At 42.9% G+C, this 72,089-nt stretch overlaps 1 protein-coding gene, 1 long non-coding RNA gene and 1 pseudogene across 3 annotated transcripts; 1 reads left to right on the top strand and 2 right to left on the bottom strand.

The window, feature by feature from the left end:
• The first annotated feature begins 35,122 nt into the window (after window positions 1–35,122).
• On the top strand, window positions 35,123–39,691 carry LOC125546744 (annotated as a pseudogene).
• A 16,004-nt stretch (window positions 39,692–55,695) lies between these two features.
• Window positions 55,696–56,742, bottom strand: LOC125548198. The gene is made up of 3 exons (XR_007300932.1): window positions 56,666–56,742; window positions 55,801–55,921; window positions 55,696–55,723 (listed from the first exon to the last, which is right to left on the bottom strand). It is a non-coding gene; the product is annotated as an uncharacterized LOC125548198 (long non-coding RNA).
• A 6-nt stretch (window positions 56,743–56,748) lies between these two features.
• On the bottom strand, window positions 56,749–62,232 carry LOC125548197 (isoamylase 3, chloroplastic-like). 2 transcript variants are annotated; one of them, XM_048711866.1, is made up of 4 exons: window positions 62,007–62,232; window positions 57,243–57,332; window positions 57,093–57,167; window positions 56,749–56,770 (listed from the first exon to the last, which is right to left on the bottom strand). In XM_048711866.1, the coding sequence occupies exons 1-4, from the start codon at window positions 62,055–62,057 to the stop codon at window positions 56,762–56,764; spliced, it is 225 nt and encodes a 74-aa protein (XP_048567823.1). In that variant the 5' UTR covers window positions 62,058–62,232; the 3' UTR covers window positions 56,749–56,761. The 2 variants fall into 2 exon arrangements, with proteins under 2 accessions (XP_048567823.1, XP_048567822.1); XM_048711865.1 differs by lacking the exon at window positions 56,749–56,770 and adding an exon at window positions 56,860–56,992.
• Between the last annotated feature and the right edge of the window lie 9,857 nt (window positions 62,233–72,089).

The raw sequence follows: 72,089 nt of genomic DNA, 5'->3' as shown, positions 1-72,089 counted from the left end.
TTTGGACAGGCAGGCCGGCCCCTAGCGTTGGCCTCCCTTATAATTAGGAACATTGATCCTTTGACGTAGCCAACCCTACCTTTCATTGCCTTTCGGTCACTGACGGGTGGGCCCGGCGCTTGGTGGGACCCATGTGTCAGTTTCTCAATGGCAGCACAGCCTATGTCAGGGGTTCCTCGTCCTATAATTAGGTGGTTGTGTGGTGGTATCGCTTTGTTTCTGTTGAAAAGAATTCAGTAAAAACTAAACAACGTTTAATTATTTCTAACTAATCTCTAGAAGTAGGATGTACTTCCTCTGTCCCATAATATAAAAGCGTTTTTTGATATTACATTAGTGTAAAAAATACTCTTATATTATGGAACGAAAGGAGTAGTATATTTTAGCGTCTGTACGGATCACAGCACCCCTTGTGGGGTGTGAAAAGAAAGCGAGGCCGCGGACGAGATGTGTGGTGGCGCATGTGAGGCTGATGGCGACTATGTGAGCAAAACCAGCTCGTCTGACCGCTTACCAACTGGTATCGTTATCCCATTTTTAATGCATTCCGTGCTTTCCTGGTCAAGGCTTTGTTAGGCAATTGGTATGATCGTGAAATACGGTGTCGTGCATTTTAGGGTACGTGCACTGGTTGTGAAGATTCATTTATCAGGACTGCCGTCTATTAGCACTTTTAGAAAAGGCCAAGGTTTGCTAAATTAGCAGGTAATGTAAGACGATATGGGCAAACGAAAACAGGAAAAAGTATCACTTTTTTAGACCGAAAAGAAAAGAGGGTTTGATCAAGAGAAAAGTCACGCATGGTGTTGATGCCCCTTTCTTTTTAGTTTAGGGCATCTTTACTTGATCCCATAAATTTCTTCAAATGATAAGTGTCACATATGTGACATGAAGCATTCCGGTTCTGATATTTTTTACAACTAAAGTTGTCATCTGAAAAGGAGAAAATAAATCCCAAGAAACTGAAACTTGCTATCAGAAAAGAAAATTGTCATCCTCACGTCACTAAACTTGCCATAAAAAACGTTCGGAGTTGCCATATGCTTGTATTACACACTCACACATATGTCACTTATCATGGTCCAATTTTAGAGGAGTAAACGACATCATGATTATATATGTCACCAATTCTTCGCTAAGAGAACTGATAAAAAAAACTACAAGAATAATTAGACACTTTAATAGAAATCCAAATGCCTAACTCACGAGGGAATTCCTCATCGGGCAGGTCTACGACAACATAAGACCCAGCTAGAGACCCAAGCCAATGATGGCAAAGGACCAGATAAACACCAACAACAAGAGGTGGCGGCCCAGTCTGAGTGGACACATGTCGTGAAGATTACCCTCGGTCGAATCAGTATCATTTGGTTAGACACCAGATAATATATCGTTAATTGAATGAATGTTACTCATATTATACCGTTTGAAATAAGCGGGTAGCTATCTCAAAAAATAATGAACATTACTCACATTTGTTGACACACGAACACGTCACGTGTACCCTTGACGTCGGGGGTGATGCACCGCAGATCACGTCGAAGGAGACCCGACCGACAGCGCGATACGCAAGACAGTCGGCGGGCGCTTTTGCAGACCCAAAACTCCGCGCACCCGGGAGGGACCCCGTCAGGGATTGCAGCGGCTATGAGCTGCCCTAGGTCGATTCGCTCGCCCATAGAGCCTCGGGATTCGCAGCTCTCAAACACGAAGAACAGCGAAGAACGAGAGAGAAAAACGGTGGATAGATAAAACATAGATGAAAAAGTAGTATATTGATTTGTTCGATTGTGTGTTGTTCAATCGGCCGTCACCCCCAACATATATAAGAGGCGGCTGGACTTCCCGTACAAGCAAAGGATTTATCTAGGCTTTCCTTACAAGAAAATTACATCAATTCACGTTCAAAACCCTAGTCAAATTCGGACTGATTTTATCCGAACTTTCCAAAACTGCTCGATTTAAACTGGCTGTACTTTGAGGGTCCTTTTCATGGTGACAAACAACCTTGGATGGCAACGAGCCCAAAAGCAATCTTGACCGTTTCGACGAGACGAACAACTTTCATGTTGAACGTTTTTCAATTTGAGGCCATCTTCTGAGCCAAAACGGTAACGCAGAACACCTGTTCGCTCGCGCTACCCATCAGACCTATGTCTGGTGAGGCGCGCCACATCTCGTCTCGTGACAGGGCTGCACTCCGATAGCTCTAACTTTTACATACGAATTCGGATTGGGACGATTTTTATATCAAAATCGACTGTTTCGACGATACGCACAACTTCCGTGTAGGACATTTCTCCATCCAAGATCATCTGAATTAGCTTCTGAGCCCATCTTCAACTTCTTGTCGGCTTGACTATCACAACCTCCACCCCGGCGGGCCTTCCACCCGGGTAAGCTTTCCACACCGATAAGGTTTCACCCTGGCAAGGTTTTTACACCGGCAAGGGTTCCTCCCTAGCTCGGCAAGGTTTCTACCCCGGCAAGAGTTCCTCCTCGGCAAGGTTTCTACCCCGGCAAGAGTTCACACCGGCAAGCTTCTCCACCGGCAAGCTTTCCACGCCGGCAAGCTTCTCCGCCGGCAAACTTTCCCCGCCGGCAAGCCCTCACATTGGCAAGGTTTTACCCCGGCAAGGTTTCATTCAGCCGGCAAAGGCCGAATACTTTCTCACTCAGGGCCGGCCCGCGAAGTGTTGCCTCTAACTTTTGCATACGAACCCGGATTCGTGACCATGCCAAAATCTGGTGTCAACACACGCCCCCTTGTTTTTCGGCAAAGCTTGTGTGCCGAAAAATAACTTGTATTGTGTTTGTTCTAAGGACGATGTCAACACTCCATCGGCCATTTATTTTCCTCAGGACGATAATCAGGTATCGGCCATGTTTGTGCTAAGGGCGATAGTCATATATCGGCCATTGCCCACTTAGGCTTCTTGCCACACACTTGGGTGGTATTTCTTCAAGTACTTGCCATTGAGAGCTCGAGGTAACAGTGCCCTTTGTACGGATTCCACCAAATAAGAGTTTCCGGGAACTATTCTTGCAATTCTAAAAGGACCTTCCCAACTTGGAGACCACTTCCCGAATTTTCTGTCTCTTGAACCAATCGGGAGAATTACTTTCCAGACGAGATCGCCAAGTTGAAAATTCTTCAACTTAACTTTCTTATTGTAAGCCCTTGCTACCCTCAACTTGTCCTTCTCTATGGCCTTCAAAGCAGCCAAACGTTTATCGACAACCTCATCAATATTGTCCATCATTAAGTTATAAAAGTCTACTACCGATAAATCATTTTGTTTGGCTATTCTCAAATCATTCAAATTTACTTCCACCGGTAAAACAGCCTCTTGACCATATACTAGCTCATATGGAGTCACCTTTGTAGCACCATGCCTTGAAATTCTATGTGCCCACAAAGCTTCAGGCAACAACGCATGCCATCTCCTCGGATTATCCTCAATCTTCTTCTTGATGAGCTTGATTAAAATTTTATTGCTAGACTCGGCTTGTCCATTAGCTTGGGCATAATACGGAGAGGAATTGAGCAACTTTATATTATAAGATTCGGCAAACTCTCTGACTTGGTGTGACATAAAAGATGAACCTTGATTTGTAGTTAACGTTTGAGGAATACTGAATCTATGAATAATGTGCTCAGTTATGAAACGAATTACCTCCGTATGTGTCATGTTCTTGAGAGGTACTGCTTCAGACCATTTAGTGAAATAATCAGTTGCCACTAATACGAACCGATGCCCTTTTGAGGAAGATGGATGAATTTGTCCAATGAAGTCTAAACCCCAACCTCTGAAAGGTCACGGCTTGATAATAGGATGTAACATAGCAGCAGGAGCCAATTGAATATCACCAAATTTTTGACAAGCTTCACACCCCTTATAATACCTGAAGCAATCATTAATCATAGTCGGCCAATAAAAACCCAGCACGTCGCAATAACCATTTCATCTTGGGAGCCGACTGATGAGTGCCACAAATGCCTTCATGTACCTCTCCCATAGCAACTCTTGCCTGGTCCTCGTCCAGGCACTTTAGAAGAACATCATCGACTGTTCGGCGATAAAGACCGTCATCTCTCACTGTATACTTGAAAGCCATACGCCGAACAGACCTGTCCACCCTTTCACTCGGGTTGCACAAGTAATCAACAATGGGCTTCCTCCAGTCGGTATTGTCACCTGCACTAGATTTTCTGTTAAGGGCCGAATCAGTGGATTCTGGTTCGGCCTCTCCTATATTGGCAAGACAAGACATCGGTCTTTGAGAAATATGAAGCATGCCATGATCAACATGATAGCCGGATGCTTGCTGCGCCAACTCATTTGCTCTCCAATTGTCATGCCTAGATATATGAGTAATGCTAAAACAATCCAATGTAGAAATTATATCTAGACATTTATCAAGATAAACATTAAGTGATTCGTCCAAACACTGAAAGACTTTGGATACTTGCTGCACTACTAGTAACGAATCACCGTAAGCCTCAATATGTGTAACGCCTATAGCAAGTAACATCTCTAGGCCGAATAACAATGCTTCATATTCGGCTTGATTGTTTGTGCAAAAATATTCTAGGCGGCACGAGGCTTCAAAAATAGCACCATGAGAAGATATATAAACAATACCAACACCTTGGCCATTGCTACAAACTGAACCATCAGAGTATAATCTCCATGGTACTACTGAAACAAGGTTCATATCAATATCATGCTTGTCATTAATTCGATATTCAACAATGAAATTAGCAACAATTTGGCCTTTCATGGATTTTAGAGATTCATACGCCAAATCATATTCAATCAAAGCATAAGCCCACTTGCCAATTCTACCACTAAGAATTGGCCTATGCAACATGTATTTAATGACATCGGTCTGACAAGCTACTACGCAAGCACTCGGCACTAAATAATGTCTCAATTTTGTGCAAGCATAATATAAGCATAGACATAATTTTTCAATAAATGTATACCTTGTCTCGGCGTCCAATAAGCGCCTGCTCAAATATGTAATAGCATGCTCTTTTCTTTCGGTTTCTTGAGTCAAAATAGCACCAACAACTCCTTCCTCTGCTGCAATGTAAAGTCTGAAGGGTTCCCTATGCTTGGGTGCTTTCATCACCGGAGGAGTGCACAAATAATTCTTGATCATATCAAATGCTTCTTGCTGTTTTGCCCCCCAAGTGAAATCAACATCATTCTTTAACCGAAGGATAGGAGTAAACGCATCAACCTTCCCTGACAGATTAGCTATGAACCTCCTCAAGTAATTGACCTTGCCAAGGAACTTTTGCATATCTCTCTTGCATGTTGGAGCTTCTACTTTCTGTATGGCCTCTATCTTTTTGGGATCAATCTCTATGCCATCTTCATGGATAATGAAGCCCAAAAACTTACCAGCTGACACACCGAATGCACACTTCAAAGGATTCATATTTAGTCCATAGTTTTTCATTCTTTCAAAAGCTAAACGCAAATCGGCCAAGTGAGATTCAAAAGCATCCGGTTTGACAACAATATCATCAATATAGACTTCAAGTATGACACCGAGTAAATCATGAAAAATCAAATTCATAGCCCTTTGATATGTGGCGCCAGCATTTTTTAATCCGAATGTCATCATTGTCCACTCGAATAAACCAAGAAAACCAGGGCAACAAAAAGCTGTCTTAGACATGTCCTCTTCGGCCATAAAAATTTGATTGTATCCGGCATTACCATCTAGAAAGCTAATAACTTTATGTCCAGAAGCATCATTAATAAGCATATCGGCTATTGGCATGGGATACTCATCTTTGGGTGTAGCCCTATTCAGATCTCTGAAGTCAATGCACACCCTCAACTTGCCGGATCCTTTCTTTTCCACTGGGACAATGTTAGAAATCCACTCGGCATACCTGCAAGGTCTAATAAAATTAGCTTTAAGCAAACGACCGATCTCTTCCTTGATCCGGTCATATGTTTTTGGATTAAACTTTTTGGCCGATTGTTTATATGGTCTAAAACCAGCCTTTATAGGTAACTGATGCTCCACTAGCTCTCGGCTTAAACCTGGCATCTCATGATATTCCCACGCAAAGCAACAGACATATTCTTTCAACAACTCGATCAACTTAGCTTTATGACCGGCTCTTAAATTTGCATTTACAAATGTCGGCCTAGGAGTTGAACCATCTCCTATATCTATCTCTTCTAATGGATTGGCCGATGTAAAACCTTGTCCTAATTTATCCATATCATCTAACTCTTCTATGGACTCATACATATCGTTCTCATTGGACCGATATTCTACAAATCGTTTTTGTAACCACTCTAAGTTAGGATCCATTTAAACATATCATACCTTGGAGCCGATTGCATTCAGTCAGCTTTAGAGAGACGGGCACGAAACAATTCTTGGTTGCCATGAGAAAATCGAATTCTGACAAGTCACGTCCCGTCAAGCAAGTAGCATTTGGGTGTTACCAATCCACCGATGCCTCGGCCAAAGCAACACAGGTCGAGTTATCCGCATGAATGACTTCCACTTCATCATCAACCCACTGGATCAAAAAACCGGTGCATAGTGGATGGCACGCACTGGTTTGCATGAACCCAATCACGGCCTAGTATGACATTGTAGTTTCCTTGCACCTCAGCAACAAAGAATGCGGTAGCCAAAGTTTTACTTCCCACCGTGAGCTCCACATACATCACACCTCTGGCTTCAGTTTTCTCTTTGCCTTCAAATCCATTGAGCACCATGTTGGTCTTTATCAACTCTTCATCACGCAGCCCAATTTTTTGAATACCGAATACGGCATAAGATTCACCACAGCACCACCATCAACAAGCATCCGAGTGAGCGGTGATCCATTGATATGACCTCGGAGATACAACGGTTTCAGATGCGTTACTGGGTCTTTTGGCTTCTCGAATATTGCATTTTTAGGGCCAAAATCCAGCTGAGCCACCTCTCCTTCCTCATTGACAGCACGAAACTCAACAGGTAAGTAATATACCATATTGATATCCATACCTTCATGAACCGGCGTAGACTCATAGTCCAACATATCATCCTCTTCTTCAAGTGCATCCACCGATTCTGAAATTTGTCCAAGTGAAGAAGAAGTAAGAAGTGTCGCAGACGATGTAATAGCTGTCGCATCGTCCTCCTTTGGTGGCGCAGGTGCTGCTGTGATAGGTGTAGAGGCAACTGCATCTTGTATTTGCTTATGCCTCCACACTTGTTTTGTAGGCACCATGGGTCGAGTGTCATTGAACAACTTATCCCTTTGCTTCTCGGCTTCTTGTTCTGTCATCTCTTGACTCCTTAACCTCTGTAATTTCCTCTTTTGTGTTTTTGTCAGCCCTAGAGGACACCACTTTGGCTGAGTGTATTTAGGATCTCTCATCTTTACTTGGCTGGTGTTTCCTTCAAGGTCATTAGCCGAGTGCTTTGATGCGATAGCAAGTATCAGCTCAGTCGGATTGCTATGCATAATCAGCTGTTGTATGGTGAATGTTTCGGTGCCCAAGATGAGTGAGTCGGCATCGATTTTTTCCTTGTCTTTGCTTGACTCGACCGTTACAGCACTTGGCGACTTAACACGCCATTCTTGCTTGCCGACCCTTTTTTGGTTATCTTGCACTGGCCGATTGACACTATTGTTCAAACGGCCTCGTGTGGGATAAGAAAGTCTCTCATGAACGGGCCTCCTTTGTTCTGCCCAACCCGAATGAAAAGCATAAGGGGCCATTTAGGGCTGCCACCATCCTCCATTGAAGTCTCCCATGTAATATGGTACATAGGGGAGAGGCGGTACCCATGGTCCCGGCGCCCACGACCCATATGGCCTTGCATGATGCTGAAATTCTTCCCGAGGAGGTGACCTTGAGCGCTTCAAATTTGGTGACCGGTTAGAGCTAGAACCGGCTGCATGATTGGCATACTTGGACAGCAACATATCAAAAGTTGGCTTGATTTTCTTGCGCTGCACTTTAGCTTCATTCGTCTTCCACTTGCCAACTTCTGGACTTTTGGGCTTGACAAATCTAACACGAGTATTTTCTTGCGCTTGCGGTTGCCCCCCGAGTGTAGGATTTTTGATGGTGATTTTGATTGTCTCCTTGCCACAGGGTTGCTTGTCAAGCACAACCTGTCTCCCCAAGACCTTGTCGCCCTCCTTGTCTTTCCTGGGCTCACCAACAATGACATTAGCTTTATTAGCAGATTCGGCAACCTCCGGCCGAATGAGTAGCTTCTTTCCCTCCAGATCCATGGTATTCATTGGAAAAGGCTGTTTATCAACTTGCATCTCAAAAAATTTCAATCGTCCGTCATTAATGGCCGATTGTATCTGCCGTCGAAAAACATTGCAATCGTTAGTAGCATGAGAAAAAGAATTATGATATTTGCAATAAGCGCGCCGTTTCAGCTCCTCAAACGGCGGTAAAGTATGAGATATTCTAATAATCTTAGCCTGTAGCAAAGCATCAAATATTTTATCACACTTAGCAATGTTAAAAGTAAACTTCATCTCTTCATCACGATTCTTATGAATCGGTTTCAGATCATTGCAAGTAAAGGGTTTGGCCTTAGATGGCCAAACAAATTCAGTAGAAAAAACATCACCCTCATCGTCCGAGTGATCACTATCATATTCCACCATATTCATCTTTGGACGATCGGCTTTGTATCTATGCACTTCTCTGAGGTCTTTGCTCCGACTTTCCTGAGCCAAAGCCCTTTGTAAGACTTGGTTGATATTTAAGAACTCGTAGCCTTCTAGCTTTTCTCTAATGGGAGTTCTCAAACCACTCAGCACTAGGTCTGCCAAGTCCCTCTCGATTATCACCAAACTAAAACACCGGTTTTTTGTTTCTCTGAATCTCTTGACGTAATCGGAGACCGATTCATCGTGCTTCTGTTTAACCGATGTTAGATGTGACAGCTTGAGCTCATTGTCGCCGCTATAAAAGTGATCATGAAACTTCTGCTCTAGCTGCGACCAAACCCGAATGGAACTATGGGGTGAAGAAGAAAACCATGAAAATGCGGTACCAGTTAATGATAAAGGAAATAAACGCACTTTCAATTCATTCAATGAGCCTGCCTCACCCAATTGTGCTAAATATTGACTAACATGCTCCCATGTGGTTTTTGTGCCTTCTCCATTAAACTTAACAAAATCTGGAATTTTATATCCTGGAGGGCACTGGATGGCATCAAAGTACTCGGGGTACGGCTTTTGGTAAATCCGATTCCGAGGTAACTCAACTCCAAAATTCTCTCAAAGCATCTTAGTCATCTCCTCTCTAAGATTAGCTAGACCATCATCCATAGTGGACGATGAAGCTTGTGGCAGTGGCATAGGAGGAGTAGGGTTACTAGCTGTAGGTAAGAATTGTGGCATGTATGTCGACCCATAATTTGATAGTGGTCGAGTGGTTGTAGCTGTAGGTAGGGTTTGGTTCGGCGCTGCCACCGAACCTGGCATGCTCATAATAGGGTTGATGGGTGCAGTCACAATCTGATTTGTTTGGGTAGGATAATAAGCCATCGGCACGGGAGGCGCCGATGCAATAGGTAAAGCCAGATTAGGGTTTTGCACACTAGCAGCTACACCATCATTACCACTAGACGATTGAGATGTATTCTTCTGAGCATTAGTATTTTCTATGAAAGTTTGGTAGACTAGATTGTTACCATCAGCAATACGACTTTCAATCTCAGCCCACTGCTCAGGAGAAAAGGCAGTACTTACAGAGGGTTTAACCTGCTCGGCTTGAAGAGGAGGGAACTTGATTTCTTCAATCGGAGTGATGTTGCCTTGGCGGTCCTTCTTGAACTTTGCAAGGAACTCCTGCAAGTCCTTCTCCTCGCGCGCCTTCTTGTACTCCTCATAAACTTGGCGATGATCGGCTGATATCTCATCAAGACTGGGCTTAATGATGTTATCGGCGTCTACCTCAGATGGCTTGGGAATATCAGACATGGTGGATGATGACGATTGATCTTCGTTCCCCAGTGGAGTCGCCAAAAAGTGTGTTGACACACGAATATGTCACGTGTACCCTCGACGCCAGGGGTGATGCACCGCAGCTCACGTCGAAGGAGACCCGACTGACAGCACGATACGCAAGACAGTCGGCGGGCGCTTTTGCAGACCCGAAACCCCGCGCACCCGGGAGGGACCCCGTCAGGGATTGCGGCGGCTATGGGCTGCCCTAGGTCGATTCGCTCGCCCCTAGAGCCTCGGGATTCGCAACTCTCAAACACGAAGAACAGCGAAGAACGAGAGAGAAAAACAGTGGAGAGATAAAACGTAGATGAAAAAGTAGTATATTGATTTGTTCGATTGTATGTTGTTCAATCGGCCGTCACCCCCAACATATATAAGAGGCGGATGGACTTCCCGTACAAGCAAAGGATTTATCTAGGCTTTCCTTATAAGAAAATTACATCAATTCACGTTCAAAAACCTAGTCAAATTCGGACTGATTTTATCCGAACTTTCCAAAACTGCTCGGTTTAAACTGGCTGTACTTTGAGGGTCCTTTTCATGGTGACAAACAACCTCGGATGGAAACGAGCCCAAAAGCAATCTTGACCGTTTCGACGAGACGAACAACTTTCATGTTGAACGTTTTTCGATTTGAGGCCATCTTCTGGGCCAAAACGGTCACGCAGAACACCTGTTCGCTCGCGCTACCCATCAGACCTATGTCTGGTGGGGCACGCCACATCTCGCCTCGTGACAGGGCTGCACTCCGATAGCTCTAATTTTTGCATACGAACTCGGATTGAGACGATTTTTATATCAAAATCAACCGTTTTGACGAGACGCACAACTTCCGTGTACGACATTTCTCCATCCAAGATCATCTGAATTAGCTTCTAAGCCATCTTCAACTTCTCGTCAGCTTGACTATCACAACCTCCACCCCGGCAGGCCTTCCACCCGGGTAAGCTTTCCGCACTGACAAGGTTTCACCCCGGCAAGGTTTTTACACCGGCAAGGATTCCTCCCTAGCTCGGCAAGGTTTCTACCCCGGCAAGAGTTCCTCCTCGGCAAGGTTTCTACCCCGGCAAGAGTTCACACCGGCAAGCTTCTCCGCCGGCAAGCTTTTCACGCCGGCAAGCTTCTCCACCGGCAAGCTTTCCCCGCCGACAAGCCCTCACATTGGCAAGGTTTTACCCCGGCAAGGTTTCATTCAACCGGCAAAGGCCGAATACTTTCTCACTCAGGGCCGGCCCGCGAAGTGTTGCCTCTAACTTTTGCATACGAACCCGGATTCGTGACCATGCCAAAATCTGGTGTCAACAACATTATAGGAGCAGGTCAATACTCTTTAGCATTCATTATGGTGTTGCATGGAAGGCTCCGCCATGCCAAAATGACCTACTCCCTCCGTTCCGAATTACTTGTCGCGGGTATGGATGTATCTAGATGTATTTTAGTTCTAGATAGATCCATTACTGCGACGAGTAATTTGGAATTGAGAAAGTTAAATATGTGTGGAAAAATGTTTACCTTGTATTAAAAAAACCTTCACCCAGTATTTTTTAGAAAATGTTAAACTTGTATTTGAAAAAATGTTAATCAAGCATTTAATTTTTTTAAAATGTATATAGAAAAAATGTTGAACATGTATTAAAAATGTTAATATTTTATTTGAAAATCTGTTAATAAAGCATTTAAAAATGGTTGAACGTGTATAAAAATGTTGAAAAATGTGTTTAAAATTGTTAAACTTGTATTTGAAAAATGTTAATAAAGAATTTAAAAACTATTTAAAATGTGTATAGAGAAAATGTTGATCATGTGTTCAAAAAATATTAATCTTGTATTTTAAAAATGCTAATCAAGCATTTCAATTTTTTAAATATGTGTATAGAAAGAATATTGACGGTGTATTCATAAATATTAATTTTATTTAAAAAATATTAAATGTGTATTACATAAATGTTCTTGATGTATACAAAAATGTAGAATGACAACCAAAAAACAAATAAAAAATGAAGAACGAAATAGAAACAAAAGAAAACAAAAAATAAAACTGAAGAAACAAGTGCAAAAAGAATAAAAAACTATGAAAACGAAATAAATAAAACGAATGAAAACCAAATAGAAAAACAAGGACGTACAAACAAAAGAATGAAAAACTGAAGAAAACAATGAAAAGGAATGAAACCAAGAAAACCGTGAAAGAACCAAAGGAAAACAACGAAAAGCAAGGAAAAAGAAACAAAAAAAGCAAAATCCAATAAAATCCAAGAAAGAAACAAAGAAAAGAAGAAAAATAATAAAGGTGAAAACCAAGGAAAGAAACAAATAAAACAAAATGAAAAAGCAAAAAAAAATCCAAATCCACGAAGAAAACCATGAAAAAACAAAGGAACAAATGAAAAAACAAAAAACTGAAGAAAAACTGGAGAAACCCAGAAGAGAATGAGAAACGAACGCATCAACAAAAAAAATGAGCGAACATACAGAGCCTAGCGATCGAACTAGCCAACAATTGAAAAAAACAGAACGATGTAAACGAGCCAGCCCGTTTTTGAGCGGGGGACGGGAAAGGTTCAGTGAGACGGAAGGTATATTCGGCCCATTCTATGGCCTTTGGCACACACGGGTGATTTTATGGGTGGAATATCTTATTTGGAGTGCTTTGTGTCAAACTGCCGGCGCTTCGCACAGGCGAGCGACCGAGCAGCGCGATGGGCCGGCCTAGTAACAAAAAAACTGAAGAAAAACTGGAGAAACCAAGAAGAGAATGAGAAACGAACGCATCAACAAAAAAAATGAACGAACATACAGAGCCTAGCGATCGAACTAGCCAACAATTGAAAAAAACAGAACGATGTAAACGAGCCAGCCTGTTTTTGAGCGGGGGACGGGAAAGGTTCAGTGAGACGGAAGGTATATTCGGCCCATTCTATGGCCTTTGGCACACACGGATGATTTTATGGGTGGAATATCTTATTTGGAGCGCTTTGTGTCAAACTGCCGGCGCTTCGCACAGGCGAGCGACCGAGCAGCGCGATGGGCCGGCCTAGTAACAAAAAAACTGAAGAAAAACTGGAGAAACCCAGAAGAGAATGAGAAACGAACGCATCAACAAAAAAAATGAACGAACATACAGAGCCTAGCGATCGAACTAGCCAACAATTGAAAAAAACAGAACGATGTAAACGAGCCAGCCCGTTTTTGAGCGGGGGACGGGAAAGGTTCAGTGAGACGGAAGGTATATTCGGCCCATTCTATGGCCTTTGGCACACACGGGTGATTTTATGGGTGGAATATCTTATTTGGAGTGCTTTGTGTCAAACTGCCGGCGCTTCGCACAGGCGAGCGACCGAGCAGCGCGATGGGCCGGCCTAGTAACAAAAAAACTGAAGAAAAACTGGAGAAACCAAGAAGAGAATGAGAAACGAACGCATCAACAAAAAAAATGAACGAACATACAGAGCCTAGCGATCGAACTAGCCAACAATTGAAAAAAACAGAACGATGTAAACGAGCCAGCCTGTTTTTGAGCGGGGGACGGGAAAGGTTCAGTGAGACGGAAGGTATATTCGGCCCATTCTATGGCCTTTGGCACACACGGGTGATTTTATGGGTGGAATATCTTATTTGGAGCGCTTTGTGTCAAACTGCCGGCGCTTCGCACAGGTGAGCGACCGAGCAGCGCGATGGGCCGGCCTAGTAACAAAAAAACTGAAGAAAAACTGGAGAAACCCAGAAGAGAATGGGAAATGAACACATCAACAAAAAAAAATGAACGAACATACAGAGCCTAGCGATCGAACTAACCAACAATTGAAGAAAACATAACGATGTAAACGAGCCAGCCCGTTTTTGAGCGGGGGACGGGAAAGGTTCAGTGAGACGGAAGGTATATTCGGCCCATTCTAGCTTCGCACAGGCGAGCGACCGAGCAGCGCGATGGGCCGGCCTAGTTTTGAGTAGAAAGTGCAGGTACAACCACAACTTGCCGGCAAATCCTAAATGCCGCCCGCTGGTGGGACTTGAACCCACGACTTCTTCATTCTACGTAAGCTGCAGTAACCAACCGGCCAACAACTTCAGATGTGTTAAACTTCTACCTTCTTGCCCCTTTTCTTCTTTCTATTTTGTTTTTTCCTATTCCCCCTTTTCTGTTCCTTTTCCCTCCTTTGTTGGAATGGTTTTGTTTATTTATTTTCTTTTTCTTTGTTAAATGCGTGAACTTTTAAAATTTGCTGAACTTTTTTTTATCAAAATTCAATGAACCTTTTCAAATTCGTGAACTGTTTTTCCAAATCGATGAACTTTTTTTCAAAACCAATGAACTTCTTCGAAATCGATGAAATCTTCTTTAAAAACGAATGAACTTTTTTTAAAATGATGAACTCTTTTTCAAAATTGATGAAATCTTTTTGAAAATTGATGAACCCTTTTACAAAATTGATGAAATCTTTTTGAAAGCCAATGAATTTTGTTCAAAAAATCGACGAACTCTTTTTCAAAATGGATGAACTCTTTTTGAAAATCAATGAACTTTTCTCAAAATTGTTGAACTCTTTTTTCTTTTTTTCAAAATTGATGGACTATTTTCAAAATCGATAAGCTTTTCTAAAATTCGATGATCTTGTTTTCAAATTTATCTTTTCTTTTTTCAAAATAATATATATTGGTTTTTACTAAAGAACACGCTAATTAGGACGGTTTAATGGTTAGCGCATTAAGCCACGATTGGTGTGGTGCTAGGTTCGAAACCCAGCGGATCCCATATTTCCTATTAGGAATGTTTCTTTGGTTTTTCGCGTTTGCTTTGTTGGCTCGGTTGGTGGGCTGGCCCGATGCGCTTCCCTAGCGCGCGCCGGTAGAGCCAGCCGGCGCCTGAAGCGCTGGTTAGGAGCATCCAACTAGCCAGCCGGTTTTGGGAACCTTTTAGACCAGTTTTTTTCTTTTATCGGTTTTTCTGTTTTCTTTATCTTTTTATTTTTCTCTCTCTTTTTATTTTTTTTCTTTTTTTCGTTCTCAAGGCTATTTTATCTTTTGTACGACTAACTTCATGTTCAAAAAATTGTTCTTAATTTTCAAGAAATCTATTTTCCTTTAAAAATGTTCGAAATTTCAAAAAAAAATGTTCGGTTTTCAAAAATTGTTCATAAATTCAAAAAATGTTCGGGATTTTCGAAGAATGTTCTTATTTTTTAAAACATGTTGCAAATGCTTTTGTTCAAAATTTTCAAAAAATGGTCGGGCATTAAAAAAATTGTTTCCATTTTCAAAAATTGTTCGCAAATTGCAAAACATGTTCACTATTTCATATTTTCCGGAGTTTCAAAAAATGTCCCAGTTTCGTAAATTGTTCACAAGTTTCAAAAAATGTTCGTGTTTTCAAAAAATCTGAAATTTTACAATATTTTCTTGTTTCAAGAAATCTTCATTCTTTTGATAAAAAAGGTCATGTTTTTCAAAAATGTCATCGTTTTTTTAAAATTGTTCAGAAAAATTTGGAAAGTGTTTGCATTTCATAGAACATTCCATTTTTGACTAAAATGTTGCAACTTCAAATTTTCTTCATTCTTTTGAAATACGTTCAGTGTTTCTAAATTTATTCATTTTTTAAAATAAAAATTGAGAATGTGCTCTAATATTTTTTAAACTGTTCCAAATAAAAAAAACTCCCTCAAAAATTTTGTTCTTATTTTCGAAAATGCCACATTTTTTTCAAAATCTGTTTGCAATTCCAAATTTTGTTTGTGTTTTTCAAAGACTATTTTGGAATTTCAAATTTTGTTCACATTTCTTCAAAATCTCTTTCCTGTTTTCTGAAATGTGTTTAAATTTTAAAAAATATGATACTGTATATGTACAGAAAATAACATCCAACAGGAATATGCCGCAGCAGTAAAACTTACGTACTAAATAAGTTCGCCATGCATGCTTGTTCACGTCTGGCCATTTACTCGAGGGGCTGGTAGCGCTCTGGAGCAGAGCGACATCACATGCTCGATTCCTATCGGCGTCTCTTTTGATTTTTTGATTTTTACTTTTTTTTGAGACAATTTTGATTTTTACTGCTGTGAACAACTCGCGGTGCCTCTTAGGACGTGTTTGGTTGCCGTGCGCTACATTACTCACATTGCATACACTTCTTCACCCAACCTAGTTATGCAAATGCAGCCTTAAATGCACCATCTGCATGTTGTTTGGTTACCTGCATGGTCTCTTGCTTGCATGGGCAGAACCACACTGCCTGATGTTTGGTTGCATGCATGTTAGTGGACAAACCCAAAGTATGGTGTTTGGTTGTATGTAACACCTGGTGTGTGGTAATCTCTTTGGCTAGTTGGTGAAGTTACCACCACACTTCGGCAACACACATCATAAGCCCAACAGGGTATAAACAGAGCATGAACTAGCATAATTAAAATATAAGCAAAACCACACTTCATAACAGTTCAACTCATAAACCATAAACATGTTCAAAGCAGACTTGATAAATACCCTGGAAAGAGGTGGCCCGGTCCTACTCCTTGGCGGCGAAGGCTTCGTCATGCTTTCCGCACTTGTTGACGACCTCAATGCTATCCTTGTCGAAGATTATGACCTTGAGGGTGTCGGGAGTGAGGAGCTTGAACGTCACCATGTAGCTCATCTTGATCTGATGAACGGCTGCGTAGGTGGCCCAACCCTGATCCAGGGTCACCCTACCGTTCATCAGCTTGACCGTCACCTTCCAGGAGCAGCCGGTGTTGTTCCTGAGCTTGAACTCCGTCGGCACCGCGACGAAGTGCTTGGTGAAGTCCAGGGGCATGGGGATGCACTCAAGCTTCGATGCAAGGATGACCTTGCAGAAGTGAGTTGGGCCATCCTCCTGATGATAGTGGTCGTAGTTGCAGCGCTTGTTGCTGGGGGCTCCTCCATGCCCTTGTCGTCGCCACCCTCAGGCGTCTTCGGGTCTTCCTCGGCGGTGGGCGACAGCACAATCTCGTCGGGCATTGGGTGAAGGGCCTGCTTGCCCTTGACGGGAGCACCTCTGTGCCCATCTCATTACTCTCCTCGATCTGCACACAATTCATGGAGTCAAGCACAGCACAGAGTTTCATGGCTAATGAAGAGCAGTTCATGGCTAATTGAAGAGCATGTAGTTAAAACAACATGTCTGTCACTCTTCTCCTCCTCTCCATCCCTCCTATATTTACTCATCCTGCCCACCACTACTTACCCACCCCCTCTCTTCTCTCACTATCAACATTCCTCCTCCCCATCGCCATGAGCTCTAGCTCCAGCTCCAACGCCAACCCCTTCCATTGGGGTATTGGCTGGAGGGCCTTCTTTCTCAGGTGGTCGGCTGATGACCGCACCAAGTTCAAGAACACCATGGAGGTGTGCTCGAACTTCGGCTCCATGCCAGACATGCAGAACGAATCAAATGCAGTGCTCATGAAGGCCACTAAAGAAGAGCTGAAGACACTGATTCCTGACCCAGTGAAGGGCGCGATGGCAGTTGACATCATTTGCTGGGCCATGAATCAGGCCGTCTCCGACTATGCTAAATGGAGGAAGAAGTGATGCAAGTACAAGACCTACTGGGCTCCTAATGACCGTCGTGCCGCAGTGTACTGGGAGACGACTATGGAGCCGTCGGCGGTCATTGCTGGGGAGCCTAAGGAGGAGGAAGAAGAAGTGGTGCACATGCCATCGAGGGTGATACGTCTCCAACGTATCTATAATTTTTGATTGTTTCATGCTATTATATTATCAACCTTGGATGTTTTATATGCAATTATATGCTATTTTATATGATTTTTGGGACTAACCTATTAACCTAGAGCCCAGTGCCAGTTTCTGGTTTTTTTCTTGTTTTAGAGTATCGCAGAAAAGGAAAATCAAACGGAGTCCAATTGACCAGAAACTTCACGGAACTTATTTTTGGACCAGAAGAAGCCCATGGAGTATCGAAGATGGACCAGGAGATTCCCGGGCTGCCCACGAGGGTGGGGGGCGCCCCCTGCGCCCCCCTGCCTCGTGGACAGCCCGGAGATCCACCGACGTAGTTCTTCCTCTATATATATCCATATACCCTAAAAACATCGGGGAGCACAATAGACCGGGAGTTCCGCCGCCAGAAGCCTCCGTAGCCACCGAAAACCAATCTAGACCCGTTCCGGCACCTTGCCGGAGAGGGGAACCCTCACCGGTGGCTATCTTCATCATCCCGGTGCTCTCCATGACGAGGAGGGAGTAGTTCTCACTCGGGGCTGAGGGTATGTACCAGTAGCTATGTGTTTGATCTCTCTCTCTCTCGTGTTCTTGAGGTGATACGATCTTGATGTATCGCGAGCTTTGTTATTATAGTTGGATCTTATGATGTTTCTCCCCCTCTACTCTCTTGTAATGGATTGAGTTTTTCCTTTGAAGTTATCTTATGAGATTGAGTCTTTAAGGATTTGAGAACACTTGATGTATGTCTTGCGTGGGATACCCGTGGTGACAATGAGGTATTCTATTGATCCACTTGATGTATGTTTTGGTGATCAACTTGCGGGTTCCGCCCATGAACCTATGCATAGGGGTTGGCACACGTTTTCGTCTTGACTCTTCGGTAGAAACTTTGGGGCACTCTTTGAAGTACTTTGTGTTGGTTTGAATAGATGAATCTGAGATTGTGTGATGCATATCGTATAATCATACCCAAGGATACTTGAGATGACATTGGAGTATCTAGGTGACAATAGGGTTTTGGTTGATTTGTGTCTTAAGGTGTTATTCTAGTACGAACTCTATGATATATTGAACAGAAAGAATAGCTTCATGTTATTTTACTACGGACTCTTGAATAGATCGATCAGAAAGAATAACTTTGAGGTGGTTTCGTACCCTACCATAATCTTTTCGTTTGTTCTCCGCTATTAGTGACTTTGGAGTGACTCTTTGTTGCATGTTGAGGGATAGTTATATGATCCAATTATATTATTATTGTTGAGAGAACTTGCACTAGTGAAAGTATGAACCCTAGGCCTTGTTTCAACACATTGCAATACCGTTTGTGCTCACTTTTATCATTAGTTACCTTGCTGTTTTTATATTTCCAGATTACAAAAACCTTTATCTACCATCCATATTTCACTTGTATCACCATCTCTTCGCCGAACTAGTGCACCTATACAATTTACCATTGTATTGGGTGTGTTGGGGACACAAGAGACTCTTTGTTATTTGGCTGCAGGGTTGTTTGAGAGAGACCATCTTCATTCTACGCCTCCCACGGATTGATAAACCTTAGGTCATCCACTTGAGGGAAATTTGCTACTGTCCTACAAACCTCTGCACTTGGAGGCCCAACAACGTCTACAAGAAGAAGGTTGTGTAGTAGACATCAAGCTCTTTTCTGGCACCGTTGTCGGGGAGGTTAGCGCTTGAAGGTATATCTTTAGATCTTGCAATCGAATCTTTTTGTTTCTTGTTTTAGCACTAGTTTAGTTTATAAAAAAACTACAAAAAATGGAATTGAGTTTGCCTCATATTCTTCATCTTTTTAATATCTTTCGTGAGTATGATGGAAAGGAAAATTGTGTCAAAGTGTTAGAAGAAGAATGCATTAAAATGTTTGACACTAAATCTTTGAATAATGAGCATGATTGCAATGTTATTAGTATGAACTCTTTGAATATTCATAGTACCAATGATGATTGCACTAGTCGTAATGAGAATGTGTCTTATAAGCATGTCGATTTTTGTGGAGTGCATAGAGTTTGCAAGTACACACCAATTAGGAAAGATAGATTTTGCAAGAGGCATAAGTACTTAGAAACTGAATGGTTGCAAGAAAGGCTAGATGTTTGTGCTGAAAATTTAAATTTTCTTAGCCGTACTTGTGAACTTTGCAATGAACGTGGTCATTTAACCATCTGATGCAAATTGTTTCATGATCTAATCGTTTCCAAAAATCCTGATGACCTGATTTCCCTTGCACATCATAATGAACTTAGTTTGCTTATGAGTTATGAAGAAATGAAACGTATAACTAACTATCTTCCAGTATTTGCCCGTGATAAACTTCTTGATTTTGATCTAGAGAAAATTTATATGTATCGTGTGGTGAATTGTATTGAAAATCCTTATATTGCCAATTACATAAAGAAAAGAAAACAAATAGAAGATGAAGAGAATACTAATGAAAGGGAAGAGACTTCCCAATATCCTTCTATTATTTCTTATGATGAATCAGGTAACGAGGAGGAGCCTTCTATTCAACCAATCTCATTAATAAGCAGCTCCAAAAAGAGGGTTGAACCCACGCATAATGTGAAGAAGAAAAAGAAAAGACAAAGAAGCAAAGGTAGAAAGGTATCTCTCCCAAATAATGTTGCTCCTATTACTCATTTTGATGATGATAATTGCTATACTATTGGTGCTATCCATACTATTAATGATGAGAGTGATTATGCTTATGATATGAAAAGGCCCAAGCTTGGGGATGCTATGTTTGTTGAAGATGATGTTTTGAGAATGTATTTTCTGCAATTAATGTTAGTCCCAAGCTTGGGGAAGCTATGTTTAATGAAGATGATATTTGTAGTCTCCCAAGTTTTAATATGCAAATTTATTATGATGATAGCATGCCTCCTACTTATGATGATTATAGTGATGAAAGTGGGTTTGAAGAGTGTCAACTTTAGGAAGAAATGATCCTACTATTTTGGAGGATGTTGAATCTTATTGTGATAATTATGAAAGTAGATTTGGAGAGTTCATGACTTTATTTAGTAATGATTTCACTATCTTGGAAGAGGTTTCAATCGATTATGACGAGAACAAAGTTGCTACCTGTGATGATTATTGTGATGATACATATGCTATAAAAAGTAGTGATGATTATATTTATAAAACTTGTCATGATTATGATTACCCTTTTTCTAAACATTACTCTTTTAATGTGGAAACAATTTATAGTATTCGAGTCTCTTATGATACTTCCACTATTCCGATTGAGAAGAATTTTGCTTATGTAGAGAGTAGTAAATTTTTTATGATTGTAGATCATGAAAAGAATGCTTTAGGAATATATTGTTGAATTCATTCATGATGCTACTGAAAATTATTATGAGCGAGGAATATATACTTGTAGGAATTGCAATAATATCAAGTTTTCTCTCTATATGCTTAAAGTCTTGAAGATTTGCTTGTTTTACCTCCCTATGCAAGTTGATTATTGTTCCCACAAGTCGTTTGCTCACAAAATCCATATGCATAGAAAGAGGGTTAGACTTAAATGTGCTAGTAATATTCTTCATGATGCTTTCTTTATGTTTCAATTCTTATCCTTTATGTGAGCATCATTGAAATCATCATGCCTAGTTAGGGGCGTTAAACGATAGCGCTTGTTGGGAGGCAACCCAACTTTATTTTTGTTCCTTGATTTTTGTTCCTATTTAGTAATAAATTAATCATCTATCCTCTGTTATGATTTTGTTTTTTATGTTTTAATTAGTGTTTATGCCAAGTAGAACTGTTGGGAAGACTTGGGGAAAGTCTTGTTGATCTTGCTGTAAAAAACAGAAACTTTAGTGCTTACGAAAATTGCTGTCATTTTTTATTGGAGTGTGATATTTATTTAATTATTTTTTTTAGATGATTAATAGATAAATTCCTCACGTCCAGCAATTTATTTTAGAATTTTTGGGGTTCCAGAAGTTTGCGTTAGTTACAGATTACTACAGACTATTTTGTTTTTGACAGATTCTGTTTTTCATGTGTTATTTACTTATTTTGATGAATCTATGCCTAGTAAAAGAGTTTATAAACCATAGAGAAGCTGGAGTACAGTAGGTTTGACATCAATATAAATAAACAATGAGTTCATTACAGTACCTTGAAGTGGTGTTTTGTTTTCTTTCGCCAACGGAGCTTACGACTTTTCTATTAAGTTTTGTGTTGTGAAGTTTTTAAGTTTTGGGTAAAGAATTGATGGACTATGGAATAAGGAGTGGCAAAAGCCTAAGATTGGGGATGCCCAAGGCACCCCAAGGAAATATTCAAGGACAATCAAGAGCCTAAGCTTGGGGATGCCTCGGAAGGCATCCCCCTCTTTCGTCTTCGTTCATCGGTAACTTTACTTGGAGCTATATTTTTATTTGCCACATGATATGTGTTTTGCTTGGAGTGTCATTTTATTTTGTTTTGCTTGCTGTTTGAATAAAATACCAAGATCTGAAATTCTTAAATGTTAGAGAGTCTTCACATAGTTGCATGATTATTCGACTACTCATTGATATTCACTTATATCTTTTGAGCTATATAGTTTTTGCTCTAGTGCTTCACTTATATCTTTTAGAGTACGGAGGTGGTTTTATTTTATAGAAATAATTGATCTCTCATGCTTCACTTATATTATTTTGAGAGTCCTTTAGAACAACATGGCAATTTGCTTTTAGGCATAATAAAAAACTTTCATATTAGTGAAGGAAATATGCCCTAGAGGCAATAATAAAGTTATTATTTATTTCCTTATAATCATGATAAATGTTTATTATTCATGCTAGAATTGTATTAACCGGAAACATAATACATGTGTGAATACATAGACAAACAAAGTGTCACTAGTATGCCTCTACTTGACTAGCTCGTTAATCAAAGATGGTTATGTTTCCTAACCATGAACAATGAGTTGTTATTTGATTAACGGGATCACATCATTAAGAGAATGATCTGATTGACATGACCCATTCCATTAGCTTAGCACCCGATCGTTTAGTATGTTGCTATTGCTTTCTTCATGACTTATACATGTTCCTATAACTATGAGATTATGCAACTCCCGTTTGCCGGAGGAACACTTTGGGTGCTACCAAACGTCACAACGTAACTGGGTGATTATAAAGGAGTACTACAGGTGTCTCCAAAGGTACATGTTGGGTTGGCGTATTTCGAGATTAGGTTTTGTCACTCCGATTGTCAGAGAGGTATCTCTGGGCCCTCTCGGTAATGCACATCACATAAGCCTTGCAAGCATTGCAACTAATGAGTTAGTTGCGAGATGATGTATTACAGAACGAGTAAAGAGACTTGCCGGTAACGAGATTGAACTAGGTATTGGATACCGACGATCGAATCTCGAGCAAGTAACATACCGATGACAAAGGGAACAACGTATGTTGTTATGCGGTCTGACCGATAAAGATCTTCGTAGAATATGTAGGAGCCAATATGGGCATCCAGGTCCCGCTATTGGTTATTGACCAGAGACGTGTCTCGGTCATGTCTACATTGTTCTCGAACCCGTAGGGTCCGCACGCTTAAGGTTACGATGACAGTTATATTATAAGTTTATGCATTTTGATGTACCGAAGGTTGTTCGGAGTCCCGGATGTGATCACGGACATGACGAGGAGTCTCGAAATGGCCGAGACGTAAAGATTGATATATTGGAAGCCTATGTTTGGATATCGGAAGTGTTCCGGGTGAAATTGGGATTTTACCGGAGTACCGGGAGGTTACCGGAACCCCCCGGGAGCCATATGGGCCTTAATGGGCTTTAGTGGAAAGGAGAAAGGGGCAGCCCAAGGTGGCTGCGCACCTCCCCCCTCCCCTAGTCCTATTAGGACTAGGAGAGGTGGCCGACCCCCCTCTCCCTCTTTCCCCCTCGGGGAATCCTAGTCCAACTAGGATTGGGGGGGGGGAGTAGGACTCCTCCTGCGCCCTCCTCCTGGCCGGCGCCCCCCTCCCCCTTGGCTCCTTTATATACTGAGGCAGAGGCACCCCAGAAACACACAAGTTGATCCACGTGATCTATTCCTTAGCCATGTGCGGTGCCCCCAGCCACCATAGTCCTCGATAATACTGTAGCGGAGTTTAGGCGAAGCCCTGCTGCTGTAGTGCATCAAGATCGTCACCACGCCGTCGTGCTGACGGAACTCTTCCCCGACACTTTGCTGGATCGGAGTCCGGGGATCGTCATCGAGCTGAACGTGTGCTCGAACTCGGAGGTGCCGTAGTTTCGGTGCTTGATCGGTTGGATCGTGAAGACGTACGACTACTTCCTCTATGTTGTGTCAACGCTTCCGCAGTCGGTCTGCGTGGGTACGTAGACAACACTCTCCCCTCTCGTTGCTATGCATCACCATGATCTTGCATGTGCGTAGGAATTTTTTTGAAATTACTACGAAACCCAACAGTGGTATCAGAGCCTAGGTTATTTATGTTGATGTTATATGCACGAGTAGAACACAAGTGAGTTGTGGGCGATATAAGTCATACTACCTACCAGCATGTCATACTCTGGTTCGGCGGCATTGTTGGACGAGACGACCCGGACCAACATTACGCGTACGCTTACGCGAGACCGGTTCCCCCGACGTGCTTTGCACATAGGTGGCTTGCGGGCGACTGTCTCTCCAACTTTAGTTGAACCAAGTGTGGCTACGCCCGGTCCTTGCGAAGGTTAAAACGGAGTCTATTTGACAAATTATCGTTGTGGTTTTGATGCGTAGGTGAAATTGGTTCTTACCTAAGCCCGTAGCAGCCACGTAAAACTTGCAACAACAAAGTAGAGAACGTCTAACTTGTTTTTGCAGGGCATGTTGTGATGTGATATGGTCAAGGCATGATGCTAAATTTTATTGTATGAGATGATCATGTTTTGTAACCGAGTTATCGGCAACTGGCAGGAGCCATATGGTTGTCGCTTTATTGTATGCAATGCAATCGCGATGTAATGTTTTACTTTATCACTAAGCGGTAGCGATAGTCGTGGAAGCATAAGATTGGCGAGACGACAACGATGCTACGATGGAGATCAAGGTGTCGCGCCGGTGACGATGGTGATCATGACGGTGCTTCGGAGATGGAGATCACAAGTACAAGATGATGATGGCCATATCATATCACTTATATTGATTGCATGTGATGTTTATCTTTTTATGCATCTTATCTTGCTTTGATTGACGGTAGCATTATAAGATGATCTCTCACTAAATTATCAAGAAGTGTTCTCCCTGAGTATGCACCGTTGCCAAAGTTCGTCGTGCCCAGACACCACGTGATGATCGGGTGTGATAAGCTCTACGTCCATCTACAACGGGTGTAAGCCAGTTTTGCACACGCAGAATACTCGGGTTATACTTGACGAGCCTAGCATATACAGATATGGCCTCGGAACACGGAGACCGAAAGGTCGAGCGTGAATCATATAGTAGATATGATCAACATAACGATGTTCACCATTGAAAACTACTCCATCTCACGTGATGATCGGTTATGGTTTAGTTGATTTGGATCACGTAATCACTTAGAAGATTAGAGGGATGTCTATCTAAGTGGGAGTTCTTAAGTAATATGATTAATTGAACTTAAATTTATCATGAACTTAGTCCTGGTAGTATTTTGCAAATTATGTTGTAGATCAATAGCTCGCGTTGTTGTTTCCCTGTGTTTATTTTGATATGTTCCTAGAGAAAATTGTGTTGAAAGATGTTAGTAGCAATGATGTGGATTGGATCCGTGATCTGAGATTTATCCTCATTGCTGCACAGAAGAATTATGTCCTTGATGCACCGCTAGGTGACGGACCTATTGCAGGAGCAGATGCAGACGTTATGAACGTTTGGCTAGCTCAATATGATGACTACTTGATAGTTTAGTGCACCATGCTTAATGGCTTAGAATCGGGACTTCAAAGACGTTTTGAACGTCATGGAGCATATGAGATGTTCCAGGAGTTGAAGTTAATATTTCAAGCAAATACCTGAGTTGAGAGATATGAAGTCTCCAATAAGTTCTATAGCTAAAAGATGGAGGAGAATCGCTCAACTAGTGAGCATGTGCTCAGATTGTCTGAGTACTACAATCGCTTGAATCAAGTGGGAGTTAATCTTCCAGATAAGATAGTGATTGACAGAATTCTCTAGTCACCATCACCAAGTTAGTAGAACTTCGTGATGAACTATGATATGCAAGGGATAACGGAAACGATTCCCAAGCTCTTCGTAATGCGGAAATTGACGAAGGTAGAAATCGAGAAAAACATCAAGTGTTGATGGTAGACAAGACCACTAGTTTCAAGAAAAAGGCAGAGGGAAGAAGGGGAACTTCAAGAAGAACAGCAAGCAAGTTGCTGCTCAAGTGAAGAAGCCCAAGTCTGGTCCTAAGCCTGAGACTAAGTGTTTGTACTGCAAAGGGACTGGTCACTGGAAGCGGAACTGCCCCAAGTGATTGGCAGATAAGAAGGATGGCAAAGTGAACATAAGTATATTTGATATACATGTTATTGATGTGGACTTTACTAGTGTTTATAGCAACCCCTCAGTATTTGATACTAGTTCTGTTGCTAAGATTAGTAACTCGAAACGGGAGTTGCAGAATAAACAGAGACTAGTTAAGGGTGAAGTGACGATGTGTGTTGGAAGTGGTTCCAAGATTGATATGATCATCATCGCACACTCCCTATACTTTCGGGGTTAGTGTTGAACCTGAATAAGTGTTATTTGGTGTTTGCGTTGAGCATGAATATGATTTGATCATGTTTATTGTAATACGGTTATTCATTTAAGTAAGAGAATAAATTGTTGTTCTGTTTACATGAATACAACCTTATATGGTTACACACCCAATGAAAATAGTTCGTTGGATCTCGATCGTAGTGATACACATAATCATAATATTGGAACCAAAAGATGCAAAGTTAATAATGATAGTGCAACTTACTTGTGGCACTGCCGTTTAGGTCATATTGGTGTGAAGCGCATGAAGAAACTCCATGCTGATGGGCTTTTGGAATCACTTGATTATGAATCAGTTGATGCTTACGAACCATGCCTCATGGGCAAGATGACTAAGACTCTGTTCTTCGGAACAATGGAGCGAGCAATAGATTTGTTGGAAGTCATACATACTGATGTATGTGGTCCGTTGAATATTGAGGCTCGCGATAGGTATCATTACTTTCTGATCTTCACAGATGATTTGAGCAGATATGAGTATATCTACTTGATGAAACATAAGTCTGAAACATTTGAAAAGTTCAAAGAATTTCAGAGTGAAGTGGAAAATCATCGTGACAAGAAAATAAAGTTTCTACGATCTGATCGCGGAGACAAATATTTGAGTTACGAGTTTGGTCTTCAATTAAAACAATGTGAAATAGTTTCACTACTCACGCCACCTGGAACACCATAGTGTAATGGTGTGTCCGAACGTCATAACCGTACTTTATTAGATATAGTGCGATCTATGATGTCTCTTACCGATCTACCATTATCGTTTTGGGGTTATGCATTAGAGACAGCTGCATTCACATTAAATAGGGCACCATCTAAGTCCATTGAGACGACACAAATCTGAACTGTGGTTTGGAAAGAAACCAAAGTTGTTGTTTCTTAAAGTTTGGGACTGCGATGCTTATGTGAAAAAGTTTCAACATGATAAGCTCGAACCCAAATCGGAGAAGTAAATCTTCATAGGATATCCAAAGGAAACTATTGGATACACCTTCTATCACAGATCCGAAGGCAAGACTTTTGTTGCTAAATTCGGAAACTTTCTAGAGAAGGAGTTTCTCTCAAAAGAAGTGAGTGGGAGGAAAGTAAAAACTTGATAAGGTAATTGTACCTTCTCCCTTATTGGAAAGTAGTTCATCACAGAAATCTGTTCCTGTGACTACTACACCAATTAGTGAGGAAGCTAATGATGATGATCATGTAACTTCAGATCAAGTTACTACCGAATCTCGCAGGTAAACCAGAGTGAGATCCGCACCAGAGTGGTACGGTAATCCTGTTCTGGAAGTCATGTTACTAGACCATGACGAACTTGCAAACTATGAGGAAGCGATGATGAGCCCAGATTCCGCAAAATGGCTTGAGGCCATGAAATCTGAGATGGGATCCATGTATGAGAACAAAGTATAGACTTTGGTTGACTTGCCCGATGATCGGGAAGCCATAGAAAATAAATGGATCTTCAAGAGGAAGACGGACGCTGATAGTAGTGTTACTATCTACAAAGCTAGAATTGTCGCAAAAGGTTTTTCGACAAGTTCAAGGTATTGACTACGATGAGATTTTCTCACTCGTATCTATGCTTAAGTCTGTCCGAATCATGTTAGCAATTGCCGCATTTTATGAAATCTGGCAAATGGATAAACAAAACTGCATTCCTTAATGGATTGTATATGATACAACCAGAAGGTTTTGTCAATCCCAAAGGTGCTAACAAAATATGCAAGCTCCAGCGATCCATCTATGGACTGGTGCAAGCATCTCGGAGTTGGAATATACGTTTTGATAAGTTGATCAAAGCATATAGTTTTATACAGATTTGCGGTGAAGCCTGTATTTACAAGAAAGTGAGTGGGAGCACTGCAGCATTTCTGATAAGTATATGTGTATGACATATTGTTGATCGGAAATAATGTAGAATTATTCTGTAAAGCATAAAGGAGTGTTTGAAAGGAGTTTTTCAAAGAAAGACTTCGGTAAAGCTGCTTACATATTGAGCATCAAGATCTATAGAGATAGATCAAGACGCTTGATAAGTTTTTTTCAATAAGTACATACCTTGACAAAATTTTGAAGTAGTTCAAAAATGGAGCAGTCAGAGAAAGAGTTCTTGCCTGTATTACAAGGTGTGAAGTTGAGTAAGACTCAAAGCCCGACCACGGCAGAAGATAGAAAGAGAATGAAAGTCATTCCCTATGCCTCAGCCATAGGTTCTATAAAGTATGCCATGCTGTGTACCAGATCTATTGTATACCCTACACTGTTTTAAGCAAGGGAGTACAATAGTGATCTAAGAGTAGATCACTGGACAACGGTCAAAATTATCCTTAGTGGAATAAGGAAATATTTCTCAATTATGGAGGTGAACAAAAAGGTTCGTCGTAAAAGGTTACGTCGATGCAAGTTTTGACACAGATCTGGATGACTCTAAGTCTCGATCTAGATACATATTGAAAGTGGGAGCAATTAGCTAGAGTAGCTCCGTGCAGAGCATTGTTGACATAAATATTTGCAAAATACTTACGGATTTGAATGTGACAGACCCGTTGACTAAAATTATCTCACAAGCAAAACATGATCACACCTTAGTACTCTTTGGGTGTTAATCACATAGCGATGTGAACTAGATTACTGACTCTAGTAAAACCCTTTGGGTGTTGATCACATATCGATGTGAACTATGGGTGTTAATCACATGGTGATGTGAACTATTGCTGTTAAATCACATGGCGATGTGAACTAGATTATTGACTCTAGTGCAAGTGGGAGACTGAAGGAAATATGCCCTAGAGGCAATAATAAAGTTATTATTTATTTCCTTATAATCATGATAAATGTTTATTATTCATGCTAGAATTGTATTAACCGGAAACATAATACATGTGTGAATACATAGACAAACAAAGTGTCACTAGTATGCCTCTACTTGACTAGCTCGTTAATCAAAGATGGTTATGTTTCCTAACCATGAACAATGAGTTGTTATTTGATTAACGGGATCACATCATTAAGAGAATGATCTGATTGACATGACCCATTCCATTAGCTTAGCACCCGATCGTTTAGTATGTTGCTATTGCTTTCTTCATGACTTATACAATGTTCCTATAACTATGAGATTATGCAACTCCCGTTTACCGGAGGAACACTTTGGGTACTACCAAACGTCACAACGTAACTGGGTGATTATAAAGGAGTACTACAGGTGTCTCCAAAGGTACATGTTGAGTTGGCATATTTCGAGATTAGGTTTTGTCACTCCGATTGTCGGAGAGGTATCTCTGGGCCCTCTCGGTAATGCACATCACATAAGCCTTGCAAGCATTGCAACTAATGAGTTAGTTGCGGGATGATGTATTACAGAACGAGTAAAGAGACTTGCCGGTAACGAGATTGAACTAGGTATTGGATTACCGACGATCGAATCTCGGGCAAGTAACATACCGATGACAAAGGGAACAACGTATGTTGTTATGCGGTCTGACCGATAAAGATCTTCGTAGAATATGTAGGAGCCAATATGGGCATCCAAGTCCCGCTATTGGTTATTGACCGGAGACGTGTCTCGGTCATGTCTACATTGTTCTCGAACCCGTAGGGTCCGCACGCTTAAGGTTACGATGACAGTTATATTATGAGTTTATGCATTTTGATGTACCGAAGATTGTTCGGAGTCCCGGATGTGATCACGGACATGACGAGGAGTCTTCGAAATGGTCGAGACATAAATATTGATATATTGGAAGCCTATGTTTGGATATCGGAAGTGTTCCGGGTGAAATCGGGATTTTACCGGAGTACCGGGAGGTTACCGGAACCCCCCGGGAGCCATATGGGCCTTAATGGGCTTTAGTGGAAAGGAGAAAGGGGCAGCCCAAGGTGCGCGCCTCCCCCCTCCCCTAGTCCTATTAGGACTAGGAGAGGTGGCCGGCCCCTCTCCCTCTTTCCCCCTCGGGGAATCCTAGTCCAACTAGGATTGGGGGGGGGAGTAGGACTCCTCCTGCGCCCTCCTCCTGGCCGGCGCCCCCTCCCCCTTGGCTCCTTTATATACTGAGGCAGAGGCACCCCAGAAACACACAAGTTGATCCACGTGATCTATTCCTTAGCCATGTGCGGTGCCCCCAGCCACCATAGTCCTCGATAATACTGTAGCGGAGTTTAGGCGAAGCCCTGCTGCTGTAGTGCATCAAGATCGTCACCACGCCGTAGTGCTGACGGAACTCTTCCCCGACACTTTGCTGGATCGGAGTCCGGGGATCGTCATCGAGCTGAACGTGTGCTCGAACTCGGAGGTGTCGTAGTTTCGGTGCTTGATCGGTTGGATCGTGAAGACGTACGACTACTTCCTCTACGTTGTGTCAACGCTTCCGCAGTCGGTCTGCGTGGGTACGTAGACAACACTCTCCCCTCTTGTTGCTATGCATCACCATGATCTTGCATGTGCGTAGGAATTTTTTTGAAATTACTACGAAACCCAACAATTAGTGTATTGAATACTAAGAGAAGTTTGATACTTGATGATTGTTTTGAGATATGGAGATAGTGATATCAAAGTTTTGCTAGTTGAGTAGTTGTGAATTTGAGGACTTGTGTTGAATTTTGCAAGTACCGTAGCATACACGTATGGTAAACGTTGTGTAACAAATTTGAAACATAATGTGTTATTTGATTGCCTTCCTTATGACTGACGGTCGGGGACGAGCGATGGTCTTTTCCTATCAATCTATCCCCTAGGAGCATGTACGTAATACTTGGTTTTTGATGACTTGTAGATTTTTGCAATAAGTATGTGAGTTCTTTATGACTAATGTTGAGTCCATGGATTATACGCACTTTTCACCTTTCCATCATTGCTAGCCTCTTCGGTACCGTGCATTGCCCTTTCTCATCTTGAGTGTTGGTGTAAACTTCGCCGGTGCATCCAAACCCCATGATATGATACGCTCTGTCACACATAAACCTCCTTATATCTTCCTCAAAACAGCCACCATACCTACCTATTATGGCATTTCCATAGTCATTCCGAGATATATTGCCATGCAATTTTTCATCGTCCCGTTCATCATGATACACATCATCATTGTCATATTCACTTGCATGATCATGTAGTTGACATCGTTTTTGTGGCAAGGCCACCATGCATAATTTTTCATACATGTCACTCTTGATTCATTGCTATCCCGGTATACCGCCGGAGGCATTTATATAGAGTCATACTTTGTTCTAGTATCGAGTTGTAATCATTGAGTTGTAAATAAATAGAAGTGTGATGATCATCATTCATAGAGTACTGTCCCAAAAAAGAGAGAAAGAAAGGCCAAATAAAAAAAGGAAGGCGCCCTCCCAAAAAAAGAAAATAAAAAGGGACAGTGCTACTCTCCTTTTTTTCCACACTTGTGCTTCAAAGTAGCACCATGATTTTCATGATAGAGAGTCTCTTGTTTTGTCACTTTCATATACTAGTGGGAATATTTCATTATAGAACTTGGCTTGTATATTCCAACAATGGGCTTCCTCAAATGCCCTAGGTCTTCGTGAGCTTAGTTTTTTTTGTTGAGCTTTCATGCATTTATAGCTCTAGTGCATCCGTTGCATGGCAATCCCTACTCCTTACATTAACGTCAATCCATGGGCATCTCCATAGCCCGTTGATTAGCCGCGTTGATGTGAGACTTTCTCTTTTTTTGTCTTCTCCACATAACCCCCATCATTATATTCTATTCCACCCATAGTGCTATACCCATGGCTCACACTCATGTATTGCGTGAAGATTGAAAAAGTTTGAGATTACTAAAGTATGAAACAATTGCTTGGCTTGTCATCGTGGTTGTGCATGATGAGAGCATTCTTGTGTGACGAAAATGGAGCATGACTAAACTATATGATTTTGTAGGGATGAACTTTCTTTGGCCATGTTATTTTGAGAAGACATAATTGCTTAGTTAATATGCTTGAAGTATTATTATTTTTACATCAATATTAAACTTTTGTCTTGAATCTTATGGATTTGAATATTCTTTCCACAATAAATAAAATTACATTGATAAATACGTTAGGTAGCATTCCACATCAAAAATTTTGTTTTTATCATTTACCTACTCGAGGACGAGCAGGAATTAAGCTTGGGATGCTGATACGTCTCCAACGTATCTATAATTTTTGATTGTTTCATGCTATTATATTATCAACCTTGGATGTTTTATACGCAAATTTTATATAATTTTTGGGACTAACCTATTAACCTAGAGCCCAGTGCCAGTTTCTGTTTTTTCCTTGTTTTAGAGTATCGCAGAAAAGGAAAATCAAACGAAGTCCAATTGACCTAAAACTTCATAGAACTTATTTTTGTACCAGAAGAAGCCCATTGAGTATCGGAGATGGACCAGGAGAGTCCCGGGCTGCCCACGAGGGTGGGGGGCGCGCCCCCCTGCCTCGTGGACAGCCCGGAGATCCACCGCCGTACTTCTTCCTCTATATATACCCATATACTCTAGAAACTTCAGGGAGCACAATAAATCGGGAGTTCCACCGCCAGAAGCCTCCGTAGCCACCGAAAATCAATCTAGACCCGTTCCGACACCTTGCCGGAGAGGGGAACCCTCACCGGTGGCTATCTTCATCATCCCGGTGCTCTCCATGACGAGGAGGGAGTAGTTCTCCCTCGGGGCTGAGGGTATGTACCAGTAGCTATGTGTTTGATATCTCTCTCTCTCTCTCTCTCTTTCTTTCTCGTGTTCTTGAGGTGACACGATCTTAATGTATCGCGAGTTTTGCTATTATAGTTGGATCTTATGATGTTTCTCCCCCTCTACTCTCTTGTAATGGATTGAGTTTTCCCTTTGAAGTTATCTTATCGGATTGAGTCTTTAAGGATTTGAGAACACTTGATGTATGTCTTGCGTGGGATACCCGTGGTGACAATGGAGTATTCTATTGATTCACTTGATGTATGTTTTGGTGATCAACTTGCGGGTTCCGCCCATGAACCTATGCATAGGGGTTGGCACACGTTTTCGTCTTGACTCTCCGGTAGAAACTTTGGGACATTCTTTGAAGTACTTTGTGTTGGTTTGAATAGATGAATCTGAGATGTATCGTATAATCATACCCACGGATACTTGATGTGACATTGGAATATCTAGGTGACATTAGGATTTTGGTTGATTTGTGTCTTAAGGTGTTATTCTAGTACGAACTCTATGATAGATTGAATGGATAGAATAGCTTCATGTTATTTTACTACGGACTCTTAAATAGATCGATCAGAAAGGATAACTTTGAGGTGGTTTCGTACCCTACCATAATCTCTTCGTTTGTTCTCCGCTATTAGTGACTTTGGAGTGACTCTTTGTTGCATCTTGAGGGATAGTTATATGATCCAATTATATTATTATTGTTGAGAGAACTTGCACTAGTGAAAGTATGAACCCTATGCCTTGTTTCAACACATTGCAATACCGTTTGTGCTCACCTTTATCATTAGTTACTTTACTGTTTTTACATTTTCAGATTACAAAAACCTTTATCTACCATCCATATTGCATTTGTATCACCATCTCTTCGCCGAACTAGTGCACCTATACAATTTACCATTGTATTGGGTGTGTTGGGGACACAAGAGACTCTTTGTTATTTGGTTGCAGGGTTGTTTGAGAAAGTCCATCTTCATCCTACGCCTCCCACGGATTGATAAATTTTAGGTCATCCACTTGAGGGAAATTTGCTACTGTCCTACAAATCTCTGCACTTGGAGGCCCAACAATGTCTACGAGAAAAAGGTTGTATAGTAGACATCAGAGGGCGCCGGAGCCAGGCCGTCGTGCCTGGCAGATCGACCTCGACTCCACTGAGGACGACGACAACGACCCGTCGGCCCGCACGGCGATGAAGAAGAAGATGAAGGCCAGCGGCTCGACCAGCCGCTCCGCACGTTGGTGACGGCCGCCGCGGTCGGCCGGTTTCCGTTGTGTACCCCCAATCCCCCTTCTGCATTCCGATCTTGCATGTATGAACTCGTATGAACTGCTATGAACTAGTATGAACTACCCCTATCCTTATCTACCTCCATTCCCCATTCCCCTCCGTCGTGGATCGAATCTATCGCCGTGGATCGAATCTAGCGTGCGTGCATGTCGAAGAGAGAGAAGTGCTTACCGCCATTGATGGAGTCCGGTGATCTTCTTCCTCTGCTTCGATCCGCCGCCGCCGGTGATGGAGTCCGGTGATCTTCTTTCTCTGCTCCAATCTGCCGCCGCCGATGAGAGTTGGGAGACTGGGGAAGAGTGGGGAGAGGGAACGGTGAGGGGCGATGAGGCTAATAACTGCCGGCGCTTCGAGAAGCAACACGGCTTCTCGAGCGTGGCCGCATGTGTGCAGCCGCCGCCGCCCACATGCACCGCTCGGGCCTGGCCCTGAAAAAACTGCCGATTCGTGCATTTACAATGAGCCAGGCTTGAAGATGCTTTAAGAAGCGTGTGATACAGGCCCAATAATATATGCGGACCATCAAACAGGCTGATCACTTCCCACACGGGATTGATTGAGACTATGCAGGCAACCAAACACGCTTTTAGTGGGGCCGGCGGAGTCGCACGGGTCCTGCGTCGCATTTCATAGGAGCTCGCTCCACTAAAAAAAGAATCGCTCGCTCCACTAAAAAAAAAAAGAATCGCTCGCTCCTGGCACGCTCGTGAGAAGCTGGCCATCGATTCCTGGCAATGGAGTGGAGAATTTCAATGGCGCGGCTCCACCACGTTCTCTCCCGCGCGCTCTCCTCCCAATGCCTCATTCGCCCCTCTCCGCCCCCTTCGTCAGCGCGCCCGACTCTCCCGCTCCACTCTCAGCCTCCTCGTCCCCATGGTCGCAGCCTACCCCCTTTCCTCGCCGCCGCCTCGCGGTACTACGCGTCATCCATATCCAGACGGCGGCGGCGCGGGTCGGCGCCGCCGATGCTGCCGAGGCGGAGGACAGCCGGGAGGAAGGGCCCCATCGAGCTCAACGTGCAGATTGGTATCGAGGAAGCCCTCCCCGACGACCCCCTCGTCCTGGTGATAGCTTCCGCACGCTATTTTCGCTCCTTGGATTTGTTTAATTCATAATAAATTGTCTCTAATTACGAATGGCGACGCAGAGTATTGCAGAAGCACTTCGAAATGACGGTGGGAAGGCAACGAAGTTGTCACTCCACAATCTGGACAATTCGGAGTACACGACCAGAGACCCTTGTATAAGCAGTGTGGATAAGTACGATAGCGTTGATGTCTCCCTACTGCTTTGTGATGACGGTTTCATCAGGAAGCTGAACAAGGAATGGAGGGATGAAGACCACGCGACGGACGTTCTGTCCATGTCGCAGCATATCCCAGGGCTCCATATTCCCATTGTAAGACGTGCTGTTGAACTAGTTTATCTGTTACAGATGTTTCTGTCAGATCTTATTATTTACTTGTTGTTTTCTGTTCAACAGCTGCAACTAGGTGACATAGTAATTTCTGTTGAGACAGCCCGATGGCAAGCAGAAGAGAGAGGCCATACACTTCCTGATGAGATAAGAATTCTATGGTTAACCTCTCTGACTTACTGCTACCATCACATTTGCTTTCCTTATTGGGGTGCCCGCGTGTTTCTGTTTGTAGTTGTGTAGGTCTTGTCTGATTTATCAGTGAGCTCCTATTATAGTTTGAACGGTCACAATAGAAAAATTAGTGCTATGTTTGTGTTTACTTCATCGGTTTTTATTTTGAATTAGTGCTATGTTTGAAAGTTGAAAGTTGCATACCAAGACAAACATTCAAGTTTTGTCTATTGGCTTGACCGCGTGACTATCTTCTGTGTACAAATAATTACTTAGATGCTACTTCTGGTGTATCTTGTGAAGAAATCTCCATGTGTTGTTCAGTGTTGGAATAGGTTGAAGCTTGCGAGCCTATTCTATGCTAACCAACTTATATTCATCAGGTTCATGGATTATTGCATTTATTGGGCTTTGATCATGAACTCAGCGAGGAGGCTGAAGAAGAGATGGAGAAGGAAGAAGAACAAATATTAAATACTCTTGAATGGAAAGGGAAAGGACTCATTAGGAGTGCATACCATTTCTGTACTGATAGGTCGCCCTTGCAGATTATTTTTGTGTGTTTTTTCTTTATGTGGGTTGCCACCTGTTTCTTCTCACTGGCGTACCTCTGAACTTTTAATATGTAGAAGCCAATAGATAAAATGAGTTTACGGGAGGGTCATCAGCCAAAACTGACCCATATAATATGTGATATAGATGGAGATGGTGAGTTGGCGAAGCATCAAGAAGTATACTGTTTATGCTGGATCTTACCAACTTCTAGCAAGTAACTTCTTTGCAAAAATATTAAGGTACTGTTGTTGATTAGGAAGGATGCCTACGTTCAGAATCGATAGAATCTTTGAGAGAGGCAATATCATGGGGAGTAATTGTTATCATGCTTACTGGCAAGGTGGGTTTTACTCTTATATATTCATCATGAATGCAAAGCTATTCGGCCGTCCAATGTGAATGGCCGTGATCTGAGGTTAAGGCTAGTTCCTGCTCTTTCCTTAACAGTATTACTGATTATCAATGGTACGGGTAGCTTTCCCACAACATAGAGTATGTTGAAGTAGTCTTGATGTCTTGATGAAAGCTGAAAGTTATTTCAGTAGGATGTTAGTGCTTCTATGTAGCTTCTTATCTTAGTTGCGGTTTAATTTCAGATGGAATTCATATAATGAGCAATATAATTTAGACTTGTGATGAGTTACAGCTGACTATTTGTGATATTAGTCTTAAGCACACTATGAAGTTTTGTAAGAAATGCAGAAGCAAAGCATGTAAATATTCAACATAAGATGACTACATTTTTAGTATAATTGTATTTTTTCGAAAAGGTAGTATAATTGTATGTTTCTAATATTTTCTTGATTTTCATCCCTTTTAATTAGAACCGTGCTTCCACCAATAGCAACCTTCAAGCTTCTTAATTTAGAAGGTAGAGATGATTTTATATCGGAGAGTTCACCTGGTATATTTCTACAGGTACATCCTCTCCATTTTTACCCGAATAGTTGTAGAAATTGGAAATTGGTTATCAAGGCCACACCACACTGGCTTTGTGCCAGTGTTCTTTTGGCACCCATATCCATCTTTGTCGAACTAGACATGTCTGGACATTCGAGTAAAATTTTATGTGTCCAATTGCTCTACTGAATCAGGCACCCTAATCCATTGTTAGACTGCAACACCCTTGGTTCCTATGAGAATAACCGGCTAACCCTGCTTTATGTCATCTATGCTTTTCTACTGTATGCTTGTGTGTGTGTGTGTGGGGGGGGGGGGGGGGGGGGGGGGGGGGTTCTGCTCATGCCTGTGTGTAATTGCCCTTCTATAAGAGATGCGGCATTGAACAGAATGCCATGAAATGATATGTTTTTTTTGCACGAATTGGACATGATTAAATTTGTTGATGTCCAAACACTTCAAAAAAATTGAACTTTTCAAAGTTTTGGCCAATCCATGCGAGTTGTTTCTTCAGCTGCGTAATATGTAGTACACCACCTTCATTACATATGAATGTAGAACCAAATTTATTTATTTTGCAAGCCTATGCAGGAGGATAGGATAGAAGGAAGTAAGTGCCGAGCCCTCATCATTGTCAGTCTTTATACTTGTTTGAACAATGGTAAGAATGTTTTTTTTCAATCGACATTTTACCCTTATAAAGTTATATTTTGCTATCCTCGATCCAGGGTTCACTTGTATATGGGGAACATGGCCAACTTACTTAGAGCAAACCTAGATGTGGATATATGCAAGGAGGTAGTGATTTACAGTATGTCAGCTGATTACTTTCTGCTAGCAGCTGTACTTTTGTCAGAATTTTAGTGCTGCGCCTGCCCATCTTCCATCGAACTTTTAATACTTTGCCTGCTGTTCTTTTATTAGGAGGATTTGCAGGGCATTTATTTGATTCTCGTCTATTCTTTATAGTGAATGTGGATGTTAGGCATGAAATGTGCTATCCTTGAGCTTGAATCATTTTTGTATCAGTTGTCGACTTATTAAGGTTATGCGTCCCTTTTAGCGATGTATAAGATTGTCAGATATTATATTTAAATTCCTTTTGTTCCATTTGCAGGCATGTTTGTACTCCTTGAAGCATAAAATTCCTCTTGTTGCATACTGTGAGGAACAATGTTTGAACATCCTTCCGTCGACTTGTTGCACACTGTGCACCGTGAAACCAAGGTACAGTATTTAGGTTTTTGCTAGAATAACTTCACTTACCTTCCTTTCTAACCATGTTAAGCAGTTGAGCCAACATTGAGATTATGTCATAGGTAAAAGTGATGCCTTCAGTTGAGGACCTTTTGGAATATTCATCCATTCAGGTTTGTTAATGTAACTATGGCAAGTGCAAAGTGGATATGCCATTGGATGATGAGTTTTTCTATATTTGGATCAGTTTCGTTTAGCGTGAACTTACACGGTTTACTTGCATTTGCAGAAGTTGCTGTTCCTTGGCGATGCGGAGGAAGATTTATCTGTCCTCAGACAACGTTGCTCGGGACTAACGGAAGGGAAAGCATGTGTTGTCAAAGAGCAGCTAAATGCACTTGAGATTGTTCCCCTTAATGCTTCAAAAGGTGGTGGTCTAAGGGTTCTACTTGATCATCTCGGAATAACTGAAGACGTATGAATTTGTTCCCATCAACGAACTGCATTTACTGTTCCTTTTGTACCTTATTTCATCTTCTTCATTTTTGAAAGGAATGCAGTAGGGGAATCCCCTGCAGAGATTTTGTATCTTATTTCATCTTTGTATTGTGCTCGCTTAGAAAGCATCGCCACCACCATAATGTATTTACAGCTAGTATGTCTGCTTATGCAGTCTGATCTTGAAGCTATTGGAGACTACCAGATGGCTAAGCAATAAGTGATCCAACTGACATGATTACTGAAGCATTCTTTAGCAAGAGTGTGCTGATGATAGCTTCAGATATTCTAGGAAATGGAACATATGGAACATATGGAATGCACAAAAGACAATGTATTGTGGTCCAGGAACTACGAAAAGTCGCAAGTTTGTGATACCATCCTTTAGGGCTGGCTACGAAAAGGTTTTGCGCATTTTTTGTACCTCGGGGAAGGGATGTGGGTGTGGAGTGGAAAATTTCATGTCTACTTCAGGTAATGTGGTTTTAAAGTTTAAAATTATGTACTTGTAGTATTTTCATTGGTTTTGACGAGAACCTCCTCTTGTTGAACAGAAAAGAAAACAAGACGAGCCTATCCATGAAGAAAAACACCAACTGAAGGCACATTTTTTAACTTGTGATGACCTAATAGGAATTTTCTTGTGGCCCTTGATTTTGATGAACATGCCATTGGTCAATACTGTTTTTTCACAGTATAATTGCTCCTCAATCAATGGTTCCTCTACCATCTGGCGGATTTTTTGTTGTTGTAAGAAAGTAAGAAGAGAATAGATGGTGTTAGAAGGGAGAGAGAGGATTGGTGGAATAGTTCGTTATATTGCTTGAGCCTCGTGGGCATATATATATAGGAGTACAATCATCTATTTGGAGTACAAGACAAGGCGGAACAAATCCTAGTCTATCTCGTCTTTCCTAATAAACACTAGAAGAACGCCCGTGCGTTGCAACGGGGTCACATTAACTTTAAGAGTTCAATATTAATATACTCATACATACCAAGTGACATTGACGACCTTTTTTACCATCAAATTCTCACACACACTCTCTCTCCCTCCCTCTTCCTCACTCTCTCTCCCCCTCTCCCCTCTCTCTCTAACACACACATATCCATCTTATTGGATACGCGACCATAATCCATCTATTTCACACACACACGCTAGTGCATAACAATATGGATTATGTGTATTATATTTGCCGCCACAACTGAGGAAATTAATTTCATGTAAATGGGTCAGCCACAGCTCCAAGAATACGTGGAGGAGGTGGCACGGGTCGGCATCGACACCGTCCAGCGCACGCCACGAGCCCGCTTCCAAGTGCGTCTGCGTGCCGGCCACCCACGCCGGATCCTTCAAGTGCTGCTTCCACCGCACCAACTCCCAGGGCCAGGGAAGCCGCCCTTCTTCGCCCCCTTCACGGCCGCGGCCAACGCGGTGCCGCGGCACCCGGTCTCGCCGTCCTCGTCCCCCGGCACCATCGCGACCCAGTGACGCAGCCCAAGCATCGGCCTCGAGAATCAAGAACGCTCGACAACGGAGAGGGAAGGGAAGATCATATACATGTCATAAGAAAGGGAGTTTATTTACTGCTCCCTCGATGTATTGTTTCCTTTGTTTGGAGATTGATTACCATCCGTGAGTTAAGGTAAGGTTAATGTGATTGAGCGACTTTTTTGAAAATCAATTATTTGTTTTCTAATTAATGTGATTGAGTGATTTCAGGTAAGGTTAATTAATTTAGATTTGATCTTTAGAGATTGTTCGTGATTGATTCTACATTACCAAATAACTTGCGCCAGTATGGAAAGTTCTGATCTTTTCAGATTTCTTTCATTGTGTGAGAGGGTGATGCGAAAATAACCCGATGAAGTGGGAGGAGGGGACGAAAAAATATACAAAAAAAACCAGCGAAGGTGGGAGGAGGTACCAAAAAAATCATAGGAGGTGGGACGAATGACATAATTAGTAAACAATTTCAGCGACAAAAGGATAAACAAATTGGATTTTTAAAACAAAACCTGCACCTGCACAAGTGGCTCACTCTTCACTTTTTGACAAAAAACTTCCGAATAGCAATCTTGGTGACTGATCTCGACCGGGTTCGATCGGCATGGCGTGTCGTTCCTCCAGGGGTGGGTGCTGAGAGGAAGGATGGCGAACCTCCATTGTCAATCGGCCGGAGCTGCATCGTCATTTGGATCAGAGCATGGACGAAATCGAGATGGTAGAGGTTGAGGAATTTGTAGGACGTGAGGGTTTAGGGTGGGCATCACGAGAACTCACCCATATCTTGGGAGACGGGAGACCCGAGGTGCAGTCGTGTTCGTGCTTCAGGGGCTGCCACGTGCTGCCCTCGCCGCCATCGCCTGTCGATGCCACTTCAGCGCCACGAGCATGGGACTGAGGGACGAAGGGAAGAGAAGGGAAGGAAGCGAGCTAATGACGTACCTATGTTTGGTATGCAATACCCTCCATTAAGAGTAGATATTTTCTTAAAATCGGTTATTTTGTTTTCTAATTAATGTGATTGAGCAATTTAAGGTAAGGTTAATTAATTTAGATTTGATATTTAGAGATTGATCGTGATTGATTCTTTCACATAAAGACATTACTAAAAATAACTTGCACCAGCGTGGAAAGTTATGATCCGTTAAGATTTTTTTCGTTGTGTGAGAGGGTGACGCGAAACTAAACCGGTGGGGTGGAGGAGGGACGAAAAAAAACCAGCGAAATAAAACGGTTGAAAGTGGTGGGACGAAAATAAACCGTACGAGGCTACCAACTGCTCCATTAGAAGTAGAGATAACGACGGGAGTTTGGACGTGTGCGGGACTCGATCGCGGGGTTTTTCTTGGTTTTTCACGGCTGAGGGAGAGGTGGGAGGAAGTACCAAAAAAGACCGAGTGAGGTGGGACGAAAATAAAACCCGGAACGCGACCTACCAACTGAGACATTAGGAGTAGAGATTTTGTTTCCTAATTAATGTGATTGAGCAATTTAAGGTAAGGTTAATTAATTTAGATTTGATATTTAGAGATTGATCGTGATTGATTCTTTCACATAAAGACATTACTAAAAATAACTTGCACCAGCATGGAAAGTTATGATCCGTTAAGATTTTTTTCGTTGTGTGAGAGGGTGACGCGAAACTAAACCGGTGGGGTGGAGGAGGGACGAAAAAAAACCAGCGAAATAAAACGGTTGAAAGTGGTGGGACGAAAATAAACCGTACGAGGCTACCAACTGCTCCATTAGAAGTAGAGATAACGACGGGAGTTTGGACGTGTGCGGGACTCGATCGCGGGGTTTTTCTTGGTTTTTCACGGCTGAGGGGGAGGTGGGAGGAAGTACTAAAAAAGACCGGGTGAGGTGGGACGAAAATAAAACTCGGAACGCGACCTATCAACTGAGACATTAGGAGTAGAAATTATATTCAACAGATGGTATAGCATCATGGGCAAGGTTAACGCAAAGAGCTGTATCTGTTGAGTTGTTCCGACTATGATTGAATCTATAGCATCATGTTGCAACCATTCATTTTTTACAGTTAACTTTACATACAGACGGAAATGAAATCAGACATAAGAGCACTCAGGCTGATCCCAGTAGGAAAATTAGTTTTAATTTCCATGTGAAAGTGTATAAGTAGTGTAGGTTCGTGAGAAGTGGAGGCTTGGCACGCTAGTCATATTCCAGGGTTTTGCTTTGTTAAGAGTTGATATGCATTTGTACATCCTTTTTTTTCTTTTGAACCAGATGCATTTGTACATCTTCCTTGTTCTGGTGTGCAGAGTTGATATCTGAATCGATAACTGGGAGTGGCAAGAGATCATGCTCATGCTGCCGACGATTAGGATGGAAGTGGTACGTCGCGTCAATCGCACCCGATTAGTCGGAATCATGGCAGTTTTATACAACACATTGCATAATAAGATCGGTCTGAACTCAGACAACTCTTTTTGAGGGTCTTTGATTTTTGGAATAAGAACAAGCACCGTATTGTTCACCTCTTCTGGCATGTCTCTGGTTTCAAAAAAAAAAGCATTGCACACGAGTGACCTGAGCAGACCCTGGTGATTTATATAGAACCCAAGTCGTCCGAACTTTATCAGGGTGCATCATGAATAGTGCATGCTCGACTTCGAAGTCGGTTATCGCGGTGAGCAGGGCACTAGACGGGCGACGAGCCGTCTGAGCTTTATTATGGAGGTGCCCTGCTCCTTATAAGGTGCGTGTATTCATCTGGCGCCTAATAACTGATTCACTTGCCACGTGGGTGAATAAAAAACGACGAAATCTGGAGGTGACTGACTTATGCCCACTCTGTGCTTCCGAGCCGGAGGATACGTTCCACACTTTTTGCAGATGTCCTCATGCTGTGTCCTTGTGGCAAGCAATGGCGGCACACTGGAACCTTCCGGCTGTGAACAAGATGGTGCGAACTGGGCCTGAGTGGCTGCTACAGATCCTCGGTGAAATCTCGGAGATGGAGAGGCTGCAACTGCTTATGACGCTGTGGCGCGTATGGCATGTAAGAACCGAGATTGTTCACGATAAACGGCCGCCAGAAGTAGAGTCCTCGAGACGTTTTCTGCTGAGCTATGTCAATTCCTTGGAAGCAGTCCGGCTACACCCCCATGCTGATCATGTTAAAGGCAAAATGGTGATTGGTGGGGAGCATTCTAGAGGCTCGTCATCAACTGTGGTTCAGTCCAAAGAGCCAGGACTCCGGTGGGCGCTGCCGCCGGCGGGATGGATGGCACTGAGCGTTGACGGCTCATTCTGCGTGCACGATGAGACGGCAGGTGCCGGTATGATCTTACGGGATGCTGCAGGAGCGATCATATTCTCTTCTTGCAGAGAGCTGCGGTCATGTACGTCGCCGCTCGAAGCAGAACTTGAAGCATGCAGGGAGGGGATCCAGCTTGCGCTCCAATGGACAACGTTGCCAATTGTAGTAGAGATGAACAGCCTGGAGGCCACACAGCTCGTCCAAGACAAGAGCTTAGACAGATTAGCGAATGCTATGCTGATAGAAGAAATCAAGACTAATCTTTAATCTGGAAGGGAGTTCTTAATCAAGCACATTAGACGTCAGCAAAATAATGTAAGCCACTACATGACTAACTTTGGCAGGAGAGAAAGACGTACAGCCGTTTGGCTTAAATCTGGACCTAGAAATGTACTGAACATTTGTAAGGCAGATGTACCTGCTGCTTGATTAATATATAACTCCTTTTCCACCGAAAAAAAAAGGTTATCAGCGCACATAAGCGCTCATTCATGGTGTCATCTACCTTCCGATCGACTAAAACAGTGATCACATCTGGCGATGTGTCATCTTGAGCTAAGAACAGTCTATTATAGAATTCATTAGCGGCCTTCTCAAGTCCCTCCTGGTCAGTCACAGTAGTCCCATCACTAAGCTTAAAGGACTTGATCCTATTAGTCCTAGCATTTTCTTTGGCCTCTGCCTGGAAAAAATACGTATTGCGATCGCCCTCGGCCAGCCACACAGAGCATGGGATCGTTGTTTGGCTGCCATTTCCTCTCGTGCCCTAAGCTCGGATATTCCATTTATTAGCCATTTCTCTTCTGCCGTAGGTCACGACCAAAGAAACTTGGCTCGAAGGACTTCTAGGCGTTTGCGCAGCTTTGTACCGAGCCAAAGTCCTCCCTGCTCCAAGTTTGTAACCCCATTCAAAGAAGTAGCCATAGCATCTAGACCAGGCCCGGTTGGCGCCCAAGCATTCTCGACTGTATTAGCATAGTTTTGTCATGCATGGTCTAAGCATTTTTTTAAACGGAATGGTCGCTGTCCACCTCCCGTGTCAAACCAATCTGATTTCTTCACCGGCACGACTAAAGCGCAATGGTCAGATTCTGTTGTTTGGACATGTCCCACCAAACGTGTGCTTATTTTATTCACGCGGAAGTTAAGAAAATGCAACACGCATTACATCACTGCGTCATGCACACCCATACCGTATGTCTTAATCCGAAGTACAAACAGAGCTAGGTACCGACCTTTTTTTTTTCTGAAAATGAGGATGACCCGCGGTCATGCATGCAAACATTTTATTAATTACTATTAATCAAGACCTTAGAAAGTAATACTTCTACATCAGTAAGTCTTTTTTTTGCGGGTGAAAAACTTGTATTATTCAACCCATAGAATTACAATCAACAGCAGCCAGCTGGACAGTTTCCTTAAGACCAGAAAATAAATCAGTAAATCCGAAGCCATCATCTCGATAACATCTGTCGCTACTCCTATGAAGGGATGCAGATTGTCTGAGCCGTATACCCTGACCTCACACCAAAGCCCAACATCTAAACTGAAGGGCCCAACCAAGCTGCATTGTCGGGTCTGGGGAGCTAGGTACCGACCTATTGTCCTAATCACCCGGTAGTAGTATAGTTGAGTACCCATCACTCGACATGCATACTCGCCGGCCATATCCTGTTCGTGTATTGTGAGCTCACCAGCTAGTCTGGACAGAAGGCAAGGTGATAGTTCGCATCTGCCACGCAAGACTAGACTTTCTCAACGTCGAGGCAGAAAAGGTTCACGCCAGCGGTGTTGCATGAGAATGAGATGGGAACGTTGAAGCCTTCGACTACCGAGATTTCGCAGTTGTCCAAGGCAGGGTCGCTGCTAAGCGTGAACTCGATCAGCGTCACTGCCAACCGTATGCATAGCTTAACTATTGACAAATATATTGCGATGTCGCATAGGGGACCTCCCCCCCCCCCACCCACACACACACACACACACACCCAAAAAAAGTATGAATTAATAGTATTTAATTCGTTCATATGAAGAACGTTTGAGTAGAAGGAACTATCGTATTCCTACTTAACGTCTTTGATGCTATTAAATGTCGCGATTTATATTGAAATATCGTTAGCTAATGTGACACTAGGAAAAATAAAATAAGAATTATCTTTTCCATAATATAGTAATCGGTGTAAAAATACACACATATATGATCAAGTACACCAGCATATTTCATAAAATAAAGAAGATGTGGTGTTGTGATAGTTAGCACACTATATCTATTTTGTGAAGTTGTATGTTCAAAACCTGGTATTGTGTTTTCCAATATATTTTACAGTTTTCCACTATTTTTATTTGATGTGATTGAAGCTAATTTCTTTCAAAAATTAAAAAACTATTCAAGATTCGGAGAAGTAGATCCAGAAAAAGGATTCATGGAAGGATTTTAAGGGGACTAGTAATCATGCACGCAAATGCACGTATCGAATAATGCAGTACAAATTTCATTGTACATGTAAAAAAACTGCCCATAATCAATTTTCAAGCTAATAATAATGTGTATAGATCACACTAAACTATATTCTATTTGGAATAGTCGTTTCACCCCGGAACTTCAACACAGAAGACATATTTTCATTTATCATCTATGATTGGACACATCACGTTTAATACATAATGCAAAAATATACCCCCTCCGTCCGGTAAAGAGTGTATTTTTTTTGACAAGGGGAATATATTAATATCGCGAAGATATCAATTACACCCAGCCTCTGCACCAACAAGTTGTTCAAAGACAACTAGGATGCACAGCCAAGAAAAAAATAAAAAAAAGAGAGAAAAAGAAAACAAAGACCCCATCGTGGCGATGAAGCACTCGCAACAGCAACACTCTAAACACCACCGAAGAAAACACCTGGATCGCAAAAGAGATTCTTCAAAAACGACGCCTCCAAGAAGGAAACAAAGCACACGCTTTGTCGTCGCCCGATCGAAGATCTTGAGTTTTCACCCTGAAGAAAGTCCGAGTTCCTAAAACAATGTCTTCAGCAAGGCCATTGCCAGGCACAACCAATGAATGCCAGACCTTAGGTTTTCACCTTGGGATTCGCAACTCGGTACTCAAGGAGCACCACCAAAAATGCAATCCACCTTTGTTGCCACCCCCTCATTCCAAGGTCATTGCTACAAGTGTCCAAAACCCAACACACAGGAAAAACCTGTGCCGCCATTCTTCATCACTGCCAAGACATTTCTCTACCATGACAAAACCTCCAATCACAGACACCATGACATTCCCCTCTCTGTCACTGCCATGAAAATCTATATTTAGACATGTCCCATGACATCGTCAAGAAAGCGAAGCTTCGTGCCACTCTCTCATGAGGCATCACTGGCCAACTATCAGGAACGGACGACTGGATCGGTTCCCATCTTGATATCCAGTGGCGTCATGCGCCAATTGGCAGAATCACTAAGAGGAAGACCGAAACTCGTCGATGTCTCGATCGAGGAGGTCCGCATGAAGCAGATTGACGACATGGCGCTCAAAAGACAGTAGGGTCAAACCACCCTTTATTTAGGCCGAGCCCGCAACCCCCACGCTGCCGGCCAGTAGTAGAGGAGAAGACGAACGCCGCTGACTCGATGGTGTTCCGGCATAGAAGGCGCACATGGTCGAACCCGATCTGGGAAGGTTCGATCGATGGGTCCAGATCAAACCATGGCATGCCCGCTCATTGGGTCCTGGATCATCGAACCCGATCTGCGCCACCTGGATCAGAGCCGAACTTGTGAAACACGCTCGCCTAATGCACGCCTTTGTCAGGCCAGATCGGGCATAGATGGGCCCGCATCAGCCGCCGCACGCCATGGGTAGATCATGTCGCCGAGGTCGGCCACGTCCGATCCGGCAGCGCCGCTGCACCTCGTCTTCCACCTCTACAGGCCACCTCCACGCGCGAATTTCACCGTTCACCTCCGCACAGGTGCGCCGCAACTGCGTGCCTCCTCTTCCGTCCGCCTTCGGCGAGCCGGGCGCCGCCTCTGCCATCGGCGGCGGCGACCGGGGGAACTGACCTGAAGGGAAACTAGGCTAGGGTTTTTGGGGCCTCCAGAGTCGCCGTGCGGAGGCAACCCGGGAGGCGAGATGCGATGCAGAGGGCAGAGTATTTGGCTTTAAATTTGTCCACAAAAGAGTGTATTTTTATCTTTCCAATGCACTTTAAAGTAGAAAAAAATGTTTCTCTCTTGTCACACGGTAATCAAGACCAATAACATTCTACACATGGTCTTCTTAATTTCTACATGTGATTAGCTCATTGTGGGTTGGGCAATTAAAGAGAAGAGATATGGTGACTTGCACCTTTCCAATGTATTTTTTACTCCTCTATAATTTGTCCTGAAAAAATTATATGTACACTTTTCATCGGGCGGAGGGAGTATTTGAAGAACAAGAAATTCAAATTTCTATATACAACTTTATCCATACTGAGTAAAATCACTAAGGTCTTCCCTTAATGCCATGCCACCAATAGCTACAAGAAATAGTTATATTGTCTCGCGAAAAGCATGTGAAATAAATGTAGTTGTACTAAGAAAACAAATACCAGCAATCAACTAGATAGGTTTAATTTTTCCATGGAAAACTAAAAATACATTTTTCATTTGCTAGTAGCAACCTGAATCAAAGCTAAGAAGATCGCAGAGATCAAGGCTATGTATGATAGAAAGAGTGTAAACGCTATATATGAAAGGACCTTTTTTTTTGACGGGGTATATCAAAGGACCTCACTGTGAGCCAGAAGGCACCAGATTGTATATCCTCCTTTTTAATACGTATTAGCAACCCAATGCAGCTCCCATATGCTTCTCTATAAAGGGCAGGTAGGAATTTTGAGCCCATCCAATATTTGAAAACAAAGGCACGACATGAGTGAATGGTAATAAAGTTCCAAGCATCCCAGATGGCATGAGAAAAGAAAATACGGTGCTGCCTCACCTGATATTCCAGTTGTGCTGCATCTTCCCATAATGTTATATCCAAAGTGTGTTCCTGAGCCGTAAAATAGTAATCCCCTGTTATCTTGTGTTGCAACAAGGTTCAATGCATGCACAACCCGGAACAAAAACAGAGTGTATAACAGAAAAAGACATGTCCCGACAAAACTCGGCACTATGCAAATCACCAGACCATCTAAAACTGCTAACTTCAATCACAAAATTGTGACGTAGAATCTGCATTTAAATATCTACCGCAGGGTATATTAAAGCAAATGTTGAATAACTACACGAAATTTTGTTATATAATTACTACAAGCACCGCATGCGCAATATACTAGACTAAGCCGGTGAGACAACCGAAGTCAACTTACAATTCAATACATAGAGTGAGTGAATTTCAGAAAACCATCTTATTTGGATGCATCAATCCTAGTCGGTGGGGACTTTAATATAATTCGGAGGAGATGATGCGTCGCACGTTGTTGCGGGAATGTTTGCAATATTTCAATGAGATTTTGATTATATGGAATATGAATTCTTGAAACAATGGTTTCTGAAAGTATATAAGAATTAAATGTAAATAGCATAATAAAATGGAATTTTACATGCATTCATGTTGTAGTGGATTTTTAATATGCATAGTTGCATGTTGAGGTGGGCCTTTTCTTATGCATGTTGAATGATGAGGTGGCATGCTTGCATGTTGAGAGAAATATCTTAGTGGGGGCTAGCTATTTAGATATAGAAGATTCAGAGGAGAGATGAAAAGAACAATGACAATTTTGATGGACGTTGGTCTATGATGTTTAACATGATTATCGAGATCTTAATTTGAGAGAAATTAAGCTCACCGGTAGACAATTTACATGAGCCAGTTCGTTGCCCACTCCGACTTATGAGAAGTTGCATATGGTACTCGCTAGTGTGGAATGGGAACAAAAGTACCCATTGGTGTCGGTTCATGTGATGCAGAGAGCGATCTCAGACCACACACCACTTCTTGTAGACCCAGGAGAGGCTACACACGTTACGAACAAGAATGCTTTCTCTTTCAAACTAGGTTGGTTCGAGAAAGAAAACTTTTTGGAGATCATTGCACGCGAATGGGCAAAGCCTGTTAGTGGAAGAACTAGTATTGAGAGATGACAAAATAAAATCCGACATTTGAGACAGTTTTTGCGAGGTTAGGCCAGAAACGAGAGAGGGATTTACAAACAAGAAAAAGAGCGACTCACTCAATTAATTGAAGCACTAGATTTAAAAGCTGAAAGTAACCTTCTTACGGTTAATGAGCAAAGCTCCAAGTCCGAAGCTGAGCAAGGCTTACAAGCTCTTCTTAAAGAAGAGAAGCTCAAGTGGGCATTCGTGCTAAAGTGCTTAAGGTTGTTCAAGGGGATGACAATACACAATCCTTTCATATAATTGCGAATGGTAAACATAGGAAGAAGAAAATCATACAGCTTGAACAGGACGAGGGGACAATTGTGGGGCATGAGAATCTGAAAGCTTATATCTCTAATTACTATAAACAACTTTTTGGGCATCCGAAAGCAAGCACGGTGGCCCTAGATGAATCTGTTAGTGGAGATATCCCTCAGCTCCAAGTAGAGGAGAATGATATTCTATCTGCACCGTTTACTGAGAAGGAGGTTATCGATGCAATCTCACAAATGAAACCGAATAAAGCACCGGGACCAGATGGGTTTCCAGCTGAATTCTATAAAAAATGTTGGCATATTATTAAGGATGATCTTATGCCTATGTTTCATGATTTCTTTAACGATCATTTAGAGTTGTTTCATCTTAACTTTGGTATGATTACGCTGTTGCCAAATAAAGAAGAGGCAATTCGGATCGAACAGTTCAGTCCCATATGTCTTCTTAACGTGAGTTTCAAAATTTTCACAAAGGTGTGTACCAATAGATTGACATAGATTGCTCATTCAGTGGTACAACTGAGCCAGACAGCGTTCATGCCAGGGCGACACATACTTGAAGGGGTGGTCGTTTTGCATGAAACGCTACATGAAATTCATTCGAAGAAGCTAGATGGGGTTATCTTCAAAGTGGATTTTGAGAAAGCATATGATAAAGTTAAGTGGCCTTTCCTTCAGCAAGCAATGCACATGAAAGGATTTAGTGAGGACTGGCGGAACCAAGCGGGTTCTCAAGTCCAGAAGGGTAGTATCGGAATCAAGGTTAACGATGATATCGGTCATTACTTTCAGACACACAAGGGTTTGAGACAAGGAGATTCCATGTCTCCTCTCTTGTTTAATATAGTGGCCATTCTTATTGGCAGGGCCAAGCAGCATGGTCAAGTGAAGGGGTTAGTTCCTCATCTGGCCGATGGAGGAGTATCCACCTTACAATACGCTGATGACACTATCTTATTCATGAAACATGACATTGCTAAGGCGCGCAATATGAAACTTATATTATGTCTCTTTGAACAATTGTCTCGTTTAAAGATAAACTTTCATAAGAGTGAGTTTTTCTACTTTGGGAAGGCCAAAGACGAGCAAGACACTTATAGACAACTGTTCGGGGTGTGAATTAGGTTCTTTACCATTTAGTTATTGGGATAATTGTATTCATGCCACTAGTTGTGTCCCACTCGGCTGATTTGCCCCTAGTTTTTGAAAATTCTCGGTTTTGCTCAAGTCTGTTTGCTCCTCTTATGTTTTTGCCCTTCCGTCACGTTTCCATCCAGTTAGTGTCGTTTGACCATGTGTTGACCGTCTTTGGACTTTTCTCTGGACCTTTTGCCCTTGCTTTCTCACTCTCTCACCTGACACTTCCAGGTGGGACCCATCACAGAGAAAACCATCCCAACCACTTTTCTTCTCTCCCGTCGGTCAACCCCCAGTTCCCCTCTCCTCCTGTCTCTCAAATCCCCACCCTCGATGTGGACAAGGAGTGCCCGCAGCCATGGCGTCCCCATCGGTGGCCAACAACGCCGCCAACCTCACCTCCCTACCCCGCAGCCACGGCGGAGCCCTGCGTCACGCGACACCGCCAAGGTTGCCGTCCAGCTTGGTGGCCGAGATAGTTTTCTCTGTGATGGGTCCCACTTGGAAGTGTCTAGTGAGAGAGTGAGAAAGCAGGGGCAAAACGGTCCAGAGAAAAGTCCAAAGATGGTCAACACATGGTCAAACGGCACTAACTGGATGGAAACATGATGGAAGGGCAAAAACATAAGAGGATCAAACGGACTTGGGCAAAACCGAGAATTTTCAAAAACTAGGGGCAAATCAGCCGAGTGGGACACAACTAGTGGCATGAATACAATTATCCCTTAGTTATTTGGGCATACTGATTCACCACCGCAAGTTATCCAATAAATAATGGAAGTGTATCGAAGATCGAATTGAAAAAAAGCTTAGCTGTTGGAAGGGCAAGCTTATGTCTTATGGAGGTCGGCTAGTGCTGATTAACTCGATACCGACTAGTATGATGATGTTCCTACTATCGTTTTTCGAAATTCCAAAAGGGGTACGAAAGCCACTTGATTTCTTCAGATCTCGGTTCTTCTGGCAGTCAGATGAGGCCAAGAGAAAATACCGTCTTGCGCGATGGGATATCCTTTGCCGACCAAAAGACCAGGGGGGGTCTCGGTATTGAGAACTTAGAAATTAAAAATAAATGCCTTATGAGAAAATGACTCTACAGGTTAGAGACAGAGTCAGAGGGCATGTGGGCACAGATTTTGCGCAATAAGTATTTATAGTCGAAAACACTCGCCCAGGTTACCATGAGGCCAACTGACTCGCCATTCTGGAAGGGGCTTATGAAAACGAAGGACTTGTTCTTTCATATGGTCAAATTCTTGATTGGCAATGGGATGTCAACAAGATTTTGGAAGGATACATGGTTAGGAGAGACACCCCTGGCCGTATAATATCCCACCCTTTATAACATTATGCAACGTAAGGAGGATTACGTAGGCACAGTTTTCCAAACGATTCCCTTGAATATTCAGTTCGGACGTGCGTTAGTTGGTGAGCGATGGACTGCCTGAATGCACTTGGTTCGGAGATTGATAGATGTTCAACTCTCCGACCAGCCGGATTCGATGCAATGGAAATTAGCTAAAAATGAGGTATTTACAGTGAAATCTTTCTATATGGATTTGATTAATTCTGGCCCAATCTCAAGATCGTTGCATATTTGGAACGTGAAGGTTCCCTTGCGTATTAAAATTTTTATGTGGTTCGTCCACAAGCAAGTAATACTCACCAAGGACAACTTAATCAAGAGGCAATGAGTAAGTGTTCACGTTGTTGTTTTTGTGATCATGATGAAACAATACAACATTTATTCCTTGAACGCCCACTCACCAAATTGCTTTGGAGAACGATTCATATAGCCTTCAACATTAATCCTCCAGTTGACGTTGAGTGATTGTTTGGAACGTGGTTAGCTGGAGTTGAACATACTACTGCAGCTTGTATTCGGATTGGAATATGTGCGCTTCTGTGGGCTATATGGAACTGTAGAAATGATTTGATTTTTAACAGACAACACACTTTAACTTTCTTGCAGGTCATCTTCAGAGCTACCGCATGGATCCGTACGTGGTCCTTACTCACTCCTATGGATTCCAGGAAGCCTTTGGTTACTGGGTGCAACCAGTGAGAGATGATAGCACGGGCTGTATTCAACCAGTTCGGATGGCGGTCGCATAACATGATAGGGGTCTAGGGAGCTTATCCTTCATATTGTCGTACCGGTTGTGATTGTCAGCATGTATTTTTTTATTCATTTGTTTCGCTCCGCTTGCGAGCTGTAATATTTTTATGATTTTGTGCTACTTCGTGTTTTTTTAATAAGATGGATACATGCACCATTATGATGCAGATGCTGGGGGTACGCTTTTATTTCCAAAAAATTCAAGTTCAGACAAAAAATACACAATGCTGTTCACATGCATTAAGCATGATGAAGAGACTATCAGAAATTAGAAGAAAATGTGGAATTAGCCATGAAGTCGCGTGATTCTATTTTGGTTGCAGAGTTCATGCTATCCATGAATGTGCTGTCACTTCTAGTGGACTGATTTTACAATTGTCTCCCAAGTAAATTTCATAATTTAGGTCAACAAAAACTACTCGTAAAATTATTCCACTATAATACGGCATGTTTCGGTCAATGCATCAATCCGTATCTCACTCAACAATGGCCTCGACGACTTTGAGGACCATCTGCCATGTATAGACACCTTTGGCGCAGTTGGTCCAGTACACACAGTATGCCTCTTTGCCGAGAAAAACATTTGCCCTGCTTTATATAGTACTAGTTGACCCGTTGCGTCAAATGGCGCAGAGACTTGCTGAAGACATGTTGTCGATAAAAATAGTTTCATGCTGTAAGAACCTTTAACTAAATCATGATATTTTTTAAACATGTTTACATGTGTTAAACCATACTATATTGAAAATATGTTTAGCATGTTGTGTAATCCGAGCTTGGAAAAAAGTGTATGACATGTATAGACCAGCTAAGGAAGCTTTTTATTAGTTGAAAATATGATTATCACGATGAGAAATCTGATTAAAAAACATATTTGTATACAATGTATAGCCAGTTGACCCACTAAAGGCATGTTGTCGATGAAAATAGTTTCATCTTGCAAGGACATATTCGATACTGGTAATAGAAAGTCCATGTGTTAAATCATGCTATACTGAAAATATGTTTATCACGCTGAGAAATCTGAGTTTGAAAAAAAAATCATATTTCTATAACATGTATAAATCAGTTAAGAAGCATTTTTAAGTTGAAAATATGGTTATCACGCTAAGAAATCTGAGTTTGAAAAAAACATATTTCTATAGACCAGTTAAGCATCTACTCCCTTCATTCCAAATTACTCGTCGTGGTTTTAGTTCAAATTTGAACTAAAACCACAACGAGTAATTTGGAACGGAGGGAGCATTTTCTAGCGGTGTATCCATGTGCACGAAAAAAACATCTCTATGTTGTGCATATGCAGGCATAGGTATTTGAAAGGCACATATGCTACCTAGCCTAGTCTCATGTACAATTATGTGTGTAGCCCATTCGAAGTAGAATATGAAGCGGTAGGGACTGCATCCATCGTGCCTGTCTGTCCCTCATTTTCTCATTTGGACAAGAGAAGCGTGCTCAACTGGTGAGATTTCTCCTTTTCTATTATTTCGGATTCTTTTTTATTGAAGGATAGTACAATGTTGTCTTGGGCTAGCAGCCCTCCAGGTGGCATCGGTTGCCAAGCAGAGGAGAGATCAGTAGGAATCAAAACGCCGAAGATTAACCAAATCACAACAGCGAAATTGCGGTTGTTTTTCATATATACTACTCCCTCCGTCCCAAATTACTTGTCACAAGTATGGATGTATCTAGATGTATTTTAGTTCTAGATACATCCATTTCTGCGACAAATAATTTGGGACGGAGGGAGTACATGGGAGTGGCAGGTCATAGCATTGATGAAGCGGACTAAAATTCAGGAGAACTGATGAGAACATAAATTATGTAAAGTGAGGTCTGGGTTTAAAATGTGCAAATTCTATAAACCTTGAACGGGGTGCATAGTACCTTCCAAAGACTATTAACATCAAGATGTAATAAGGAGAGAGAGAAAAATGATTGTAACTATCTTTTCCTTGTTCAAACATTTGAGAAAACTTAGAGAATCCGCCCTGCTGACTTTTGCTCCAATGTTCTCTTTTCCTTCTTTTACCTGCAAAATGAAGCATGTCGCATATTCTGTTTGGCAGAACAAACTGGCAAAATCAATGTCGTTACCAACAGACTTACATATTGCAAGAGGGATTCTAGAAGTATTTATTGCTAACTAAATTCAGGAAAGACCCAAAAGCATAATAATTTTGCAGCCGGTATAAGACTCGTTTCAGCCCTGATGGTGCATCTCGAAGCCCTGCAATCGAAACCGAAACATCACTTCAAATTGAAATCTCTAAACACCAGTTCATCTAACTAATCGAGCAAGTAGCAGTCCTGCAGTGAAGCGCCTAAACACCAATTCAGCTATCCATATTATACACATCTCCGCTACTACAAAATCTAAAAAAAAGAAACTGGACTTGAACCAAGCAAGGAAAGAAGCAAAGCACTTTGTTTTTATAGATTCTATAAAAAACACTTAAGGATGGTTAGCTAAGCGGAACAACAAAGATAAATATTTTAAAATGATTGAACAAGCTTTCGGTGTCCAACTCTTGTTACCCAAGTGAAGTAAATTTTTACCGTCCAGGTTGGTCGTTAAGTTAATAATAAATCAAGTATAGCTATATGATAACATTATCACCTCTTATTTCAATTGGTGCGTGTACCTCAGGTCAGATGCGTGCCTTTGATTCCTCTCATAGTTTTTGGTCCTGTTGATTAGAATTAGTCGCAGGCATAGTTAATGACTGAACTGTAGTGGCAACGAGTTTGCTTGAATGGCCTGGCCTAGTGGCTAGGCTGACTGGTGGTGTAAGTTTAGGAGTGAATTCACTTCTTTAACAAAATAGGAAAGGTGTAGCTTATAGCATGAGGAATCAATGCAAGAAATTAAACTGCTTTCCAAGGAACCACTATTTAGGACAAAAATAACTGCAACTAAGAATTATTATCTATACATAGGTCCCAAAAAATATGAATCTGGTAACAGAAATACCTTGCAATATCTGTAGTGCATACTTAAAATAACAAATTTCTTCCTTAGTCATGCAAGAATGCACAAAGCTCTTTCGCTTGCTGATGAGCAACCTTACTAACGGTCCTACAAATCAAAAGAAAATATTGATTTAAGGAGGAGAAAAAAACAGCAAAAACATTTAGATATTGACATAGGCATAGCTTGCAATGATTACGAAATGAGATACAAATGGGAGCGGCCAATTATTTGTTCTTACACTGAGCAGACCGCCTCAACACATCGTCAAGACTACCTTACACCAAGTTAACATGGAGATAAATGCTTATTGGCAGAAAGTGAAATGTCCTACGAGGAATAGAAACAGCAGGTTGATTATGTAAGAAAAGGCCAACATGTCTGTTTAAAAATAGACCAGAGAGTAGACAGATCGCCCATATGCACTCACCATGCCGTTAGGAATGCAGAAACGATCTTGCAGACACTCCACAACACCAAAGGCCCAACAGGCACCACAATGACCCTGCAATTGTTAACCAATGCATACTAACTTGAGCATTTGATTCAACTTTATAGTGTTTTGGTATGCTCGAGTTACCTTTAAGTTGTATGAAACAAGGTCACATAAGGTGAACCCATCATGTGCTATTATAAAGTTCACACCATGATGAGGCTTCCGCTGGTTTACCTGCCAATCACATCAAAACTTGATTTTACACGTCGTCCTATTTTGAACTATGTAATTGTCACACCCTAGTTAGTTCAAGCATTAGAGTGTGCATCATGTTTAAATTCCTTTTAAATTTGAAATAGGGATGACAGAACCCCCAGCACCCCCCTGAACAACTAGGGTTTACTAAAAACTTTACCAATGAACCTGAAATGCCCTTCTAAAAAGCCCACCCTTTTTGTTTTGGGTTAAAACCTTTGACAAAACTGGTGCACATTTTTCTAGGACATCAAAGGTCATTGGATTAATCCTTATGGTATTTGCATTTGGGAATTTAAATGCTATAAAATATTTTAAATGCTCAAATAATCATAAATTAAAATGTTTGTTGTTGGATATATCCTAAGCAGTGGCCATGATTAATTTTATGATTTATGGTAATGCCCTGGTATTTTTAATAAAGCCCTGAAGTTACAGAAATAATAAATAAATAAGAAAAACAGAAAAAAAGGAGAGAGAAACTTACCAGGCGCAGCCCACCAGCCCACCTAGCTCGGCCCAGTCGACTGGCTCTTGCCAGTCGTCCTCCTCCTCTCGCCAGGAGGACGACGAGCGCGTGGCCGGCGCCCGCGGCCACACGCCGGCCACCTCCTGCTTCCGCCGACGCCCTGGAGGCGTCTACGAGTGCCACGCCGACCCCCACGTCTCCCCCTCTTTCTTCCCACTCTCCCCGTGGCCTCTCCCCCTCTCTGGCTCTCTCCCCATCTTCCTGCTGACGCAGCCGTCGTCGTCTTGCCGCCGTAGTCGCAGCCACCGTCGTCCCCGTGTCACCCCACCGTGCCCACGAGCTCCGCAACATCTCCCTCGACCTCCTCGACGAGCCACGAGGCCTCGGACGCGCTGCAACGCCGCCACCGCTGCTGTTCCCCTCGTCGGTCATCAGAGATCGTCTTCGATGTTTTGCCGCCTCCCAAGCTTCCCCGAGCCCGCTTCGACGCCCGCTGCACTCACCGTGAGCTTCTCTCTCTCCTCCCCTAGCCACGTCGCTCGAGCTGCCCTCTAATCCCGTTGGCCATCACGGCGAGAGCTCGGCTCCGCCGGCCATGTCGCCGCCATGGCCACAGGCGCGTAAGCTCGATTCCGAGCGCGTCACCACACTCACCACGTTCCTAGGAGCCTAACGCACCACTCCCCGCGCCTCGCCGTGCCCCGTAGCTTCAGGTTCATCCTCGCCCGAACTCCGGCGACCGCCAAGGTCGTCGCCGGCGTCGTTCCCGGCCTCCCCAAGCTCCACTTTCTCCACCAAACGACGCGGCTCGCTCCCCGCGTCACGTAGCTGCTCTCCGCCATTGATTTGGTCGCCGGAGACGCAAACCCGAGCCCCTCCGCCGCGTCTGTCGTCGCCGGCGTCAAGCCGCCGGCGAGTTGACCCTGTTTGACCCCCATGTGGGCCCAGGTAGACCCCCCTGAGTCTATGACAGGTGGGGCCGGTCTGCTAATCAGTTTAAGATTAGTTTTAACTAATTTTAATTAGTTTAGTCACTGACATGTGGGCCCAGGCCCCACTGACAGTCAATTAGCACTAACATAATTCTGTTAATTAGTTGTGACACTGACAGATAGGGCCCACCAGTCAGGTTTGACCTGGCCGACCCAGTTGACCCGCTGACGTCACACCTATGTCATGCTGACGCATTAATTCAACTACTGGATTTATTCTTTAATAGGAAATTCCAGAAAATAGCCAAATGCAAAGATTTATATATGAAAAATGATCAGAAAAATTCAATTTATCCATCTGTAATGGTTTCATGCATGACAAAATAAGTTAACCTTGCTGTTTAAGCAGAATAAGGTAATGCACTAATAAGGCCATGTTTAATGAGCTAACATTCAAATGAGTTCATCCCCTTCTGTTTTAGCTTGCATTAGGCCAAGACACTTTCATCTTGCCATGTCATAGCATGCATCATATTGTTGCATATTGCCATGTGTTGATTATGTTCGGTGTGTCTTTCGTGGTAGGTTCTGCCTCCGAGGATAACCCCGAGTATCCGTCTGAAGGGCAGTACCCTACTACCTCTACAACAGGCAAGCAACCCATTGATCATTCCGATACAAACCCATGTTCTCGCTTCTGCTCTTATTTACTGCATTAAGACAATGCGATTCAAACTGCTGTGTGCTACGGTAGTTGAACCCTTATCCTCTGCATGACCTGTCATTGCCACAGTAACTAGATGAAACCCACTAGCATGTGTAGGAGTTGATTGAGCCATGTATGTGATTCCTACCTTGCTATGCCTGCTATGCTTAGAGTTGTGTCAGGTCTAGTTCATCTGGGTGATGGGCTAGAGTGAAATGTTTATGTCGGTAATGTGAGGGATGTGTTGAACATGTTTTGGTAAAGGTATCGATTAAACATGGTGGGTTGTTTCACTGAGACCGTCCATAAGAACTGAGATCTGTATGTGTTATTTAAGATGCAGTTACTACCGTACATTGGGCCCGAAACCAATGGACCCTCTCGGCTTCTTAATCTCCCTAGTACTCTGTCCAGGAGTTGCAAATAGTTTCTGGTGTTTGTAGGTTATGTGTTGGCGGCCGTGCGTAGCGTTGACCCTAGGGGTGGGCTATGTTGCGGTAGATACACCGTGGCCGGGTATGCCGGGCGCCCGTTTGGCGTCTCGGGACCCTGTTCACATCGTTCGGGGCCATATGTGGAAACCTCGGCCGGACTCCCTGCGGATGGAACCTGGATAGGCGATAAACCTGGACTAGAGACTTAAGTGTTTAGGTAGGCCGTGGCCGACACCCTCGCTGGGCTTCCGCTTGAAGGCTGCCGAGTACATGTCGTGTAAACGGCGGTAAGTGGTGAAAGCGTGTATGAAGAAGTATACCCCTGCAGGGTTAACATCATCTATTCGACTAGTCGCGTCCGCGGTAAAGGACTACTTGGTTGCCTATACAGTTCATAGACAAGTTAATGAATACTACTAAAAGACTCAAGATAAGTGTGAGTACCGAGGATGGCCCTCTCGTAGGATGACGAGAGAGGATCCCCGGTGGAGTATTGTGTTGGTGAGTAGTGGACTCGTGTGCGAAAACTATTTTACTAGTGGAGTTCCATAGGATAGCTTAGCCAAGAGTCAAAGCTGGCTTGCTACAATAACCCCACCACCTTCTTGAGAATGAGCATGTATAGTAGGTTCTGTTGTAAGACTTGCTGAGTACCTTTGTACTCATGTTTGCTTAATTACTATTTTCAGACGACAACACCGCCCCCTCCGATGGGTTCTACGTAGACCTTGACGTCGACGAGTGACTAGCCACCCAGGTGGTGATCCTGGCCATGGAGGGCCCTATGTAGATAGACAGGCTTCGAGAAGCCTTCTTTCTTTCTAGTGTCTGTACTCAGACTAGTTGCTTCCGCTTGTGCTTGAATGATTGTATGACTTGAGTGTCGGGTCATGTGACCCCTATCTGTATGAACATGTTATGTATGGCTCTCTGGAGCCTTTAAATAAAGTACTTGAGTTGTAGAGTTTTGTTGTGATGCCATGTTGTATGTACTCATATCGGGCATATTGTGTGTATGATTGAAATGCTTGGTATGAGTGGGATCCGACAATCTAGTTGTTTATCCTTGGCAGCCTTTCTTATGGGGAAATGTAGTCTAGTGTTCCTCGAGCCATAGTAGTCCGCTACAGCCCGGTTCACCGGAGTCCTGGTAGCCCAGCACTACTGCTCAGGACACTTGACTGGCCGGCATGTGTTTCACGTCGTTCCTATGTCTGTCCCTTCGGGGAAATGTCACGCGGTGACATCCGGAGTCCTGCCTAGCCTGCTACAGCCCGGGTTCCCCGGAGTCCTGTTAGCCCAGTGCTACAGCCCGGAATCACTCGCTGATGACCGACATGCTCGATGTGATTCATGTATGCCTGTCTCCATAGGTCTGTGCCGCTTTGGGTTCACGACTAGCCATGTCGGCCCGGGTTCTCTGTCATATGGATGCTAGCGACACTATCATGTACGTGAGCCAAAAGGTGCAAACGGCCCCGGGCCATGGTAAGGCGACACCCATGGGATACCGTGTGTGAGGCCGCAAAGTGATATGAGGTGTTACCGGCTAGATTGATGTGACTTGGAATCGGGGTCCTGATAGTAATCCTAAATCTTCCACATAAAAAGAAGTCTCAAAGCTTATTCACAGAGGCTCCTAGTCCTAGCACCTCCATACATAGAGAACTGGTCTAAATTTCGAAATGACATCTCCAACAATATTCAGAATACAGCCAATACCGTTAAGCATTCGGGTGGATCTTGGAGGAATTAATCAGAATAAGCATTGAAAACAGTGCAATTAGAATTGCATACAAAATAAATTTGGAGGTTGCATATGTTAATAGCATAAGCTGCACCCTGATGACACTATGGAAATAGCAAGCGTATACTTTCAACTTTCAACAACACTGAAGGCTTAAGCTCAGGGATTTCTTTTCTGTAAACAGATAAATGTGTGTTTCCTGTATTTAGCTTAGGAATTTACAAATATTTTAAAAAATACTACAAAACATCAAGAAACAGGGGTCCAAAAGAAAGCATGTTTAGTGATGATATAACTAAGCAAGGAAAATCTTCAACTGATGGATAAAAAGGCAGGCAGGGAAAGAGCGCATCTGAACAAAATACCTGGTAGAGATCAGCAGATCCAGACACACAAGTTGCCAACACCCCCTTCATACCAGGGTAGCCCTGCAAAACCCCTCAAAATGATTAGTGGCATTCAATCATTCATCAGTGCTTGCAGAAATAAAATTGGAAATATAACAAAGAAAGTAATCAGGACAAACTCTTTTGCAGAAGTGCACTCTAAATTCAGATCAAACTGCAAAAAATAGTTACTGAACCTAGCCTTGTTATGGTACCTATTCAAACTAAACTAAGTACAAAATATAGATAGCAAATTTAATGAAAGTAGAACGCACGCGTCTGCTTGAACAACTCTAGCAACCTGTGATATGCCAATCATGATACGACGGCGGCGACATGCGCGCGAGCGATGGGAAGGCAAGGAGGAGAAAAAGGCGAGGTGGTGGAGGAGGAGCCGAGGGCGACGGCGGCGTCCTTGGCCGAGCACACGCACGGAAGGGAGAGGGAGGGGTGCAGCGGCTCGTGGGGGTCAAGGGGAAGGAGATAGGGGGCTAGGGTTCATTTGGTGGCTGGGGTGGGGAGTGGGTCGAGAGCCGCGAGACGCGGGTGATTGGGTGCGGAGCGCCTGAGCTGATTGGGGCAAATCCTTCTGCACGCGGAAAGGGCCAACCCAGCCAACGAGCACCCGACATGAGCCCACTTGTCATTGGACTACGAAAACGACCGTGAGGTAAAATTAGGTTTGACTGCAGGTGAAGATCCGACGGTTCAGACGCGCCAGAAGGCAGATCGGACGGCCATCGAAGGAAGCGATCGAGGGAGCCTTCTCCATGCGAGTTGGCTAGCCTCTGTATCTTCTATGCTATATCTAAATAGATAGCCCCTACTAACATATTTCTCTCAACATGTAAGCATGCCACCTCATCATTCAACATGCATAGAAAAAGGCCCACCTCAACATGCAACTATGCATATTAAAAATCCACTTCATCATGCAACCAAGTATACATGTAAAATTCCATTCTATTATGCTATTTACATCAAATTCTTATACTTTCAAAAACAATTATTTCAAATATTGATGTTTCTGTAACCAAAAACCTCATTGAAATATTGCAAAATATTCCCGCAACAACGTGTGGGGCATCATCTAGTAGTTTTAAATAAAGCAAACCACCAAAATAATAAAATCCAACAAACGTTCACACCACACACGCACGCACACACATAGTATGCCTTTTTTATGTAAAGAAAATCCTGAGCAGCGATGGATACAAAAGATCTTAATTAGATTCATCTGAATGATCTTTCTCAGCAATTCTTTGATTACAAGACACCTAAAAAACAAGTAACACTCATACTTCTGTTTGGTAATCTGAATGATCCCAACGGGTTGCAGAGATCAGATTGAGAAAATTACATTTAGAAACCAGAGGAGGAAGCCCGCCAGTGATCCCGAAAATGGAAGTCGAAGATTACCTATGCAACACTATTAACCGCCACCATATAACACAAACCATAATCTAAATAATACTACTTGGATGCACCTGCTTACCCTCCCGATGGTGGTCTCACCGCAGTCGCGGGTTTTTGTCCGTCGGAGCCATGTAGAACCATGTCCACCCCGGCTTTCATGTCGTCTCCCGACGTCGAGGATGCATCGGCCGAGGTAGCGACTACAGCGAAACGGGATGGTAGGTGGCAGGTAGAAGCCGACTTGGCGACGGCGTCAGGCTGCAGGTGGACACGGGCGGCCCGCGGTGCCTAGTTATAAGCCCACAAAAATCATGCTCGCATATCGTCCCAAAGTTCTTCAGCTTCAACCTTTCCACTAGGCGAAGATGATGAAGTTCTTTAGTTTCAGCCCAAACTGACGATCCACCTTAGCACCTCACATTTTGACACCTCCAACTTTGCTACTGTCAACACTGCTGCCTCCGTGCTTTTGCACCCAGTTGGAGTAAGCTTGTTCTGTTGCCTGCCTAGTATTGAACCCTCTATGGCTGCTGTTGCTATACAATGCCACTTTGTGCACTGGTTTCTTCCCATGAACTGTAAACCACTGAAACCTTACCGATGAACACGGCATACCACTTTCCCTAGCAATGCACAAGAGCAAGAGTTGAAGCAGCAAATCAATGGAGCACACAAGTAGCAAGCAAAGTAGCACACAAACAATAATGGAGCAGAAGAGAAGAAGTAAAGCATGCATGATCATACGACATAGCAAGTTCTACCTAGCACTACCATGGTGTTATCCTACCACCACATCCAAAAGAGGGTGTCGTCCTACCACCATAAGTTCACCATCATCGTGAGGAGTTAGTATATACCACCTCACCAAAATATACAGACCATCAAATAGTTTTCCAGCCCTAGCTACACAACATGTACGTCATCATCGTCATCGTCGTCGTCGTCGCCACCACCATTGCCATCACCGTCGGGGATCATGCACGCTCACAGGCAGCACTACTCTAGTAGTAGTGCTTTCCCAGCCAGCTCCTGAGCCACAACACCCTGTGAGTGTCTGCCATGGCAACAAACCCAGCACCCTGGGCCTTGGTGTCAAGCAGGTGGCTGAGAGCTGCCATGAGAGCCTCGTCGCTGAAGCCACCCTGGGTCATGACAGCGCCATACAGGTCAGGGTGGACATCGAGGGGCTTGCACTCCCTGATGGATGTTGCCACCTCCTTCACCGCCTCAGTCATGCTGCAAAAGACATTGATCTCCTCCTCCATTAGGCCTCCTCTCTTCCTCTTCCTATCATGGACAGGGTCAAAGGGCTTGTCAGGGCCATCAAGGACCTCGGCGTCCGGGGTCCCAGGGAAGTTTGGCATGGAAGAACCAAGGGGCTCCCCCGAGCCCATGACATGCTTTCCAGTTGCCAGCCCGAAGGAGAAGATGTGTTGCATCTGGTTGTACTTCTGTATGGGTGTGTTGAGGAACTCAACGTCCTATGGGTGGTCCTAAGAATGAAACACAAGTGTTGTAGTTACGATTAGGAGTAGGCAATGGTGGACAATATGAAAAGGAAGAGGATTGTGAGCTAACCGCGACATGGCCGGCGTAGTGCTCTGCCTCTAGAGCTATGGAGAAAGTGTTCTCATCCCATGAGGCACCGCTAAGGTCTCTCAGCTTGGACACTTGGATCCATCGACCTCTCCACTTCCTCAGGTGGTTGTACACCTGGGTGGCGGACACCTCCTTCCCACAGAACTCGAACACCTTCTTCGCAACGGTGTTCAAGTGCACCTCCTTGAAGCCCTTGTCAGTCTTAACTCCACTTGAAATGATCTCACACATCTTGTTCAGCACGAACGTGGACATGAACGACTGCCACTTCATGTTGTTCGACCTACCATCCTTCTTTGCCTTTGTTGTTGCTACCTTGATGCAGCGGCGGCAGCAGCAGCAGGAGTTTGCTCAACGAGCACTACCGGCACATAGACAGAATCAGACGCGAACACCTTTGAATCAGGTGCTGGTGTCGCTTGAAGCTACGTCGGTATTTCCACAAAGAGGAAAGGATGATGCAGCACAACGACGGTAGGTATTTCCCTCAGATATGAAACCAAGGTTATCGAACAAGTAGGAGAACCAAGCAACACAACGTAAACAGCCCCTGCACATAGATAACAAGTCCTCGCAACCCGACGTGTTAAATGGGTTCTCAACCCCTTCCGGGTACGGCGCCTCAAGATAGGCAAACAGACGTGAGATAAAATTGTAGTAGATTGATAGATCGAACGCCAAATAAAATAAATAAGAATAAACTGCAGAAAGGTATTTTTGTATTTTTGGTTTAATAAATCTTAAAATAAATGGCAAAGGAATTGTAGATCGCAAAGGCAAATATATGAGAAAGAGACCCGGGGGCCATAGTTTCACTAGTGGCTTCTCTCGAGAAAAATAGCAAACGGTGGGTGAACAAATTACTGTTGGGAAATTGATAGAACTTCAAATACTCATGACGATATCCAGGCAATGGTCATTATATAGGTATCACGTCCAAGATTAGTAGACCGACTCCTTCCTGCATCTACTACTATTACTCCACACATCGACCGCTATCTAGCATGCATCTAGTGTATTAAGTTCATGGAGAAATGGAGTAATGCAATAAGAACGATGACATGATGTAGAAAAGATCTATCTATGTAGAGATAGACCCCACCATTTTATCCTTAGTAACAATGATACATATGTGTTACTTCCCCTTTTGTCACTGGGATCAAGCACTGTAAGATCAAACCCACTACAAAGCACCTCTTCCCATTGAAAGATAAATAGATCAAGTTGGCCAAACAAAACCAAAATATCGTAGAAGAAATACGAGGCTATAAGCAATCATGCATAAAAGAGATCAAAGAAACTCAAATACTTTCATGGATATAAAAAGATAGTTCTGATCATAAACTCAAAGTTCATCGATCCAACAAACACATCGCAAAAGAGTTACATCATATGGATCTCCAAGAGACCATTGTATTGAGAATCAAGAGAGAGAGAGAGAGAGAGAGAGAGAGGAAGCCATCTAGCTACTAACTACGGACCCGAAGGTCTACAAAGAACTACTCACGCATCATTGGAGAGGCACCAATGGAGGTGGTGAACCCCATCCGAGATGGTGTCTAGATTGGATCTGGTGGTTCTGGACTCTGCGGCGGCTGGATCAATATTTTGTCCACTCCCCTAGGGTTTTGGGAATATTGGGGTATTTATAGAGCAAAGAGACGGTCCGAGGGGCACCCGAGGTGGGCACAACCCACCAGGGCGCGCCTGGGCCTCCTGACGTGCCCTGGTGGGTTGTGCTCTCCTCGGAGCACCCCCAGGCGCAGCCAGGGCCCATTATGTTCCTTCTAGTCCAAAAAATCTCCACAAAGTTTCATTGCGTTTGGAGGACAAAATTACTGTTCTGACCTAAAGGGCTAACAAAATCGAGATTTGACATCGGTTCAATTTTTTTTCGATTCTGACCTCTTTGGGTGATGCCAACATCCATGGCGTCTCGGTTGCGAAGCAGACGCCAGGCATCCTGGCGTCTGGACCCTGGCCCGCACTGCCCGCCTGCCCGTTGACCTGCTGATGTGGCAAAGGGGCCAAACGCCAGGAACCCTGGCGTCTGGCCCCGGTAACTGGATAACCCCAGATGAGAGTGTGTGGGACCCACCCCACACACTTTCCCCAATCAACCAACCCGAGCTTGAAGAACACTTGGAGCTCTCACACTCTCTCCCACCCCTCAAGCTCCCCCTCAAATCCTCTCCAAAAGGTGCATCCCGTAGGTGGATCTTTCCATCACTTTGTTGCTCTTGGTAATCTCCCCCAAATCACCCAATTTTTTGGTTAAATCTTGTTATTTTGGTTGCATTTTATACTTGTTGGTGGAACCCTGCTTCATGTTTTCTCCCATATTGTAGTGTGAATGTCTTGGTTAACTTTGGTAATATAGTAATATACATGGTGTGTGGTAGTAATATTTGCTTCTTGAGTAGAAAGATTGGGGGTTAGGGTTAGTTAGTGTTTAGGGTCAACTTTGCTTAGTGTGTAGTAGGAATAATTTAGTGTTGATATGATTTGTATATAATGAAATGTTTTTGGATAAACACCAATTCTCATTGATGCTTAAATGCATTCATGTTGTTTTTAGATGGAGAGACTTATCAATGTTCATTACATGGACAAGGAGGCATTTTTGAGTAACAATGCCGACATGGGTGAGGAACCATTGGTTTTTGATACAAGCCCTAGCTATGATGATGTTGTTGCAAAAGTAAGACATGTATTAAAGTGGATGGACACCAATGTTGATGTTAAGTTAATAGGAAGGTATGGTGTTGGAGTTGGAGCCAAATCTTGCTTGAAAAGTATGCCTATCACCTTAGATTTGCATTGGGATGTATACAAGGAAAAAGTTACCCAATCGGAAGACAAGTCACTTGAATTGTTTGCCACCAAGGTTGAATCTCATCGGGTTACAATTGGTTTGAACCGGCATGTCTCTTCCCCAATGGATGACATGAGCGAGAGGACAATGGTGCCACTTGTTGATCATAGGGTTGTGGTTGATGCCCCCAATGCTTATCGCCAACCACGTCCCCGTTTACCATCTAGTGAAGCAAATGAGGTTGAGTTGTATGCCCCCAATGCTTCTAGCCAACCACCAACTAGACAAGCAAATGAAGTTGAGGTGATTGCTAGTGACAAAGTAATTCAAGAGGATGAATATTATCATGATGACGACGAAGAGCAAGAAGAAGGGTTTCATGGTTATGATGTTGGTGACTTGGATGCGTACATAGCGCAAAAGGACATGGATCGTGAGTTGCCTTTTAGGCATCAATATGCGTATGACTCGGATGATGAAGGTCCGGGGGAAGAGTTGGACGAGGATGGATTCACAAAGGAGGAAAACCAAATCCACTTTGAGCTGACAGGCTTAGAAAAAATAACTCACTTGTTTAAAGATCTCAGTCTTGCCCATAAAGCTGTTGTTGACAGTGGAATGAGAATGACGGCGATTGAGCCAACACCATGCCCGGATCCAAGAGAACCAAGGGTGGAGAAGGAGGACGAGAATGCTTATTTGAAGAAAGGAGTGAAGTTTCTGAGCTTGCCTATGCTGAAGTTTTGGTTGTCTGACTATGCCATTCGGAACCATAGGAAAATTTATGCTAAGCACTCCGACATGAAGTTGCGTTACACCATGAAGTGCGAGCAAGAAGGATGCCCATGGAAGGTTTGTGCTAGAAAGCTTAAATAAACTGAAGAATGGGTGTTAAGAAGTTGTGTTTCCACTCATAGGTGCAAACCGCCATCTAAACGACTTCGAACGACACACCGTAAACTCACATCTGATTACCTCGGATACAAATGGATGAAAGACATAGGCTTTGATCCCACTGTGAAAGTGAGGTTTCTCATGCGGACGGTGAAAAAACAATTTGGTTATGAAGTCAAGTATGGGAAGGCATGGAAGGCAAAGGCAAATGCTATTAGGATGTTGTATGGTGGTTATGAAGAAGCATACAACTAGCTCCCGAGGTTGTTGGGCGCGATTGCACATAAGAACCTGGGCATGTTTCATGTGGTCAAGGATCACGAGGGAGTGTTCCACCATGCCTTCTGGAGTTATGGACAATGTGTGGAGGCGTTTGAGCATTGTCGTCCGGTCTTGTCTATAGATGGCTGATGTCTACTACACAACCTTCTTCTTGTAGACGTTGTTGGGCCTCCAAGTGCAGAGGTTTGTAGGACAGTAGCAAATTTCCCTCAAGTGGATGACCTAAGGTTTATCAATCCGTAGGAGGCGTAGGATGAAGATGGTATCTCTCAAGCAACCCTGCAACCAAATAACAAAGAGTCTCTTGTGTCCCCAACACACCCAATATAATGGTAAATTGTATAGGTGCACTAGTTCGGCGAAGAGATGGTGATACAAGTGGTATATGGATAGTAGATAAAGGTTTTTGTAATCTAAAATTATAAAAACAGCAAGGTAACTAATGATAAAAGTGAGCGTAAACGGTATTGCAATGCGTGGAAATAAGGCCTAGGGTTCATACTTTCGCTAGTGTAAGTTCCCTCAACAATAATAGCATAATTAGATCACATAACTATCCCTCGACATGCAACAAAGAGTCACTCCAAAGTCACTAATAGCGGAGAACGAACGAAGAGATTATGGTAGGGTACGAAACCACCTCAAAGTTATTCTTTCCAATCAATCCGTTGGGCTATTCCTATAAGTGTCACAAATAGCCTTAGAGTTCGTACTAGAATAACACCTTAAGGCACAAATCAACCAAAACCCTAATGTCACCTAGATACTCCAATGTCACCTCAAGTATCCGTGGGTATGATTATACGATAGGCATCACACAATCTCAGATTCATCTATTCAACCAACACATAGAACCTCAAAGAATGCCCCAAAGTTTCTACCGGAGAATCACGCCGAAAACGTGTGCCAACCCCTATGCATAGGTTCATGGGTGGAACCCGCAAGTTGATCACCAAAACATACATCAAGTGAATCACGTGGTATCCCATTGTCACCACAGATATGCATGGCAAGACATACATCAAGTGTTGTCAAATCTTTAAAGACTCAATCCGATAAGATTACTTCAAGGGGAAAACTCAATTCATTACAAGAGAGTAGAGGGGGAGGAGAAACATAAGATCCAACTATAATATCAAAGCTCGCGATACATCAAGATCGTGCCAAATCAAGAACACGAGAGAGAGAGATCAAACACATAGCTACTAGTACATACCCTCAGCCCCGAGGGAGAACTACTCCCTCCTCGTCATGGAGAGCACCGGGATGATGAAGATGGCCACCGGAGAGGGATTGCCCCCTCCGGCAGGGTGCCGAAATGGGTCTAGATTGGCTCTCGGTGGCTATGGAGGCTTCTGGCGGTGGAACTCCCGATCTATTGTGTTCTCGGATGTTTTTAGGGTATATGGAGATATATAGGCGGAAGAAGTACGTCAGGGGAGCCACAAGGGGCCCACGAGGGTGGAGGGCGCGCCCTAGGGGGGTGGGCGCGCCCCCCAACCTCGTGGCTCCCTCGAAGCTTCCCTTACGTAGTCTCCAAGTCTTCTGGGCTTCTTTCCTTCCAAAAATGAGTTCCGTGAAGTTTCGGGCCAATTGGACTCCGTTTGATTTTCCTTTTCTTCAAAACCCTAAAACAAGGTAAAAACAGAAACTGGCACTGGGCTCTGGGTTAATAGGTTAGTCCCAAAAATGATATAAAAGTGTATAATAAAGCCCATAAACATCCAAAACAGTAGATAATATAGCATGGAGCAATCAAAAATTATAGATACGTTGGAGACATATCAGCATCCCCAAGCTTAATTCCTGCTCGTCCTCGAGTAGGTAAATGATAAAAACAGAATTTTTGATGTGGAGTGCTACTTGGCATAATTTCAATGTAATTCTTCTTAATTGTGGTATGAATATTCAGATCCATAAGATTCAAGACAAAAGTTCATATTGACATAAAAATAATAATACTTCAAGCATACTAACTGAGCAATTATGTCTTCTCAAAATAACATGGCCAAAGAAAGTTATCCCTACAAAATCATATAGTCTGGCTATGCTCCATCTTCACCACACAAAATATTTAAATCATGCACAACCCCGATGACAAGCCAATCAATTGTTTCATACTTTTGATGTTCTCAAACTTTTTCAATCTTCACGCAATATATGAACGTGAGCCATGGATATAACACTATAGGTGGAATAGAAGGGTGGTTGTGGAGAAGACAAAAAGGGAGAAGATAGTCTCACATCAACTAGGCGTATCAACGGGCTATGGAGATGCCCATCAATAGATATCAATGTGAGCGAGTAGGGATTGCCATGCAACGGATGCACTAGAGCTATAAGTGTATGAAAGCTCAACAAAAGAAACTAGTGGGTGTGTATCCAACTCGCTTGCTCACGAAGACCTTGGGCATTTTGAGGAAGCCCATCATTGGAATATACAAGCCAAGTTCTATAATGAAAATTTCCCACTACTATATGAAAGTGACAACATAGGAGACTCTCTATCATGAAGATCATGGTGCTACTTTGAAGCACAAGTGTGGTAAAAGGATAGCAGCATTGCCCCTTCTCTCTTTTCTCTCATTTTTATTTTTTTATTTGGTCCTTCTTTTTTTATATGGCCTCTTTTCTTTCTCCCTTTTTTATTTGGGCTTCTTTTGCCTCTTTTATTTATTTTTCGTCCGGAGTCTCATCCCGACTTGTGGGGGAATCATAGTCTCCATCATACTTTCCTCACTGGGACAATGCTCTAATAATGATGATCATCACACTTTTATTTTTCTTACAACTCAACAATTACAACTCCATACTTAGAACAAAATATGACTCTATATGAATGCCTCCGGCAGTGTACCGGGATATGCAATATGACAATGATGGAGTGTGTAATAATAAACGGAACAATGGAAAGTTGCATGACAATATATCTCGGAATGGCTATGGAAATGCCATAATAGGTAGGTATGGTGGCTGTTTTGAGGAAGGTATATGGTGGGTTTATGGTACCGGCGAAAGTTGCGCGGTACTAGAGAGGCTAGCAATGGTGGAAGGGT

Source organism: Triticum urartu, chromosome 3, assembly GCF_003073215.2.
Source record: "Triticum urartu cultivar G1812 chromosome 3, Tu2.1, whole genome shotgun sequence".
In the NCBI taxonomy this organism is placed as follows: domain Eukaryota; kingdom Viridiplantae; phylum Streptophyta; class Magnoliopsida; order Poales; family Poaceae; genus Triticum; species Triticum urartu.
Note: the sequence above shows the minus strand (reverse complement) of the source record. Positions and strands in the feature narration are given on the sequence as shown.

What these genes read in the sequence shown, in the direction of transcription:
- LOC125548197 (XM_048711865.1), bottom strand. Translation starts at nt 62,057, where the DNA reads ATGAAGGGGGTGTTGGCAACTTGTGTGTCTGGATCTGCTGATCTCTAC. An exon ending in GATCTGCTGATCTCTACCAG is followed by an intron (nt 57,333 to 62,006) that starts GTATTTTGTTCA and finishes TGTGATTGGCAG; the next exon opens with GTAAACCAGCGGAAGCCTCA. An exon ending in TCTGCATTCCTAACGGCATG is followed by an intron (nt 56,993 to 57,092) that starts GTGAGTGCATAT and finishes TATTCCTCGTAG; the next exon opens with GACATTTCACTTTCTGCCAA.